This window comes from Zeus faber (assembly GCF_960531495.2).
Source record: "Zeus faber genome assembly, chromosome: 3".
In the NCBI taxonomy this organism is placed as follows: domain Eukaryota; kingdom Metazoa; phylum Chordata; class Actinopteri; order Zeiformes; family Zeidae; genus Zeus; species Zeus faber.
The window spans coordinates 27,824,859-27,884,730 of NC_137190.1; the positions used below are offsets into that span (position 1 = coordinate 27,824,859).

Below are 59,872 nucleotides of genomic sequence, written 5' to 3' on the forward strand. Positions count from 1 at the left end.
GTCACTGGTTCTTTTGTACTTATTTCTGTATTTGAGAGGTCCAAAGACCACAGGTAATAACTGTATTGATTATCAGTAATAGCTAAAAGTCCATAGTGCAGCTGTTGGGTTGGCCCTACACTCTGTACAGAGAGGGTCTTTTTGCAAAGACAATGGACAAATTATCATTTGGTATCATCCTATTTTAATTCTGTGTGTGGGCTGTTTTAATCAATTAATAGAAATATTTTCATTTTTGTATTTAAGTGTTATGTTTCAAAGTGAATCTGGATAAGCTGACATCATAGTGGTCCATTGGATTGAAAGGCATAATTAGTCTGTTTGTTTATCTATAATTCCAATACAAATCAGCTATATCACATTGACATGCCTTGGTGTGGGTTACATTAAGAATATTAGTAATTATATTGATAATAAAAGTAATAATAATGACAATAATATAAATATGTAATACTAGTAATATTTCAGCTGATTCAGAACTTATATATACAAGTATTTGAAAACGGCTTTTAAAATTACATTTTGACTTGTAGTAGTAGTAGCCTGAGCAGAAGTTGTCTTGTAGTAACTCTTTCTCATATTTATAATGCATATGCCACATAACTTTCAGTGTTTTGTGTGCCTTGAGTGTACTACCCAGGAGACGGATCGTTGGTCTCATTGCCTAATTTGATATTAATAGTTTAATTTGGGTTTATGTAAGGACAACTCCAAGAATAATAGCAATTTAAAGTCGGGTTTTGTAGTGTTGGGGTATTTAAAAATGCCTTGGGTCAGCCACCAGCTGACCTGGCAACCGAAAAATGTGAAAAGATCAAATTCTAAATGTTAGAAAACAGTTTATTGTCAGTCGTATAAGGTGCGGCTAAAGCCAAAAAGGGTTTTGGCTCTAAAAATAGGTCAGGGATAAGGATGTATCATAGTGGACAGATCAAAGGAGATAGCAAAGAGGAAGTGGAGCAATAATCGTGGCAATCCTGTGTGTTGAGGTCCCGTGAGCGAACGTTTACGTGGAGTAGAAACCCTTTCATTTAATTCTTGAACCATCTGCAATGGAAACAACTGCTTCCTAATCACACATACACACACACACACACACACTTTCCCGTTGCTACTTCTTCTGAACCTCTTTATATTCCACTATCTCTCTCTCTCTATCTGTCTCTCTCTTTCCCTCTCGCTCTCTCTCTACTGCCGCAGGGAGGTTGGCCAAAAAGATGGGCCTGTCAGCGGGCAACAGCAAAAAAAAAAAAAAAAAAGCCTTGATATTTTCCTTTTGAGGGGAGTGATTTTTGGGTATTGGCTTCGTCCAGAATCTGTGCCATTCCGCCGTTCTTCCGAGTGATTTCACACAACGCAAGACGGCACGCGCCATTTTGCTGTTCCGCGCGCCGCATCTCGGACACACCGACACACCGACACAAAAATGACAGACGTGTCCATTTTTTTAAATTATTTTTTGAAATGATGGAAACCTATTTATTCGGCGTGAATGAATCAAGTCTATATCGATGGCAAATCTCTACCGCCCGGTTGTGAAAGCAACAGGTAAAGAGACAAACAACCTCACCCGCATCCACACACACACACACGCACGCACACACACACACACACACACACACACACACACACACGCACACACACACACGCACACACACACACACACACGCACACATACACATACTCATACACATACACACACAGACAATCAGGTGCTCTAATGTTTCTAGATGAAGGCACATAATCCCATTAGAGGTCACAGTAAGGCAGATTCACAGCACTAAGGAGGAACCGTAGACTGTCATAGAGTAGCAGAGGGAAAAAGAAACTCAAAAATCTGACCGATCTGCCATTTTACAGTCTCTGTACAGTCCTGTCCTGTCTTCCTCCGCCTGGAAGGAAGACGGCAAGTGGGGGTGGGGGTGGTGGCGGCGGCGGTGAAGGAGTTGAGAATGGGAGGTGAGGTTAGCAGGAGGATGATATTCACTTTCAGCGCCGAATGATCTCCCACCCCCGCCACTGCACACACACACGCGCACGCACACGCACACGCACACGCACACGCACACACACACACACACACACACACGTGCACGGACACACGCACGCGTACACACACGCACACACACACACACAGTTTCCCCTCGTCATCAGACATTTAGAGTTGCGATGACAGTCTGTTCCCCGCTTCCCCGAAATCACATCACAATCACAGCACATTTCCTCTCAGACAGGGAGCGCTCGGCGGCCCGCCCCTTAATATTACTGTACGTGTACTGACGAGCACTCTAAAAAGTCAACCGTTTTTTCTTTTACATCAATCTTTGACTCAGACGTGTAGCTTGTGGCAGCACACACAAACCATGGCTCACGGACAGCGGCACAAACTTTGAGAGTTGCTTTTGCATTCATTTGGAAACAGAAACGTGACGTCAAATATAATGTCAAATAATGTCAAATCACAGTTTGTTCATTTGCCCCTCACCGCACGACTACAAAAAAACAAGAGAAATAAATGGACCAATCCAGCGCACACAAGCATCTACCCCGTCCATTTGGATCCACCGCAGATTGGCTTTGATTGGTTGTGTTTGTGAAAGACTGGTTAAATGTAATACCCTGTATCTGTCCGTATACATTCTTGTGCAGAACGGCTTCCTCAGCCGCGCTCAACAGTAATTAATCTTGTCCCTGAGACTTCAAACTACGTCTGAATAATCCCTTGGCACCCTGATTCTCCACCCTGGGCCCACCAAATTTGTGTCTCCTTCTCCCTTATGGTTTTCGTCTGGAGACATTGAACTTTAAGGTGTAGGTTAAAGGGAGCCTTCAGCCAGGCCGGGTCAAAACAAAATCAAAGAGTTTGGAATGCACCCTCACAGGCGGAAGGACGGGCAGAGAATCCGAAGACACGTCCGCCTAGCGATTCGGTCAGGCACGCAACACCAATCACATGGTCATAAACAGCATAATGTAGATAGACTCCGTACTGGCTCCGAGCTAACACTGTGCACGCGATGGACGGCGTAGGCGGCTCGGTCTCTTAGGTCGGTCCAACACAGAGAAAGGTCTTTAATGTTCAGGGGTCTGCAGGGGCTGTGGGTCAGGTTATATGTGTGTGTATACGCGAGCACGTCGGCGTGCCGCCCTGTGCTAGGTGAGGGCATACTCGAACGTCCCTTTTTCCAGCCCCTCGATGCCGTCGGCCCAGTTGGACGAGGGCATGCTGCTGTACGGGTCCAGCAGGATTCGGAAACACCTCACGATCAGCAGACCCAGGAAGACCAGCAGCATCCCCACGAAGGCAAACGCCGCCTTCTGCTCCAGACTCAGGGAGTGCGCCATCATGTCGTTTCCGCTCATGGCAGAAAGGGAGTGGTTGTAGTGGACGCTGCACATGGTAATCTGACATCCAGATGCCTCATCTTTGCTCCGATTGGCTCAGTCGCTCGTAAGCCTGCATGTTACCTGGACGGAGAATACATGGAGGCTCAGAATTAGTGTCCTGTTTTTTGTTGTGTTTTGGTTATGAAGAGGCAAAAGCAACCTGGACGCTCACACACTGCCTGCACCAAAGGAAACGAGGACGATGGAGAAAAGATATTGTTATATTTTTTATATATTGTAATATCTATTGTTTATAGAAATCATAAACAATGAGCTGTTGTGGTTGCTGTGATGTGGTTACTGCATATGGTTACAGTTGTCTATAAATAGCCTCGCCTGAGCATGGTATCAAACATATGTGCCTAGACATCTCTCTCTCATCTTTCCTTCCCCTCTGGGAATTCCACGGAAAGATTCAAAAATCCAACATGGACAGAAGCGCGCGAGATGCTGCATGAAGATTGGTTAAGTCAATGCATAAAAACGACACCTCTGCAACAGTAAGGTGAAGCCAAACAATAGCATTTCATATACAGTATATATATATATATATATATATATACAGTATTTACACATCATGCGGTCTGAATAAGAACTGCAGTGATACTGCAGTTGTGCAATGTGAAACATACAAGTGAAAGCATCACGGGAGCAACAAAAACACTGCATCACATTACGTATGTGTGATAGAAGGAAATGCTCCCTACCTGTTGCATGTGAGCGGATCACTGCCAAACACTGTAATTCCATGAGACACGAGAGTTGCGGGGATAGGCAAATCATAGCCACACAGACGATGCGGCCACGGAGGCGGAACGCTTCCTTATTTATTTTCTTCCAAAGTGTTCACATGAGCCCAAGCAGCAGGTGGCTGAAGCCAGAGAGGGAGTGGACGGCAGCGGGGTTGGATGGGAGACAGGGCGCAAGAGAGCAACAGAGAGAGAGAGAGAGAGAGAGAGAGAGTGTGTGTGAGAGAGAGAGAGGGGGGGGGGGGGGGATAGGCATAGGAAAACGAAAAATATGAAAGAAGAGAGAAATACAGAGCAGGAAGGAAGTGGAATGAGGAATGGGGGAGCGTGCGCGAGGATTGCATGCGTGTGTGAGCCAGAGAGAATGGCAGAGGAGAAGGAGGAGGGAGGGGATGAGACAGAGAGAGAGAGAGAGAGAGAGAGAGAGAGAGAGAGAGAGAGAGAGAGAGAGCCAGAGAGAGACTGCATTGGGAGAATCTGTTATGCGGTCGTGGTGTGGGGAGGAAAAGCGTCTCACCGTTATCGTCGTTCCATCCTCAAGGACCTGTTGCTGCTGCTTGTTGTTTCGCACACTTCCTCCTTGTCATTTGAGCCAGCGCCCAAATATCGCACCCATTGTTGTCGTGCCAAACACAAACCCAAACGCGCGCACACACACACACACACACACACACACACACACACACACACACACACACACAAGACGAACGCCCCGATCAAAACAAAAACAGAGATACAGACGAAGCAAGGGGGAGATACGGGGTGGTGGTGGTGGTGGTGGTGGTGGTGGTGGTGTGTGTGTGTGTGTGTGTGTATGGAGGGTGTGTGGGTGGCAGGGTGGATCAAGCTGTGATTCTTCTCAGAGAATTAGCTCCATCTTTCAAGGTCCTCCGGTCGCCGCCTCCCCCCGCATTATCATTCTGTTTCCCTGTCTCCCTCCATCCAGAAGCACGCACGCCGACTCCTGCTGCATGGCGACCACTTGTTAGTCTTACTCAGCTCATCTGCAGCCGCCTCCATTCACAACATTCCCGCTCGGCCGTACCAGGGCGGCTGCAGCAGTGTGCCGGAGGGGAGGGGTGGGGGTGAGGTGTGGTGGGCTGGGGTTGGTCCACCTTCTACCTCTGATTCTCTTCTCTTCCTCCGGGTGTGTTCTCGCCTCTCTCAAAAGCGGCTCCCCTGAAATGTGACAGGAATATTGTGGTTTAGCCTGCGGGGAGAAACACCGTCTCTCTCTCTCTCTCTCTCTCTCTCTCTCCCTCCCTTGTGCCCGGGCAGTGAAGGCTGTCGCAAAGCAATATGCCCCAAGCTTGGTTTGCTGATGTGTTTTTTAATTGGTGCAGCTTGCTCTGGTCAAATTGAATTAGCCGCTCGGCTTAAAGGCTTACGACCGCAGGCTCCCCGAAAGGTGATGAGGAACGAGAGATTGGGACTAAGTGCTAAAATACGTTGGTCATCAGAGTGGCTCAAGTCATTGCGTGAAATGTCAGTCCCTGACAATAGAGTGCAGCCCCCCGAGACTATCCGTGGTATCCGCTATTACAACGCGTGACATTTGTGTGCGCAGTTTTGGAATGAATGCGTATGTTGTTATAGTGGTGCATTGAATCAGGGAGGAGGTCCTGCTGGGATGAGATGAGGTCAATATTCTGGTATAGGAGCCTGGTACAGGCTCAGCTGGTGGAGCTTCTGGTCGACTGCTGATAATTCACATTTCATAAAGTGCAGGGTAGGCACCAATAAACCCGTATTATCCTGTTAACTTTCAATTCTAAGCAGCCAGGATCGTTTGTACATGATCTATTTCCTCTTTCGTCAGACTAATTAGTCTTGTTGCCCTGGGTTGCACTTGGCTGGGAATACGTTTCTCACACTAATGTGCTTTCACTTTGTCAGCAAGGTAGCATCTTCTCTTACATAACAAGCATTCTTTAAAGGGATACTTCTGTTTTTGGGGGAAATGAGCTTTCTGTCTGTCTTACCCAGATCCAGACAAGAAAGTCACGACCAATTTCATCGCTCTGTGTGCCCAGTACTGATATAGCGACGGGCTGCATGCTAACTGCGTTAGCTCAACGCAAGGCTGCAGAGGGAAGCAACTAGCCTAGCTCCTGTGAAATTAGGGAAATACAACTTCCAGCGCCTGAAAAAGCGGAGTTACTTAAGCAATGCACCTTGTATCTTTATGACAAGTCAAAAAAAAAAAAAAAAAAAACACGAACACAAGATTGCAGCTACACTGCCTTCTTATCTGATTCAGGGAAACAGGGAATTTCCACAAAAAACTGGTCTACCCTTTTCACATATAATAGACATTTGATCATTCAAATAAACAAAAAGACACAACCTTACAGCACACACGCGCGCGCGCACACACACACACACACACACACACACACACACACACACACACACACACACACACACACACACACACACACACACACACACACACACACCAATCTGATATTAGCGGTACAAGCTATTATTTGTAGTGCATCAGCCCATTAATGCATGATTATATTGTTTGTATGGATTTTGAGTGAAACCCAGAAAACATTCTTGCACGCTTAAGGAATACATTTGTAAATATTTGTAATAATTTCGCACATATATATTTTTCATATTAGATTTAGACTCATTTACTACACTATCCTACTGCAGGTTCCTACGACTCTGGCCCGTGGACAGTGGGGTAGCGATTTCCTTACGTTTATCCCCATTAGACAACAGGCCTGGAGCGGAGCGCCTGTTCTTATGATATCTGAATGCTAATGAACTTGACTTGGCACCTTTATGGCGCGATTACACTGAAAACCGCACAGGAGGAAAGGAGCAGTTATACACCAATGAGCGTGAATGCTCCATTAGCCCGACCCCGTTCAGCCAGACTGCAGATACCCTTAATCCTCTCGGGGGTGAGCTTCACTTCCACTGCAGGAGCACAATCAACTGCAAAGAGCCGAATCTCTATCCAATTACAAATTAGGATTGAAATGTAATTGGCTACAGCTTGGAAAAGAGGTACTTGACTCGATCTCAAACTGATTTAAGTCATTACATTTTGTACCGGTCATGGTGTCTGGTTAATTTTAATTTGGTTATTATCTGTCCATCCATCCAAATTCTTTCGCATAGATCAGAGGGTAATATTTTTCGGTTTAGGTAAGAGTGACGTGCACAACGGCGTTACAAAGGTGGAGGTGAAGGCTGCCTTCGGTGTTAGGTTCATAATTAACTCTTTGGGTACATAAGAGGAAGGTTTCCACGCACACGGCACGGAACCGGGCTTAAGGTTTCTCGCCTGCCCCTCTCCTTCCCTTCCCTTCCCGGGAGAAGGTTTCATCAATCTTGGCTGAAGGATGATTGCGATCTTTGTTAGATGTTCGCAAGACACCCGAGCTGTTCATGATGTATGGGGCAACGTTTTCTGCTGGACGCTGTCCCAGGGAACTATTACCGAATGGTTGGTTGTAATGGATTCTGGATGGAGCATTCGCACCCGTAAGGAGCTGGCCTTTGGTTTTATACACACACACACACACACACACACACACTGCACTTAGACAGCATTGATATTACATTTGCAGAGTGGCCGAATTCCACCATTTTCCTGCTGCTGTTCCAATATTGCAAATCAAGACGTCAAATTCCAGTTCACCTTGCACTTTGCAGCATCACGTTGCAAAATACAAACAGATATTTTGTCACTAAAATTATGCTGATCCAAGCAAATTAGATATGAAGAATAGCTTTAACTTGAATATATATTTTGTATTTAACACTTTGGGCTTCCTAAGATAAGAGATTCAGGAAATAACACAACATTAATAGCCTCCATTGCATGCAGGATGCTACCGATAATACACAGCCATTTAATTTAATCTCATGACATTTCTACAACAATAACTGGATAAAAGATTATCCGGACCAAAAAAGGGCAAATTGCTTGTTGGGGTGTTTGTTTCCCTTCATTAAAATGATATGGCCAGATACCCTTCTTAAAAGGTCAAATTCTAACACGCTGGTAGAGATAGGGACAAAAGTAGATTAGTGGAAATTACATGGTGTGAGCCTTTTGATCCTCCACATCAGACCATTCAGCTGTTTATGCGGACCGTCCCTTCGAATAAAGGTGAATGTTGGCAATGACCTGTAGTCACATACATTTCTGAAATACCTGTTGGGCTTAAAGTACCAACAACCAACAAGCATATTACCATACCATAACACATGTATTCGTTCATTTTGCGCTTTTTTGTAAGTTGATACTGATATATTAATATGATCTATATATATATATTTTTCAGAATGCATTCAATAACTAATCATGTATCTATAACGTACAGTATATATATTCTATAAGGGCCTTCAATTGGTGCTTGTTTTGGATTTGTGCTGCACACTGTGCATGCACGCACACATTTTCATATACAAACATATATTTTGCTTATACTTTTCGCTTGTTGCATTTTTTTTCTTGTGATTTAGATATTATAATTCATAATATTATTATTATTATTATTATTATTATTATTTTGTTCTACCTACTTAGCTTTTCACAACCTTTGGAATTTGTTCTTGTATCATTTCACTGCCGCACTGAACGACGTATGTGATCAATCTGGATTCTTGCATAAAACATAAATGACCAAATAAGCATTTTACATATTATATCATTTATGTAAATATAAAATAGAACGACAATTATATTGGAATTCTATAGTGAAAACATTTATGTTTTTGTTGATTGCGTGTCCTCCGTTCAAATGTTGGCGGTTCCGCGCCGGCTCTCGTTGCACCCTGCATGGCAACACTCGCCAAGTCTCGCGATGTTATGTTGGGACGGGCGCTCCTGCAGATTCCGACCTGCGTAGCGACACGGGGGCATCCTGCTCTGCCGAGAACGCGCAACAATGGACGCGGTGGACGTTAAAACTCCGGAGGACGACTCGATGCTCGAAGAAACTGTCGCGCCCACCGAGGACGAAGAGGCCGACGAGGCGGTGGTCGAGAACACCAATGGCGTGAAAATGTGAGCGGGAATGTTTTGACTCGTTGCGTGTGCTTAGCCGCTAAGGCTAACGCTGGCTAAGCTAAAGCGGCTAGCCGATTACGGCTCACAATCTGGGAATGCGTTAACCTGAGGCCCGCGGTTGAAAGGCATGGTGTGTTAGCGGTTAGATGGTTAGATATATGGTTGAATTGATGGATGGATCGATGGGTGCTTGGGTGGACGGACGGACAGACAAGAGACTGACGGATACATTATTCATTCATCCCGAGGGAAATGGCGGCACACCTCACCTAAATCTAAACAATAGGCGGTAATAATAAAGCAAGATTATAGGTAGGAAAAAAAAAACCCATACGCAATGAACCGACAAATGAACAAAAAATACGAACATACAATAAACCTTAAAACGTGCTTTAAAATATGCTAATGGAACAACTCGGCAATATACAGCTGAAAATGAACAAGAACCCTGTATCAACAAACACTGTGTCAGAAATACGCAATTGTGCACGTTTGTATGAAATCTGTCCGTGTACTGTGTGTACATGAGCGGAAAACTAAATGGTTTTAACAATATAATGTACAGGGTTTTGCGAAAGACACGTGGCTCTTTATTTCGTTCATGAAGGGTGAGAGTATTGCCCTGTTAGGCTTCCTGTCATTTACTATGAATCACTTGTTTTTGTTGTCAGCTTTTATGTGCTTATGCCATATTTCAAATGGGAAGTAGGGCTGGGCAATATTGACAAAATTGTGACGAAATACCTCTATATTGATAACTTGATAGTTATACCTTCTGAGACGACGATTGGTGGTCCTTAACTTATCCGACCGTGGTTTTACATTGACATATTCTCTTACAAAAATGCCCTGTATGAATTTTTAAAAATGTTTTTCTAGAGAAGCTGAGGAAACCCAGGCGCCCAAAGAGAAGCCTGAGCCGAAGGAGAAGCCCTCAGGGAACCGGAGAGGAAACCGCCACCATCCCTACAAAGACAAACATGGCGGCGCGGGAGACAAGAAGGGCGCCCACAGGAACCGGGTGTTCATTAGCAATATCCCCTATGATATGAAGTGGCAGGCAATTAAAGATCTAATGCGTGAGAAAGGTAAATTCTCTGGTGATGGAGACGGTCCTCGCTGTCTCCTCAGCTAATCTGTTCTTGATCTCTCTTCTCTTGTTATCAGATGGATGCTCCTAACTTTCTTTGGATGAACTAGTGCAGATGTTTAGGAAGTAGTACAGTGTGACATTGGCTCCAATTAACTCTCATGGGTGGACAACAATTTAGTTTGGACTGATATGTCTGTGAGAAAAGGATGACGATCTTAGTCATTTTTGTCACGTGTGTGTCACTTGTTTACGGTATTGTCAGCTCCTAAATGTAACCTCAGACCAGTAGTGGTATTGACTGTTGTATAATTTTGCTAAACCTGTTGTAAGGAGAACCATGCTGAATTTATGTGAAAAGAATTGTTACGCATTGCTTTCTGAACAATGGGGTGTTAAGGAGCCTCTGGAAGGTGAAAGTACCTTTTATGAACTCTCAAATGCCATGACTGGAATCTTGTTGACCAACTGATCAATGTTGAAGTCTTTTAAATTTCCCAGGTTGACTGTAGCCGTGTTTCTCTTTGGCCTTGGCCTGTGGGTGTCTCGATTCCTTCCCAGAAAGGGATGGTGTTGTCTGGTGGGGTTTTGGTCTGGGCTGACTGACTCGTGCTCATTAATTTGGACTTCTCCATCTGTAGCGGCATTGCCAAGGCCAACGGCGACGCAAAGACGTGGTGACTTAAATCCCTTTTTGTTCTCTTGGTATTTTTTCCTTTGTATGTCTCATGTAGTTGGTGAGGTTACATACGTGGAGCTCTTTAAGGATGCAGAAGGAAAGTCAAGGGTAAGTGATGTGGTCAACTGGCTGCAAGAGGTTTTAAATGCCCTCAGCAGTCTCTTTTCTTACCAAGTTCTCTTATAGGTACTGATCCTTTGGGTCTGTTTGTTACTGAACTGGCGTTGGATTGTGTCAAGAGCCTGAAAGTTGGCTATAGATTGATATTCACTTGAAAGGGAGATGTCTTGTTGATTCTGGAAAAGTAGCCTTAACATATCTGAAAGTAAATCTTTGTTTTTGTTGCGGTCACTTCAATTGGTGTTAAAGATTGTCTGTTTTGGCCATTTTTCAAAGGGAAATGCGGATTGTGTGATCTGTCTTATTGATTGACCTTGATTCTGTGTCTCCAAATCTGGCATAACAATTCTGCTTCATTTTATATTGCACAATTCTCTCTCTTTTTTTTTAAAAGGTAAAACAAAACGTTTCCGAATAATATTGTTCTATATTGAACTTTCTAGAAAAAAATAACATGCTTTATTTTACAGCTGTTTGGGGGAAAAAACACAAAATAGGCTCACAACATATCTCTAACAGGATTTATTTATTTTTACTCCCCATCCTTTTGTATTTGACAACCTTTCTGTAAATGCTAAAAAAAAATGAATCATATTTTTATTTTTTTAATTTATTTTTTTTACATTTATTATTCCAAAGCATTTGTAATACCTTTTTATAATTTTTTGTGTAGATATTGTATTTAATGTAGCATGTGATGTAGACAGCATGTTGATGAAAATTTGTTCATGTGCTGTCGTAATGGTGTTGTGTTTATTTCTCCTGCTGTGAATATTTGTGCTTCCTGGATGTCACGGTGCGTCCGCTTAGGGTTGTGGGTAAGGAAATCCCTCATGTTCTCCCGTAACTTTTACTATGTTCTAAATCTCAAGCCTGCATGGCCTCAACTGATGTCTCTGCTGCCCCTGCCTCTCCAGTGTGGTGGAGTTCAAAGATGAAGAGTTTGTGAAGAAGGCCATAGAAACTATGAACAAGCATGACCTAAGTGGAAGGCCACTCAACATTAAGGAGGTAGGAACAATTGACTGAAATTCTGACTTAATTATTGTGGTTTTAAGACATTTTGGTTTCTTTTGCATAGCCAATTTCTTACCAAGTATATTTATAGATGCCAGGAATGTAATCTGCCTTTTGTGCACCCACAACCATAAATAGGAAACAAATCATGCCTTGTAAGAAAGTCGTGGAACTGACTTTTTCTTCTTATGCCCAAGGACCCCTATGGCGAACATGCAATGCGCATGCTGAAGCACATGGGCGGAATCTATCCAGGCGCCCGAGGGTCTGAGGGAGTTCCGGGTGGGATGAACCTGCCCCCATCCATCGCCAACAACCCCAACATCCCACCAGACGTCATCAGCTCCCTGCAGGCGGGACGACTGGGCACCACGGTGTTTGTGGCCAACGTAAGGACTGCACAAACATCGCTTTTGCCAAACATCTTGAGGAAAATGTTTGCATTAAATGGTTGTTACACCTCTTCTGTGGTTACGTTGGCAGCTGGATTTCAAGGTGGGCTGGAAGAAGCTGAAGGAGGTGTTCAGCATGGCAGGTGCGGTGAAGCGGGCTGACGTGAAGGAGGACAAGGACGGCAAGAGCAGAGGCATGGGAACTGTGACTTTTGAGCAGCCGCTGGAGGCCGTGCAGGCCATATGTATCCTTTGAAACTAGAACCAAAGCAGTAAAGCTTAAATCCATACAGCTGTACCTGACACACTTTCAGAAAGCTCCTCCTTGACTTTTCTTCCAGCCATGTTCAACGGACAAATGCTGTTTAACAGGCAGATGCACGTCAAAATGGTATGACCTAGTTATTATTATTAATATTATTATTATTATTATTTATTTTTAATTTTTTTAACCTGTGCTGTCAGCAGGCTTGGTGTACAACACAGTGTATTTGTATCCATTGCATCCAAGACAGAGTTAATCTGCAAGTGGAGTTCAAATTCTCAACTCTTTATTAATCATCAAGAACGGCTTGCAATAACTGTCCTGTGGACATGTGGCATGACAAGAGCACAGTTCTTTTGTTATCCAGAACTGCCGCCAATCCCCCTCTTTGGAGAACGTTCTTACTATGTTTTGATCTATAAACAGCTAATCTCCAAGAGGGGGAGGGAGGATCACAATTGGTGAGACAGATAAACATAGACACAAACAACAATATTTAATTGACAAAATATAAAAATAGAAACAGACGACAGCATATATTTGACAAAACATGATTAATTAAGTCGACGAAAATTGCAGCAGCAATTACGCCATGTGGCCTCTTCCACGTAGAGAAAGGGAGAAGGATGTAATCAGGAGGATGTTAAGGTGTGTGCGTGTGCGTGCTAACCAGTGAATACACAGGACCAATGAGTTCTGGTAGCGCCTCCAAGCAGCAGAAAAGGCCTCGCAGCCGCCCATTAGTCCCCCGGCCATATAGCCACCCCACAACCTCAAGAAAGCTCCAAGCATAATGCACCGCAGCCACAGAAGACCCCCAACCCACAGAGAAGCGGGGAGCCTGTAGAGCAACACCCACACATGACCCCGAGGTGCACAAACCAGTCCCAGAGAGCACAAAGTGACCCTGCACCCATAAGGTACACACATGCAACCCACCCCTTTGTCCAGGCATGAGAGACATCCGCAAGCACAGAACCCGGGCTGTGGGCGGCAAACACGCACCACGGGCCCAGAATCAGGCCCCCCACCCACAAACACCCCGTGCAAAGGGGAGGCCCACCATACTGCAATGATGACCCACCTGGCCCGAGCCCCAAGCACTCACCCACGTAATCGAGGTCGGGGCACCTCAGCATCCACCCACCTGGTGTGAATTAAGCCCTGCCATCACTCGCAGACAGCAGGGGCTCCTCTACGACCGCTGGGACCCAGAGCACCCACCGTAGAGCAATTGAGCGGGAGCAAGGCTGACCGCTGCCTCACGTACTGTAACCCATACCATGATGGCAAACAGCCACCAAGGGGCCCTGGAAGGCTCCTTGCGGGGCTGCGTAGAGACCACCAGAAGCAAGTCTCCAGGACCCGAACACAGTTGGCAGGGGGGGCCCCCCCCCCCCCCCCCCCGCCAATCACACCTCCACACCAATCCACTCCGCAATCCCAGAAACCCCAGTGCTCAATATGTGCTGTTTGTATATGCAGTTACAATTGCGGGATATGAGGAGTGCGAGCCATCCGAGCATATCGAACCCGAGTCACCCGCACTTCTCCTGCCCCGCATGTGCTGAGTTTGAGTTCCCAGCATTGGGTGAGATAGGCGAAGCCCAACCAGATCAATGCAGGAGTGCAGCAGGCTGGGCAAGGGCCACGTGGACCCCACCACGGCTCAGACCGTGCCCCAGCGCAATGACAGTCCACCCCCCCCCATATGGGACTCTGATGGACACATGGCCCCCCCATCCCCCCATTCAGACCTAAATGAATAGTTATAATCGCTTATTATGCTGTTGTTTTGCGTTTTGTTATGCTGTTGTTTGTTGTGTTCAATTTGTTGTTATAAAATTGTTATTGCATTTTAATAAGATTTCCTGTTTATTTTATTCCAGGATGAGAAATCTCTTCCACCTGACGATTTCCATCAAGTCGAAAAGGCACCTCAATTACCAAGTAAGCGCTTATCCTCCTGTTAATGTTTGACCTGTCAATCTTTTGTAGTTGTACAAGTGACAGTTGTACAAATCGATTCAACTTATTACTGGAAAACGACAATAACACTTCCGCCTTCAAGTTTATTGCTGCTAGTCTTTGTGTGGATGTTCATTGCTTGCCTGAAATTGATTGATTTTTGCAGTGTATAGTACAGCACAATTGTGACAGAATCTTCAGAAAAGCCTTTATCAAAAAATAGGACAGATCAAATTATTTGATTTTGAAATTCTGACCAAAACACAATGCACAGCACATGATACGAACTGAGAAGCGTCAATACAGCCAAGTAATACAATGAATAACATCTATATAACTATATCATCTGTCTCTAGCTATAAATTTCCTTTGTCATCTCTGCAACCGTTTATCCAATCTACTTCACACTTGGTGGGTATATTACTGGAGACCCAAATACGTGCAGTGTTGAAAATATTAATAAACTCACTAAACAAAAAGCCAGCGAGGACTTCAGTGCTCTGTGACTAAGTCACAAAGAGTGTCTTTCCCCGTTGTTTGTCTTTAACTGGCAGTTTCATTTTCCATTGTGGGACACAGGACTGAACGGGCATGGACTCGTGTAAACAAATAAAATAACTTGGGAGTCAATATGACCTTATTAAAAGAAGTTGTCACTGACAGACTTGTGATACTGAAGTGTATCTGTCTCATCCCTATCAGCTATCAATATGTAAATATATGAATGTTTGTCTGTCTGCAGGGGGCCTGGGTGGTATAGGTATGGGCCTGGGACCAGGGGGACAGCCTATCAACGCCAACCGGATGAGTGGAGGAGGGGGAGGAGGAGGAGGCGGCGGGGGAGGAGGAGGAGGAGGAGGAGGAGGCGGGGGAGGAGGAGGCGGCGGCGGCGGCGGCGGCATGGGCTCAATGGGGCCTGGAGGTCAGTCAGCCATTCACATTCAGCTCATTGTTGTGCAAAATAAGTAAATTGTTACTCCAGGGCCACTGAGGAACACAATGTAGAAAATAAAAAAAAAAAAAAAAGAATCTTGGCAAAGGCATCAGAGGAGGCATTTAAAAGACGCAGATCTGCTGTGTTGGAGTGCAATTCTAGTTCAGCCAATAAAGTCCTGGTTTATTGTGGTTCAGCTGAAAGACTTGTGGACCGTTTCCTCTATTTCTGAGTCATATAACAAGTTTATCTTCAATGGTTGCCACAAATCTTCTGGAAACTTGTTTAATATTGAGCATTCATTTCCAAACAGGGAAAGTTGGGAAATATTTTTTCTGCTTTGGTTTTTATCTGTTAAGTAAAAGGCAAAATAGTCTATCGGCTTCCTATTCCTTATGTTAGATTGGTACAGAGCAATATGGTATGATAGAGCCAGTTAAAACTCTTTACTTCACATACATTGACTAACTAGTAAATGTTTACTTGAACATGGAATTTTCTCGTGGAATATCAAACTTTCCCCTCTAGTGTGAACCCTGACCTGCCCTAACACGCTGTTAGTCTCTTCTAGGTATGGATGGCCCTGGTTTCGGGGGAGTGAACAGACTCGGAGGAGGTGAGATCAGTAACCGTCCTCGCCTCCTCTATGTTGAACCAGTGCTACCGGCACGGTGTAACTCTGTGCTGCTTTTCACAGGAATGGACGGCGGGGGGGGCTTCGGGGGCATGGATAACATGGGAGCCTTTGGAGGGAGAGACATGGCACCCATGGGGAGGATGGGAGGTGAGGAGCCACTGGACAAAAATGTAGCTGTGTGCACACCTGTTATTTTTGCCAGTCCCACGCGGAGGAAACAACAATATGTGGACAATATGGTCTTCGTCATCAATGTCGTATCAATGCCCTGCTCCCCTTTTAAAAATATGCATCGTAAATATGTATTTATTAAGATATGTACCGGTCCGGAATGGGTGGGATGGACCGTGAATTTGGCCGCAGTGACATGCAGATGAATCGAGGCTTTGGGGATTCGTTTGGAGGAATGGGTAAGTCCAGTGGCGTGTGTGCGTGTGTGTTTTAGTGCCGTCATCGTATGGCTAGCTGTTATAACGTGGTGCCTGCCGGCATGCTTTCTCTCCTCAGGAGGAGGTGGAGGGTTTGGAGGAGGCATGGGCAATGCTGGCATGGGGCGCATGGGCACTGGACTAGGTACATCAGTCATTCCATCCCTTCTTCCTCTCTCCTTGTTTTGTCTCAGCTCGTCAGTTCAGCCATACCAGAGATATGCCGGGGTCAGATGGATGCACGTTCCCAGCCTTCCCATCACCTTTGCATTCAAATTGTCATTGATTGTGCTAAATAATTGACAGTGTGACAGTTGATTCACCCAAATATGTAAAAGTCAACACGGCTTAGGACTACAATGATAGGGTTACTCTACCAGCAAAGTCATTCTTGCTTCACTGCTTGTCAAGGAAGGGAACTTGTGCGCTGGGTACAAGATAGCATAATTTCTCCCACTTTGAACTGACCTTGTGTCCATACCAGGTGTAGAGCATGTTTCTCTCGTGTTGGGGCCATTATGAGAATGTTAATCTCTTCAGAGCTACGTTAAGCTGCTTCAGAAATAACTGGAATAAGTAAGCCAAGCGCCTCACCCTACGTGGCCGAGAAAAGTCTGCGTTTGTGGCCATTTTATGCACTCGCAGTGACTATCGCCCCACCTCAACGTTTTGTTATAGGGGAAAACCTTGAATAAAAATAATCCTAAAAAGACCTGCTACAAGTGGTCTGGACGAAAGTGGGTTTCTCCATCTGCCGCAGTTTTCAAGAATCTTCAGATCTTACGTGACCGCCTGCATCGCTGTGTGCTTTTGTTGCAGGTGGCAATATGGCAATCGACCGCATGGGCTCTGGGTTCGACCGTATGGGCATGGCAGGAATGGAGATGAACCGTGGCTTTGGGGGCTACGGGGGCGGGACCATGTCCGACCGGGGCTCCGGCTCCAAGGGAGGCTGTCAAATATTTGTGAGAAATGTAAGAGAAGCCAACATGTCATTAAACTGCATCATGGAATATGACGAAGTGGAGTATAAAACCTTTTTATAGAGTTTGTTTCTTTATAAACATTCTAATAGCGTTTTTAAATTTAATTTAACAATTGGAAGATAAAAAAAAATAAAAATCCTTCACTCATTCAAAATCACTCATTTTTGTTTGTGTGGCTTATTCAAGCAGACATGGTAAAGTTTTGTGACCTGACTTGTTTGTGTTCCAGCTGTCCTATGACCTCACTTGGCAGAAGCTGAAGGAGAAGTTCAGTCACTGCGGTACGTCTTCTGGGAAACCCAAACGAATATTAAGATATCACAGCGAAACACACATTAACTTTAGCTCCCACACTCTGGGCGTGGATGAAAAGGAGCCGGCCACCCTTGATGAACCTCAGACTCATTTTCCTTCCTTCCCTCCGCAGGCCAGGTGATGTTTGCCGAGATCAAAATGGAGAACGGGCGGTCGAAGGGCTGCGGCACGGTGAGGTTCGACTCCCCCGAGAGCGCCGAGCAGGCCTGCAGGATGATGAACGGAACCAAGATCAACGGCAGGGAGGTGGACGTCCGTATCGACCGCAACGCCTAGACGCCTCCACCGACACCACCACTTCCACCTCCACCCACCCCACCCCCCACACCGTTTACGCCATGTTTTTGTTTTGTTTTAAAAACACATTTGTTCCATATCTCTTATCGTGATCACTATTTTACATCCCAATGTTGGTATATTAAAACTTTATTTCCTCTTTTATTTGTTTTGTAAACTCCCATTGCTTTGATTCACTAGACGGTTTATTGGGACAAATACATTTTTTTGCTTTGTTTGTTCAATTTTTAAGACTGGTTGTTGTTCAATCTACCAAGATAAAAGCTTTTGAGTTGGTCATCGTCTTGACAATGTTAAATAAACAAAAGTTTTTCAGAAAACCACATGCGAGTGCCCGATATACAATGGCGGCAAACAAAAATATCAATTGAATAGTTCCCTGATCCAAACCTAGTGTCTTTTGATTTAACCCAGAAGGTCAGCAGTTAAATATTTATGATTCCTACTTCCAGCCAACGGTGAATGTTTGTATTAAAACAATCAGGGTTCTTGTTTGTCTCACTTATGCCACACAGGCATGTGGAAAGTTTTTACGTTTTCACATTTTATTGCTGTTGCCCATTTCCCAAACAAGCAATAACCAGCAGCTCATAAAAGGTTATCGCAACTTCTCGGACAATGCCCCATTTCTTACACATCTGAACAAAAGGACACATGACTTCAGTTAACACCTTTAATTTCCTGAGTTTGACTGGGCAGTTCTGGGTAATTGCACTCACCGAGTACTCTTTGAAAACGTATCTGCGATATGCAAACCCCGTTTTTTTTTTTATTTTACTTCTCGGTTTGCTGTGCATTGCAATATATATTTACAGGAGAAAGTCGTGAAAAAAAAGTGTTATTTTGTTATAAATATTCGAGACTGTCTTGACAGTCTCGCAGAAGACAATGGTCATTGCTACTCAGACCTCTAACAAGATCAGACAAAGGACCATCTTTTAAGAGATTTAACCAAACCAGCAGCCATCTTTCAGAGCTTTGTTGTTTTTTTTGGGGGGGGGGGGGGGGGGCTTGGAGGTTTCTTTAAGACATTGTTTCAATTCTGACTGACATCCTTTGGGAGGCTCAGGTCTCAGTCACGGCATAGTCTGATGGGGTTATTCCCAATTATCCCCAGCTCATACAAGATGGACAGCGTGGCAAACAGGATATAGCAGACGAGAGAAACACTCCCCAACTTCCAGTCCAGCTTCCATTTGTTCACATGGACGGCCATGAAGAGGAAGACGATGGACAGGAGGAGTGTGGACGAGATGAAGACCAGCCCGGTGCTGTTGACCTCCACCGGGTTGTCGGTGTCCACGAAGGCGGTTTTGATGAACCAGGGCAGACCCAGACACAGCATGTCGAACACATTGGAGCCCACAATGTTGGACATGGCCATGTCTGCTTTTCCTGAGGGGTGAAAACAAAAGGGAATGACCAAAGAGGTGCTTTAATTCCATCATCAATGCTCAAGTTAGTTTGTTTCTGGATATTTCAGTTATCCCGGATAAACCAATTGCGTGAGCGGAGGAGGTGAAGGTGTCGTATATTGCTGAGTGGTCAAACGGAACAGTAAACGTATGTATGTTAGTATGTATGTTTTTAGCCAATCACAAAGCAATACCTGCTTTCAGTAAGATCATACTGGACAGATCGTAGATGTCAAAAAACCGGCAACCATCAAGAATAGAAAGATAAACGGGCTGTTAAGCAGCCATTAACCACTCAAACAAAAACACTTCTTACATTTTTGAAGGCTTATGAAGTGTGAAAGCCTTTTGATGTCTCCATTGTATTGTGTATGTTATATGTATTAAATGATGACTAATAGATAAGCCCCCAACTCGAGTAGTTCACTGAGCCATTGTACCTGGCGGTAGAATATTTTCCTAATGACTTCAACGGGGTCTGTTACCTTCTCTGGCCACCATGACACTGGCGATAGTGTCAGGGATACTGGTTCCAGCAGCGAGAAGAGTCAGCCCCATCACTGTGTCAGGGATGGCCAGCGTCTCTCCTGTGGACAAATGGACATGGTAAGATCCAACGAAAAATACAAACTAGAGGGAGGGAGTCACGGATAAAATGATATGTATATATATAGTTGGACTTCTGGACAGAAAGTAAAATCTTCCATAATTTGTTGCAAGATTAATACCATCGATACTCAGTACTTTGTAGTATCTGGGTTGTGTGTACTGCCCCAGTTCAGATGTCTTCTGAAGTGTTCTTGTAACTTTGCTGATGTGAATGATGTGACGGCATAAGCCGACTACTAGGAAATACAATCGATGAGCTGATTATCTGGCTTGCTCTGTTTCAGTCATGTACCGCGCCAACTTAACAGTTCCGGCCCAAATGAGCAGAAGATAACAGAAAGAAATTGGAGGAGGAGTGACAGTTCAGTTATCTATTCAGTGATTCATTATATGTGTGCAATTAATGTAGATCCAAATGAATCAATTGCAGTTTAGCTGAGGTCAATGTTGTTCATAGGAAGAAATTAATTTAATAAAATAAAGCACTTTGTAGTTATAGCAGAAATGATTAAATTTGCTTGATTCCTACTTCCTTCCTCCCACTAGAGCATCTAAGCAGGCTGTGTTAATGTTAACCAATGGTTTAACAAAAAGTAGTCCAGCCCATATGAAGTCATGTTTTGATCAATTGGCCCATACCCGAAAATTTGTTTCACACCCCTGCGTTAGATGAATGCAACAGAATATTGATGGCTTTACACCCTAACATTATTCATAAATACACTCAAGGATAAGAGCTTTTTTTTTTTTTTAAACCCCCTGCTATAAGAAATCAATGTAAATGTATGTATATTTTGTGCCAGAGTTTGTTAAACACACAGAAATCTCCCTACCCCTTGCTTCATAACACAACACTCCAAGGCATGCGGGGAAGCATGATGAAATACAAGCACTGCCATTAACCATTCCCTCCCAAAGGGCACTACGAGGCTCAGCAGCAGTCAGCTCTCTACAGTTTCCCCCATGTGAGCCTTTGTGACAGCTACGGGATAATAATCCCATTATGCTGGAGTAGGTCTACCTCCGTCACATGCCGCGGCCGCCCCTGATCTCGGGTCAGAGTTATTTCCCTTGGTAGTTTCTCTTGCCGACGTAAAAAAAAAACGGTGCGGCGTCTGGAGGCTGTTCTGTACGTACACCCTTCTGCCCACATGACTGTGTTGCTGTTGGGGTTGAGGCACACTCTAATCCTGCCTGGGCCCATATCTGCACTGGAACTACATTACCCCCCACACCTTCCCGGACAATGGCATTCCAGGAATGAACCCAGCAGACCAACATGTGATTCGACTCTGCTGCAGACACTTTTTTTTCCCCTCACGATTTCTCCTAATCCGCAAAATGAGGTTCCCTAAATCACTTCAAAGTATAACTTACGCTGTTAGTAATCAGAGATAAAAGCTATAATATGTAGAATATTTTTTTTTACTCAAGAGTCTCGAAATAAATGTTTAGCCAATTGCCCGTTTAACAGGTTTTAATAGAGATTAATGGCTCAGGCCACTGCGACAAACCTTAAAGACCTAAGTGGCGGATTAATCTTGGTTTAAAAAGCAACATACGTACCGACAATGGTGACCATCCACACCAGCACGTATGTGAAAGCCGAAATCCAGACGGCCGACATGAGGAAGGTGACCATGAACCACGGCTTCCAGAATTTTCTCCGGCAGTCGGGGATGGTCAGGAACAGCAGGACGATCACCGGCAGAGACAGAACCCAGAAGATCCTCTTCAGGTCGCTCTCCGGCATCGCAAACACACTCTTGTGCTCTGCAGACGACGGTCGTCGGGGAGAAAGAAAGAAAGAAAATTAGACTAGAAGACATTTTTCTTCTTTCATAATTAGTTTTTATTTTTAATATAACATGTATTGATATGTCTATGTTAGCTCTTGATGTAGAATTAGAATGTAGAATGCCCTTAATAATTCATTGTCCACTAACTGAAATCCAACACAGTGTCGGTTGGTGATTTAAAGCGTGACTGTCCAACGCCTGCGTCCGACGCGTTGAAAGCACATTGTGATTCCCCCAATAACACACGATTAATGAATTCCCCTACAAGACCCAATCCTAAAGGTTTATGAAAATCAACACTCATCGACTTGTATTTTAACAACTATGCCCTTTAAATGAGTCGCATCATGTGTTCTCCCAAGTGATGCGAGTTCTCCTCGTGCGATAGCGGTCGTGCGACACACGGGGACCCCTGAGAGCAAGCCGCGTTTTGTGGAAAAACGTTGGTTGGGCGGGCTCTCTTGCATGATCTGTATTATTTTAACTGGGATGGAATTTTCCTGTTTTGACGACGTTGACCCGGCCTGGAATTGCTGCCATGAACGCTTCATTTATATTGTAAACAAACACGCCCTCCCCCCACGCAAATTGAGAATTTGAGGGGCGCGAGAATCTTTGGTTTGCAACCGAGTTATCCGAAGCAGTTCACGAGCGTAACCCAGCGTGGGCCAGGGCACGTCAGTCAGGAATAAAGGCCGACCGGCTTGGTTTCCGACAACTGAGAAACAAATTTACCCGTTTCTTCCTCTGAAAAGAAAAGGCAGCTATTTCCCCTTTTGAAAGGAGGCGACCCAACTATCTTAAATAATTACAGACCACTCACTAAACTCTCTGTTTTGGCTAAGGTCCTTGAATTCCCGGTCAGTGAAAAAGTAAGTTTCTGAACATGCAAACTATCTCACATACACAACCCAGGCTACTCAGTTAGAGGGTGCTCCCTCAGAGGTACTGGAAGTCCACAAGGGGGTCCCACCAGGTTCCGTTCTGGGCCCACTATTATTTACCATATACATGAATTGCCTCGGTCTGAATATTCCTTTCATTTCTACGCTGATGACACGGTCATTAACTGCTTTGCACACACTCCTGCTCAGCCTTTCGCATGTCTTCAGTATGCATTTGATAGAGTACAAGAACAGCTTTGTCAACTGCGACTTGTTCTAAATTCAGATAAAACAAAACTCGCCCCGAGAAAATTGGTACCAGAAATGGTCAACAAAACTGTGTGGCTATCTCCTTTAAAATACCTAGGGTTTTTATTTGCCTGCTTGTCTTTTAAGGCGCATATCCACTGTATTACAAAAAAGCTGAAGCTTTTACGAGGATTTTACTATAGAAATAAGTCTCGCAATTCTTTTGGTGAGAAACGGAAAATGGGGTCTGTTATTGATAATTGTGATGTGATGTACATGAATGCCTCTGCTCACTGTCTTCACATGCTGGGTAGTGTGTGTCATGGGGCTCTGAGATTCATGACAAACTGTGGATCTCTGACTCACCATTGTGTGTTGTACTCGAAAGCGAATTGGCCTGCTTTATGTGTGTGCCGACTCAGTCACTGGTTCGTTTGTATTTACGAAGCCATTCTCGTCTCTTTTAAACTTGAAATACGGAAATTGCAATTTCCGCTCCCAGCACATTCTGCGATTTGCTGTTCCCAAAGTCCGAACTGAACCGGGAAAGAAAGCCTTTAGTTTACAAAATATCCCACTTTTGGCTGCAACTTTTTTCCCCATGGGGAAAACATTTAATAATGCAGCATACAAACATATTAGATGAAGTCTCCACACACTCTGACAATTTCACTAAGATTGATCTAGCTTATAATTTTTAATAAATCGTTGTTTTTCTTTCTATTAGATAAGCCAGTTGTATTACGTTTAAATGTGTTCACCAATATAATGTTTGTTGATCCTCTCTGGCTGATCCCTCATTTCCACGAAAGGAGTCATAAGGTTCAATGTAAGGTGAATGGTTCCGTATGAGGCTCCTCCCCGTTACCTTCGGGGATCTCGTTGAGGCCGTGCAGGCTGAGGGAGAGGTGCGAGTATCCCGAGTCGTCCTGGAAGATGCCGCTGTCGGTCCTGGAGCGCCGGTGGACCCGGAGACTGGTGTCGTTGCTCCAGCCCACCAGGGTCTGGGTCTCACCGGGCTCGGCGGCTCCGCCCTTGCCCAGACAGGTGCAGCATGGGCTGAACCGCCGCAGCACGAACTCGCTGATGCGCAGATCGAAGCACAGCACCACGATGTAGACGCCGTACACCAGTAGTAGACAGGCGGCGTCGTACCTGCAACCCAAACGTCTGACATGAGAGGAAACACACGGGGGAACAACTGAAGGCGTTTCTCTTAAAATTTGAAGTCAATTTTAACGAAAAAAAAAAATGGAATTGTGAGGTGCTTTTTCGTTAAAACTTCCACCATCACATTAACTACACAGTAATGAAAAAAATTACATCAGAACAAACTCTTCAAAACGACCCATAATATTTCAGACTCTCATTTCTTTAGAAGTACAATTTGTGAATTTTGTTTTCAAATTGTGTATTCGTGGGGTGTGTCCATCTTCGTGTCAACGCCACAAACATCAGTAGATCAGCAAGGAAATACACCGTGCTGTGTTGTGCTATGACTAATGAGAGGAAATGTACCCTTGCGAGTACATTGGGAAAGATTCAATAAACACTTATTGCGAGGGCGGAGATGATGAATTACGAAGCAGATACTGTGCTCTTTTACAGCTCTGCAGTGAGCTGGCGTTTTGTTTACAGCCTTTCTATTTTGGTTCCTGCCTTATTACAGTCGAGAGCGGCAATAAACACCTGCGTGGGGTGGCGGGTAGTAAACATCCACCCACCTGTACTTACCAGTACACTCTGTTATCAGAGATGATGGCGATCACCGCGGCGACGCTGATGCTGTATGCCAAGCAGTCTCTGAACAGGGGCCAGCAGGTGAGCCGCCCCACCTAATACAGGAAGCAAAGGAGAAACAAAACATCTATTTATGGGTTACAGCATACACAGTGATCCATCCGCATTGACCTACAAAGTCAGCACTGTTTTAGGTGTTTACGTGTGTGTGTGTGTGTGTGTGTGTGTGTGTGTGTGTGTGTGTGTGTGTGTGTGTGTGTGTGTGTGTGTGTGTGTGTCAGTATGCACCGTGGAGGTCAGAAGTCCGCAGGCGGCGCAGATTCCCAGGAGGTTGTAGACGGCGGATCCCACGATGGTGCTGACCCCGATGTCCCCCTTTGTGACAAACACACCTGACACACACAGCAGCACACGCAAGATGAAAACAATGTCAAAGAGGGGTCATGTCACCGTGAATAAACGCCGATGGCAAATTGCTCTCCCAGTGTTTGACTTGAGAAATGGATGATTACCCAGAAAGGCAGTGACCAGTTCAGGCGCAGAGCTGCCAGCTGCCATGAATGTAGCTCCAGCTACATCCTGAGACAGTCCCAGACCTGATCCACACAGGACAACCAGAGATACAGTTATATAGCAAGAAAAGGTGTTCACACGATCATAGAGAATGGTGGGGGGGGGGGCAGGGCACATAAAATGCTTACGTTCACTAATAACCTCCAGAGATGGTAGAAAATAGTCGTCGCATATTATGGCCACCGCCAGCAGCATGTAGAAAATGAGCATGAAATAAATGACGAGTCCTCCATCCTTCCTCTCCTGCACGGTGAAGAAACCGCCTGGAAACTCTGAGGACTGTGGGGAGATGCACTCCGTCTCATTTTCTGTAATGAAAGCAGGCCATCATATGTTGATAAAATAATAATAATAATAATAATAATAATAATAATAATAATAATAATAATAATAATAGTTTAGCTGCAGCCAATGATACAGGGAATGGACCCCTAATAATAATAATAATAATAATAATAATAATAATAATAATAATAATAATAATAATAATAGATCAGATAAAAAAGCTAGACAGACAGACAGACAGGAAGTAGAGCGGGTCGTCTAGTAAGCAGAAGGTTGCTAGTTTGATCCCAAGCTCCTCCTAGTAGCGTGCTGATGTGTCCTTGAGCAAGACACTTAACCCCCTAACTGCTCAGATACGTATCTAGGCGCGTATAAACCCTGATAAGTGTATATGAAAAATATATACACACACTCCTCCATCTAACATCAGTAAGGACCCCCACCAAAAACATGCACACATCATCGTCTGACCAACGACGGACAACCAGGTCCCCGGGCGCGTCGTCGAATGCTGCCCACTGCTCCTGGCTGCCCCCCCGGAGGAAGGACAAGCCAGGATGGGTCAAATGCAGAGGCCACATCTCACCGGCCACCATCCAAAGCCTGTGCCTGGGTGTGTGTATGCATGTGTTGTAGTGTGGCGTGGCGTGTGATCAGTAAAGATTCTTCTTCTCAGGTAGACAGATAGACACAGAAAACAAGAACTTGTGCCAGTCTGCATCCATAATAATAATAATAATAATATTAATAATAATTATAATAGAAATGGTAGCTAGATAGACGGACGGACAGAGAGACAGACAGACGGACAAGAAATAGGCAATAATCATAAAGCAATATGAATAAAAAATAGGAAATAAATAAGTGATACGCAATAAACCAAAGAATTATCATCGTAAACGATAAACCTCTTTATTAAGAATTCACCCCGTCAAAAAATAAGAACTTGTGCCGGTTTGCATCCATACTATGACTACTACTACTACTACTACTACTACTACTACTAATAACAACAATAATAATAATAATTATTATTATAATTATAATTATAATAAGACATTTAATATAAATAACTAAATACACCTTCACACCAATACAGACCAAACTAGCAGTGACCTCCATTCCCGCAGCAAAACCTTTCACTCGAGTCACACGGTTCCACTCGCGCGGATGTCAACAGGGACGAGCAGCGCCTCCACCACAGGCGGACACCACTCACCCAGAGCCCGGCGGGTCCGGCTGCGTCCGGACCGCTGGGACACCAGGTGCACCGCGCAGTAGAGGAAGAGCACCAACCCCAGGAAGTAAGGAACGAAGTCCTTCCTCTTCTTGTTGTGCGGAGCCGCGGTCCCGCGCATGGTGGCTTGCTTTCGGGTCGGAGGAGTTAACAGGACAGACGGCGAGAGGGAGGCACGGGCGGAGGCGGCGTGGGGATGGAGGAAAGCGAGCGTCGTGCGAGCCGCAGCGACGCTACTCTGGAGGCCGAGGGAGAGCTCAGCGGGCCCAGGGACCATCTTTTAAGGATGAGTTACAATGGGGTGGATGGGGGGGGGGTGGATGGGGGGGCGGTGGTGGGGGCATCACGGGACCCATTCATTCCACTCCACTTCCAAAGCCCCGGGTGAGTGAGTTAGATAATGGGTTGAACCCACGGAGTCTCTGGGTGGAGGGACTACAATACAAAAAACAACAACAACAACCCTGTACAACACGCCCCGTCGGTGCACAAGTGACTTGAACCAGAGACGCTTGTCTTTATTTTTTATGTTGTGTTTACAACAAAATCAGCCATACAGTAAGTATTCCCAAGATTTGCAAATAATAATCCCAAATTATATGAATAGCGTTATTAATAATGCGAATGCTAATACTACCACTACTACTACTACAAATAATAATAATAATAATAATAATAATAATAATAATAACAATAATATCAAAAGTATCATCATCATAATAAACGAATATATTAATTATATATATATATATATATATATATATATATATATATATATAATTATTATATAAACCGTTTTACTTTCATCTTGGCATGAAAGTCAAGGTGATTTACATTCATGTAAGACAATGAATAACATTTAAAAAAATAATAATAATAATAATTTCTTCATTTTTGATGTTATAGTTATTGCGCTTCATTTCAGCTTTTTATCTTTTTTTTTAAATTTATTTATTTATTTTTACCAAATTTGTAATTGCTTTTATGACTGAAACCTTTATGACTTGAAACTGTCCAGATAGATACTGTACACATCACAATGAGGTAATCCTACTTGCATTGTGTGGACAGATAAACATACAAAAGTAACTGCACATCAGGAATATATACACATACTCAGTAGGCTATATATGCACATATACTGTATGTACACACAAACATAATAACTAGATAAATTACAAGTAGGTACAATATCTGCCATGACTCCACGGTGATCTCAAAATCCACATAGACAGGTGCTAAGATGATGCGCGTCGCCTTCCACTGTCATTTCATACGTGCCCAACATTTCCTGTTGGGATTCCCACATTTGAATCAACATTGATCTCAAAGTTTATATTTTTGGGTGCAATTGGTGGCCAACTTATCTACCACCAACTGTGTGGAGTGGACTTCACTTGTGTCTGTTAAATAAGTCACGAAAATACAGAGACACTGAGCATTTTTAGCTTCTGGTATTTGCGCCTATGCAGTTTCTGAGTGCAATTGCACTTTGACATCACTGTCTTAAGACTTGGTCCGGTGTCCGGAAATAATTCATTTTACCGGACAAATTGGAACCTTATCGGTCACGTTTCAATAACAGTCTACTGTATGTTACAAACGCAAATATAATGTACACCCCGGTTACAGCGGCCCTCGCATGGACTTTGCCGCTACCCGGAGCCGGGGGAGGGAGGGGACCCCCAGCTACCGGCGCAGGTACCAGATGTGCTCGGCCTGGCAGGTCGGCTCGCCTCGCACAAGGCAGAGGATGAAACAAACGCCGTGGCGCAATGAAAGTGAGGGTCGGCGTGCGGCGGCGTGGCGCGGGTGCCGGGCACACCACTGGCCCGTCTTGCTCGCGCTGTCGGGGCGGTAGAGCGGCTACGTTTTGTGTGAGCATTATTACCGGACATTTAGAATTTTTTATACATTTTACCAGGAAAAAGATGGTAATTACTGGAGCCAAACAACAAGGAAGTACCGTAGTGCCACGAAGCATAACACACTTTTCCCACAGTTTTGTACCAAACATAGAAGTTACATAGTGCAACAACAGGCGTTTGGGGGGGTGGGTGGGAATTAAAGAGGTGTCATTCTTTTTAAGGGGTGGGTGATACTGAATTTTTTTGGTATTGATCCTACTGATGCTAGAATCAATCTTCAAGTAGTATTGGTTGTATCGATACTTTTGGTGTCGATCCGTCCACACTATTCTACATATTACAAGTCAGTGTACCATCAAAATGATTTTAAAGGTGTTATTTAAAGGTAAAAGGTTACATAGTGTTGCTTTAAAGAGCAGTGGTTCTCAACTAGGGGTCTGGGGACCCACGGGTGGCCTCCAAGAGGTTCCAGGGGGTTTCCAGCTAATTGATTATTAGAAGAAGAAGAAGAAGAAGAAGAAGAAGAAGAAGAAGAAGAAGAATCTTTACTGATCACACGCCACGCCACACTACAACACATGCATACACACACCCACGCACAGGCTTTGGATGGCGGCCGGTGAAATGTGGCCTCTGCATTTGACCCATCTTGGCTTGTCCTTCCTCCGGGGGGGCAGCCAGGAGCAGTGGGCAGCATTCGACGACGCGCCCGGGGACCTGTTTCCTTATGTCCATCACTGGTCAGACGATGATGTTGTGCATGTTTTTGGTGAGGGTCCTTACTGATGTTAGATGGAGGAAACCCCGTGTGAGCACGGGGAGAACATGCAAACTCCACACAGAAAGCCGCAGTGAGGGGTGGGGCGTGCGACTGCCTCGGTTGGGGCGACAGCACCCCCGGCAGAGTGTCTGTTCCGCAAAATTTGCTATTGTTATTATTTGCTAAACATCATCATTGCAGGGCTATCTAATATTAATGTGTTTGCTAAATAGCCAATTCATCAAACAAGATCCATATTTCCTTCTGTTTTCACAGATAACGTGCAACAGGATACAGAAGATTAGTGAAATAAATATCCAAGAATAATAAAATATTATCTGTATAATAATATACCTACTATCTATGATACTATTTGTTTGAAGTTCATGATCATATTGCATGTTATTTGGAAATGCTGTCAAGCTCAATTTATTGATGAATTTCATTCATCCCTGTCATCACGCAAAACGTTGGGGTTGTGCTACAATCCTATTTTCTTTGCGAATGGAGAACGAGAGTTCTTACTGTGCCTTAAGCTGTCTCCAGACAGCGGCACTGAATAAAGCTGAAAGCTCCTTTAAACCAACAAAGTCTCAACTCGGCCGTGACAGGCTGTGATTGGGCCACTAGGGCACCCGTCATCAGGCCCGACCCCAGAATATATACGGTGGGACCTTGATTAACGAGTGCACTAACATACGAGTTTTCCGAGTTACGAGCCGTCGTTCCGTCCATTTTTTGTATTGATTTGCGAGCAAAAATGTGAGTTACGAGGAGCGAGCTTCAGGTGCCGCCGCTGGTTGGCGTGGAGAGCGAATGCGGCAGCATCCCGCGTCTCACTCCTTCACTTCACGTGGTTACCTGAGCGTGGAAGCATCGCTTTTGTGTTTTGTGCTCGCGTTTTGTGCTTTTTGTGCAGTTATTTTGACAATTGTTTTTTTCTAACCCTAACCCTAAGAAAGTAAGTGCTGAGAAGAAGAAGCAGAGGATGTCGATTGAATTAAAGCAAGAAATCATTTATTTATGTTTTATTATGTTTTTATACAATATTTGTTATTTATAAATACATTTTTCTTATTTAAAAACACGCAACAAAAAAAAATTGGGGTGTTTTTTTTGGAGGCTGCAACGGATTAATGGGATTTCAATTCATTTCAATGGGGAAAATTGATTTGCTGTACGAGCAGATTGAATTACGAGCTCTGTCACGGAACTAATTAAACTCGTAAGTCAAAGTACCACTGTACTTGGTCACCGCCTGTCATACGTCTTCTGACATATTATTATTCAGCTCTTGAGCGATCTGGTCAGTCGAGGCCACCGATAAGAACTGTCGTTCTTCATTCGTAAAACGAGGGTTGTAACACAACCCAAACGTTTTACTTCATTACAAACTCGAGTTCTCACTATGCCATACTCTATATCTCGCGGTCAGTAAAGGTTGAGGGGGGAGTTGTATCCCATGCAAGCTCAAAGGCACAGGCATCGAACCCAGTTAGTCAATTCTAAGGACCAACTGGGAGATGTGACCTCAAACCCCAATCCCAGCATATAAGAATCGATCCATAGGGTGCGGAGGTGAATTATCCTCATGGGTGGGGATTCCGCCTACTGCTGAGCTTATATCACCTGACCGTAACCACTTTCAACCACCTAGCGTAACTCTGTACGCGTGCTCACACCTGGCAGCTATCAAAACAGCATGTGCCAGTGCTGACGTGACGACATGTCACCAAGCAGTGCTGCTGGACAGACAGTGTGGCCAGATCTCCCACACGTTTACATGAGACAAGTGCCAGAAGGAGTGCCGACTTTACGACAGCATCGCAACCTCACCTCCTGGAAGGGTCCGAATGGGGGTCTTGTTAAGGCATTTAACACCAAAACCCCGATCCCATTTTGCAGTCAGTGGCCGTGTACGCAGGCGGTGCCTTGCATAAACCCTGGATGCCAAAATGTGACTGCCTGGTGACTTACCATCCGCTCCATTATGAAAGGCCGATATAGCGTCCAGGTACACCAGCGGCACGAAGCTCCCCTCCGTAGTGGCTCAGGTCCTCCATGCCTTTCTACCCCTCACCACCGGAGCTTGTGGCGGCGGAAAGGATTCATGTTCCGGCCCCTCATCCCATCAGCAGGGGGAGGCTGGGACATCTCCTCGGCCAGAGCCGGTCCACTCTGGGCCCGCAGCGCACTTGGGGGCCGTCTGGTTCCCGACTGCTCCCGCGATGAACCGGGTTTCTGCCTGGGCTCGCAACGCTTTCCTGGTGGAAAGGCCCCACGGACGGTTTGTGAGTAGCCCCTTGTGCCTCCAGGCGGGCCTGATGATGGGTGCCCTAGTGGCCCAATCACAACCTGTCAGGGCCAAGTGGAGACTTGGAGGTTGGTTAAAAAGGGGCTTTCAGCTTTATTCGGTGGAGCTGTCTGGATTCAGCTGAAAGCATACTAAGAACTCGAGTTCAAAATGAAGTAAAACTGCTTTACATATTGTGCATGTCAAACAGTGAGCTAAACCTGAACTGGTGTTTTTGTGTCAGCCATGAAATAGCATTGTGTTTGCAGCCCTTTGGTATGTTGTTGAAGTCATAACCGTGATATTTCATAATTTCCCAACAACATTTTACACTTTAAAACATTCCACAGTCATGATTTGCACGTAGAGGTGGTGCAATACCTTGTTTGAGGGGGGAAATCACATTCATTCAGAACCGGGTTTGACCATTTTGACCAGGTTTGACCATGCATGTCCAGAATATCTGGGATGGGATGACCGTTAACCCATCCTACCACTGATTTGAAAACATGGAGAGAGGGTAGAGGGGGGGGGGGGGGCTCAGACTGGGTGGTAGGGGATATGTTTGGGCATGTCCTGAGAGCAGACCAGCTCCCACTCTGCCAAGGAAAGAACTCTGACCTGTCCATTCCTGCCTCACAGGACACTCTGAAGAAACAGGTAAGCTGATCTATTTATTTTTTCTTCTCCTTGGGGATGAAGCACCCTTCTTTCCTCTACAGTACATTGGCTTCCACATCAAACTCGTTTCATTTCATTAGGGTATTGGGTGTGGGGTGAGATGGCAGATGCCCACACAAGCGCAGACGTGGCCAGAATAGGAACGTAAGAGTTTGCTCACAAAAATAAAGTCGACTTAGAAATTCCTTGGTTCAGTGGTGACTGTGCTTTTAATGTTCTATTTGATTATCATGTTCTATTTGTTTGCGCCGTGACTTGAACAGCGCTTCCATGTGTTTGTTTACAGTTGTATCACCGCATCACATGGCAGTGCAGCGCAATAACAATAAAGTGATCAGTGGCAACAGCCTTCATTCATCTCGTCTATATGCTTTGTGGAGGTTGCAAGGTGGTGTAAACGTTGGGTTTTGGCTTTGGTATTCAGTGACAGCAGGGGACTAAATGTCCTTATTTTAAATTCAATTCAATTGTTATGTATTCATCATTTATTAATGTAATATTGTATTTATTTATTATCAGCCATTTATTAATTATTTTATTATAATTTATTTATTTGTTAACCATTATTTTTTTTGATTCATTATGTATGTAAGTATGTATGCATGTATGTATGTATGTATGTATGTATGTATGTATGTATGTATGCATGTATGTATGTATGTATGTATGTATGTATGTATGTATGTATGTATGCATGTATGTATGTATGTATGTATGTATGTATGTATGTATGTATGTATGCATGCATGTATGTATGTATGTATGTATGTGTATTTATTAATTGTTTGTTTGTTTGTTTGTGTATTTGTTGATTTATTAATTTGTTTGTTTGTTATCCGTTATTTATTTGTTGGTTGTTTTTTATTTTTTAACTGTTGTTTATTTTGTAGAGCTCTTGACACAAGAATCGAGCGTGTGTGGGGGTGTGTGGTTGGCTGGGTTCTGGCCGTGTGGCGCCCCCTCCTGGTTACGCCCATGTCCCAGGGCCTCGACCGGCGCTCGGCGGGCGTCTGGCCCCCTGCGGCCCTGTGGTTTAGGTAGCAGGGTGGCGCGGCTGGCGCGTTTCGGGGCCCGGGTATAGTGGCCGCCATAGTGAATGCGACTTGAGGGTGGGGGCTTTTTGGTGGTGGGCGTGGCAGGTGTGAGGGGTGATGCTGGGGCTGACGCTTGCCCTGTCTGGGTGGTTGCTGTTGTCGTGTGATTTTAGTCGTGTGTGTGTGTGTGTGTGTGTGTGTGTGTGTGTGTGTGTGTGTGTGTGTGTGTGTGTGTTTGATGCTTGGATGGTGCTGGTGGTGTGCTGTGTGTCACGGGTGTGTTTTGCGTATGCACATGAGGTCGAGCCTCTCTGCACACTTCATGCTGATGTCTGCCAGTAGATGGTGTTCTGGGCCACACTTACATTTGTAAAGCAAATTCATATCATAACCAGGGTTGATGTGTGTCATCAGAGAGCAGTCACATGGATGTATATATTCCAGTTTACAGTTGAAAAAACATGTTGTACTTCACAGTGGGGGTCTACCACTCAATACTATTTCAATAATTAGGTAAATAACTTTGAATAGTAAAAATATGAGATAAAATGAAATAAAAATGCTCTTATTATTATTATTATTATTATTATTATTATTATTATTATTATTATTATAAGATATATTGAATATCTAGGATGCATATTTTTCATTTGCGAATTGGTGTCTCCACTTCACCAACCAGCAGATGTCAGTATTTTGTCAGGAAGGCCCATAGGGCCTTCAGAAGAACATGTAGCACCTTGAATACATAAACGATTAAAAAACACAAATTAATTTCACATGAGGCCTCATAAGTGTGTTACAAACAAATCCAACAAAAGTTGTTGAAAACGGCAGAATATATATTTCTAAGTCTGTTAAATATCACCTTGTTTTGAATTACCCCTATTGGGGGTGAATTTAGGACGAGGAAAAAAATAAAATATTATCTTTGTATTTAATATGCTGCTCGTTGCCTCCACAATATGATTTCCTTTGGGTCCTAATTATAGGCCTGTTACAAAGCAATCTTCAATGGGATCGAGAGGACAATCGCACACCATGTTCCTTGTTGAGGACAGCAGAATGACAGAGTAAACAAGCACTCTTTTAACATGTGGTTAATTTACATGCGGCGCATCAACATCATTATACACCTTCTGGCAAGCTGTGTGCATGCGTCGGTGGGTGTGGCTGTGGGCTTGTGTAGTGAATGGAGACTACAGATACAATGACAACTTGGCTCAAAACCTTTCTGTCTCCGTTGTCACTAGCAGCCTGTAGCCTGTGTGTGTGTGTGTGTGTGTGTGTGTGTGCACGTGTGCGCGTGTTGAAAAGAGAGCCGAGTATGGAGGGGGGGTCACTTTCACTTGTTCCAACAGGATACAAAGGCAAAGAGAGTACAGAGATATTTTCCCTTAACCCATTTGAACTCTAATTGTATTACTTTGTGCTGTGAGTTCTGATTCCTTATGTCTGAATATCTGATTTTATGTTAGTGTGTGTGTGCGTGTGTGCGTGCGTGCGTGCGTGTGTGACCGTATGCTTCATTGTTCCCCTCATGTCGTGGAGAAATTTACAGAGTGTGTAAATGACAAAAAACGAAATGACATTACTGGCACATGGCAGCAACAGCGATCCCAACTTCAAATGTTGCAGGCAGGAAAAACAAGTAAAACAAGGGGAACTGGCTTTCTCTCTTCTCACCGTGACAAAGGGAAAAGTCAACAGCTGTTATGCAATGGACTACTCCTTGTCATTTCGCCCTACGCGCGTGCCCGTAAATTTAACATCTTATCTGTCGCTTATCCTCTTTTCCCTTATTGGACATCGTTCCTCGCTTTCACGACGGTCCGGGCCCGTGTGCTTTATGTACTTCAACTTGCTAAATGCCAGCACCCTGCCCTCTGAGAGGAGCGCTCAGTGTTCAAGGTTCAGGTAGATAAGGAGAGCTGAGTGGCTGACGCAGAGCCCGTGTCTGGTTGCCAGAGGCTCGTATCAGATTACCGTCGACGGCAGCTCGGGTGAAACTCAAGCAGTTACTCAGATACCTGTGGCTCAAACAACCAGAAACTAGAGCTAACGGAGGACGGGACTGCACCTTTTCCCCTCAAAGAGAGACTCGGAACGAGAACGATTCCTGTGGTTGTACTAGGGGAGCGGGGGGAGGGGTCGGGGAATAAACATCGCCATGGATCCAAAGGTAGGGCAGTATCTTCTGTTTTTTGGATTTTTGTCCGGGCTTGTTCGCTGTTCGACGGCGATGGTGTTCTGGTCGGCCGTGGTGGAGCTGAGCTACAAAGACAGCCAGAACATTTCCGTGAGGCAGAGTTGTGAGTGCGGAGTGTACGGCCGCCACTCTCTCTTGGAAAGCACCTGGGGTGTTGTTACTCTTCCTATCCTGGACCCTAAAGGCTGTAGCCAGGAGCCCGTGTACAGCCGCAATACCAGCGTACCCCCCTGGATAGCCCTAATAAAGAGGGGCAACTGCACCTTCAGCGAGAAGATCAATGCTGCCAAGCACCGCGGGGCCGCAGCTGTGGTGGTGTACAATACGGATGGCACCGGGAACAGCACCACTCACATGACGCACTCAGAAGCCCAAGACATTGTGGCTATCATGGTCGGCAACACGCTGGGCACGTACATCGCCAACTTGGTAAAGAGCGGACTGGAGGTCAACATGGTCATCAAGGTCGGCAGCCCCCACGGCCCCTGGATGGACACCTACTGGCTGTACTTCCTCTCCATCGCTTTCTTCATCGTGACGGCGGCCTCCATCGCCTACTTCGTCTTCATCTCCGCCCACCGACTGCACAACCTGCGCGTTCACAGGCAGGCCGAGAGGAGGCTGAAGTCGAAGGCCAAGAAGGCCATCGGTCAGCTGGAGGTGCGCACGCTGAAGAGGGGGGATGAGGAGACCGGCTCCGACGACCAGACCTGCGCCGTGTGCATCGAGTCCTACAAAACGGGGGACGTGGTGACGGTGCTGACGTGCGGACACATCTTCCACAAGGCGTGCATCGAGCCCTGGCTGCTGGACAAGAGGACCTGCCCCATGTGCAAGTGTGACATTCTGAAGGCCCTGGGGGTCGAGGAGGAGAACGACAAGGGCAGTTCCTCGCCGCCGGCACCAGATGTCACTGTGATCACGGTGTCGGGGGAGGAGACGCTGTACGAGGTCCCGCTGACCGAGCCGCGCGGCCCCGAGCCGCGGGAGTGTCCGCATCCGCGTCACTATGACAACAAGGCGTTTGAGCGAGACGCGGAGGCCGCGGGGGGCGGCCCCGTGGCCTGACGAGCTCGAGGAGAGAGCAGAATCAAGTTTGTCAAAATAAATAAATAAATAAAAATCCTGTTTTCATTGCAGGGATTGTGTAAAATTTCAGAATAGCCTCAAGGATGTTGATTGGTTATGATTTTTGCATTTGAACTGCTGTCGCACCGTTAGTTATGGTTTCCAGGTTGAACGTTATTACTTTATGAACCAGTCTTCCATTGTAGACGTTCTCCTCAAATTGTCAATCAAAACACCAGAATCCATATGGTATGTGATATATAATATACAGTATATGGTTAAACCAGAACAGATCTAATGTAAACTGATCTCCCTTGCAGGCTCCTCACTCGTATATTCATTTTGAGCGCCCGCATAGATCCGGTCGAGGAGGAAGGGCCTCGGAGCGTTTGAATGTTTAGACACGGAGCAAATGTACACAAACTCATCGACATAAGAGGACACTGCCCCCTCTCTTTTGGTGTGAGACGAATGAGACGGCGACGTAGCAGACAATAGAATCTCCCTCTGTTTCAAAATGGAATTTGTGTTCTCTTGTATTTCTTTCTTCAGGTTTATTTTTTTCTCAGGTTACATTTGCAAACACACCCTGTTAGACGGTGCACATTCCACTGGAAGGCATCTGTGCCCCGCCAGGGGAGCTTTTGTTAAGTTTTAATGGAATGGTTGATATGAGTACGAAGTGGTTAACGCTACCGGTGCATGACTGGTGTTTATGATTGGTAAATGTTATTGGTGTCAGGTTGAGGGGGGAGATTTGACACTATTCAGTAGGGAAGCTCAGTCTGTGGCAGTTCAATATGTGTTTAATCAAATGAAGAGGAGAAATCAACAGGACGTTGAATGTTGTCGACAGGTGGAAATTGCCTTTATTATTTTTCAGCGCTGCTGTTGTCAATCAGATCAATAAGATATTGAGATGCCGGCACATGAAGAAATGATGTTCCATGAGTAGCGAAGAAAGATTTCTGACATAAATAATCACCCTGAAGTGTCTATATTCGTGTCTGTATATTATTCTTCTGCCTTGCAAGTCTTCCAATCTGCTCATGAATTCCTCCCTCCTCGCTCAGGTCTACCACAAAAAAAGAAAAAAAGAAAAACAGCTCTGTGAGTAATGCTGTTCCTTAAAATGTATGTAAACTCTCTGTGAATTGATCAAGCAAAGGAATCATTTCTTTTTTCTTTTCCATGTTTGTCGGTGACTATGAACTGATTATGGTGTCCAATAAAAACAACATATTTTTCTATGTAAAATCATTCTCTCTTATCTGTGTTAACAGATACCACAAGCCCTGAATTCTATCAAAATGTATTTTCTCTAAAAAAAAAGTCTTGACTTCTGTATGGAAATCACCTTGACGCAAATGAGATCACAATAAAACCCCTCAAAATGAGGTTAACTAAATATCCACACAGGCTTGTGAACATTTTTGTGCGGTAGCGTGAGCGTGTTTTTGCATCTGTCTGTGTGCTCCTCGTAGTTTGTGAGAAGGCGAATGGAAGCGAAATGAAAGTTTGTTGTGTACCTGCGGAGTTGGACCGATGGCAGTAACCTCTGGACGGGCGGAGTCATTCCTCTCAGTTGGCTGGCGATAGGACCTGGCAACACAGCCAAAACATATCTGATATTTGTCTAATTATTAACTATGTTAACACCCAATTTGATTGTTATGTCAACACTATGCATTGGAGGAACGCGGAGGAACGCTGAGGAAAATATGTTCATATAGTGAGGGTATTTACTGTCCCAAAAAAGCCAAACACGAGGCTGACCCTGAAGATATTTTATGGTCCAACAAGTGTGAACGTGCTGGTGTTTGCAGTGTCATCAGACAACCTCACTTTTTTGGTTCTCATCCAGTTTTAGTGTTTTTATCCTATTGTCCAATGTGGGTTTTCAGTAAGTAATTAATATTTTTTTTTGGTCCATCTGCTGAAGGAACAAAGGATTTTATATTTTCCTTTTTTTTTAATGTTCGACATTTTCCCGTTATGGCAAGAACACCTGCTTTTGAGGGAATTCATACTGGAATACACAGAAAATAATCTGAAATATGTGAACAAATTATCCAAAACAACAAACACACTGCTAAACTGTTGAAGTAATTGAATCACTGGTAAAAAAAAAATACCGCTGCAATAATGTTACCAGTGGTGTCGTTAGGGCTGGGCGTTAGCGGCAGCCCCAAATGTTTTATGAATAGCCCCAATCTAAAATAGCCCCGTAGGGCCGGCTCTGCCCCCGATCGCTCCCTCTTTGACGGCATCCACTGTGCCCACAGCCCGCGATGGGGTGCCCATGATCGATGTGCCAAAACAGTGTGTTTTTACTTTAGAAGTAGGTTATTTTATTGTACTCCATTTCCTTATGGAACAAAACAAGCCCTCCCCCAGTCAACGGTTTGCCTGTAGAGCCTGCGTGGGCTAAGCCCTTGATGTCTATGCATCCTAGCAACGTCCCTGGACTGTATGTCTCTGGTATGAAAGAGCTCTGAAAATGAACACTAATGAGTTCACAACAACGACAGCGACACAACAACAAGGAAGCCAAAGAATAGCCGTCGCCCAAATGCCAGGTGCGTCAGTCACAAAAACTGCAGAATTATTCAATGTGCCAAGGGTGACACAAATACAATAGCAAATTGGGAAAATGCCTCAAACGTTCAGTCTGTAAAAATTCCATTGAATTGACACCTCTGTGACTCAGTTGTGGGCTTCACAAAGCTGGAATTTATGGCAGGGCTGCCATTCAGAAACCATTTGTATCCAAGGTCAACGCACAAACACGCATCACCTGAGCAACGGAAAAAAAGGTTATAAGGTCTGATGAGCCATCTTACATCTGATGTCCAACATTCTAAAGGCAATCACATGAAGAAAGGCAAAGAAAGCCTCCAACCCCCAATGTCTGTGGCTAACTGTTCAAAATGGTGAGGGATTGGTAATGGTACGGGCAGTCGTCTTGTGGGAGTGTTAATTGCCAAACAATTGCTCCACGCCGGAGACCAAAAGGTAATTTTCACAAGACCAAATACACTCAGTATTACTCTGGTGTTCCCTTGGGACGTTCCCACAGGTTTCATTAACTCCAGGATGCCGCCAACTTCCTACCACGGCCTCCACAATCATCTGAACTTCATTGAACCCTCATGGGAAGTGTAAAAAGTATGTTTTCTACTTCCTTCGAACCCTCGAAGAAGGAGAGGACATATTGCTGATGATGTTCCAGTGACTTGCTCAGTTTCATGAAGCTAAGTGTGGCAGTTTTGCCTACCACGCGCCACGTAAGTGGTGTTTTGAGGGACCTCCGGCACAGACGCACAGGAGACAGGGTTGTAGACACACCGGTTTATTGTAGAGAGTGGGCTAGTTGGAAAAAGCCCAGAAGCAGATAGACATGTGTCTTGACGGGGCTCCTTTGTCGTGTGAGTGTGGGGATGGGGGTTTTACCTGTTGCTCGTTAGACCAACCAACCAGCAACAGGGATGCAGCCACTGTGATCCTGGATCCACCAATGACCTAGACCCAGGTCAGGTGTGGCTGCTCAAACCACACCATCCCCACACCATCCCCACACCACTCTAAGACTCTTGATATTGAATTTATATGCATATACTATATACTGTATATCTATATACAGATTTGATAATGTCAAATTCCCAACGATCATCATGAGGATACATTTAACCCCAAAAATGAGGGATAGAGACACCAGACTGAGTACAGGAAACAGGAAAATACACCTGCGAGACGACAGGGTCGCGCAGATGACTCATCCCTCAAGCTGTTTCTCAATACCAAGTACGCAAAGACCGGACTTGCGGACTTGGTAGTTCAGACTTGGCAAGTTCGACTCGGGAGTACAGACTCCCGGGGACGGGAGGACGCAGGACGGCCATTCTGCGAAATGAATTCTGGGATACTTGGCTGTCCCAAGTCCACACAAGTCACCACCGATGCATCCTCGGTAAAATGGGCGGAGCAAGTCCACATCCGGGCATTTGGACTGGACTTGGCTTGATGCGTACTTTGAATTGGAACAGCACTTGGGCTGCGACTGATGACGTTTCACAAGTCCACAAGAACACAAGTACAGACAAGAACGCAGATTGAGAAAGGGCCTCAGTTTCCTCCCCAGGCTCCGCTGCCACTGTGGGGATGGGAGCAAATAAAAATATGGCAGCTTATTAGCAGTAGACAGCACAGCAGCGTGACCCCTTCCCCTGTCTCTCATAACTCGCCCCCTAAAATTGTAGAATTTGCCACCTCAAATCCAGGATCTGTCTCTCTCTCTCTCTCTCTCTCTCTCTCTCTCGCCCGCCCGCCTGCTCTCTCTTAACCTTCTCTCTTTCTCTCCCTCGCGTACACATGCACGGCCACATGTGCACGCGCTTGACTGTTACTCGAAACCCGAGGGTCCCCGATTCAGAGACAATCCCACGAGTCCTGGGGCTGCTGTCAGGGGGCTGCGAGACTCATGACCCACATTAAACGTCCCGTCGATGACATGGCGCCAAAAAGAAATATGAAAGCGATCGAGACGAGGGCCACACGGGTTCCAATTAGCATTGTGTCGGGTGTTTTTTCCTTTTTCTTATTTTCTAGGAAATACATCAAAAATGTATGTTATTGCAGCCGTATCATAAAGATATGGGAGAACACTTCTCAGACAACAAAATTAAGTGTTTGAGGGTCATTTTAATGAAGAAAATCCCATCACATACTGTTCCGCTTAAAGAAAAAAAATATATATAAAAAAAATATATATATATATAATAAAAATAAAACTCGTTATCACACCATGCATGTGTTAAATAGCATAGCCTTAGCCTATGGCCTTAGTTCTAATTAAAGTGGTAATCCATGAGATCGTCTCTGTTGGGTGAATTGCAGTAGAGATGGTTTTTTTCATCCTGGTTTCTCACTCCCTTTTCCCAAAAGTTTGCCTTCATCGGATTATTAATTGGCGTTATTTCTTGGTCACTTGAGGTTATGCGTTTTTGTTTTTTTTTGTTTTTTTTTTGTATATTTCTTTCACCACAACTAGCGTATAGAGGAGCTTTTACATAAGGTAAATACTTTGAAGGGCTGTTTCTAATAAAGTGGCAGCTAAATAAATATGGCATGCAATCAAATATGTGAATTTTTTTAACAAGATAATGTTATGGATTACCACTTTGGATGCCTGTCTCTCTCTCTCTCTCTCTCTCTCTCTCTCTCTCTCCCCCCGTGTCCTGGATCTCAGGCCGGCGGCAGCAGTGAGAGGTCAGACGCTCACAGTGGTATCACAGGGAGACGGGGAATCGATGCGGAGCTAACTGGCCGAGCTCGAAACAAGTGGCCGGGCCCGGGTTGCTACCTCGCTACGTAGTGCCGCGTCTGATTTATTACGGTTATTAAATGTAAAATGGAGTCAGGAGGCTTTCATTTAATGGCTTTACGTCTTGCTTGGTGTAATTATGTACCGGACTTGACCTTCGGTTCCACATAGGAATCAAACGTATTGGAAGTAACGAGAGATCATTGGGGAGCGGGTTGGCTGCATCCGAGCACAGCTGGATCAGCACGTGCACGTGTTGGTGTGTTGTCCTCACACATCTTCCGGGATACACCCGGGCGGGTGACTGGACATGAAATATTGACTTTACTACGGGACATGAAAGCGTTGTATCATAATTATGCTTTCGGTGAAGTAACAGCACTGCAGTGCCACCTAGTGGTGAACAGTCAAACAACTGCACTGGACTGAAACTTGAAATATCAAGGCTTATCCTGATTACTTACAAGGTGGCAGTACCCACTCATTTTTGGCCCAAATGCACTGCAATTTCTTGCTTGACTGAGAAATACAGAATAATGGATCCTTATCATGAGTAAATACTAAGGGCTTTGGCTGTTGCTTGGTTTTGTACACAACCGTTCTTAATCACATCAAGGCACAAACCACTCTTTGTGTGTGTGTGTGTGTGTGTGTGTGTATGTGTGCGCGTGCGTGCGTGTGGTCTAAGTTCCCCTTCCTTCTATAGCTTCGGGTCAAAAAGACAAGGTTTCCGTAATTAATTCACAATGGTCGGTGTCGTCTCCGACCGCCTCATCCCAGACTCTCTGAGTAATTATCCTAATGAAGGAGAGGAGATTTGATTACAAAACTGCGCTGGGAGAAACAAATGAATCTATTTTGGTCAATGAGTAGCTCATCAAACATTTCTTGCTGATCTGGCTGCGTACACAGAATATTAGATTTAATGCTTTGGTTAACAATACACCACATTTCTCGACGGTTCGAGGGAACTCGGCTGTAGCGGAACGATTTTTCTTCCCTTCCTGGCGTGCTTCCAGAAGGGGCTTCATATGGTATGTGGTGATGAAAGATCACAGCTCTAGTCCGAATCAATTTTTGTTTTTCAAACAATTGCCTGGAAATTTCCGTCGTCTGTGACAGTCACAGAATGACGGAAGAGTGTCCCAGACGGGAAGACGAGACGGTGTGCAGGTCTGGGAGCCGTTTAAAGTGCCATTTTCTAGGGGTTGGTTTCTCTCTCCTTCTGCGGGATATTATTATTTTTTGGTTATGGAACCAAACCTCGAACCCTGAACCGTCGATGAATCCCTTCTGAAATCAGCGCTGTGGACATGAGACGTTCCCACTGGCAGCGGCCCAGCCGTGGGGGGGGGGGGGGGGTAGGGAGGCGGGGGATGCCGCCGGTGGTTGTCAGCTTCAATCTCAGCAGCCTCTCTGTTGTCTCGCTGGGTCAGGGCCTCTTCCCTTCCTGCGGACGGGACTCTGGCGCTGTATCAGAGGGTGCTGATTGGGACCCGAATCCACGGAGGAATCGGACCAAACAGCTCTCATCCTGCGTCACTGTCACCCCAGCTTCCAGCATCCTGTCCCGCCATGTGAACCCTCTCCCAGCGAGCCCCTCTGTTCCTCCCGCCTGGAGGCAAGAAAACAAAAGGTACGGGGTCTGATGATGATGATGAAAGTGTAGAGAGGACAAAAGGATGTCGTAAATTCTACAAGCGCAAGGAAGGAAACACTCCCTACTGCTGCAGCCTGTCCACTCCCAAACAGAAAGGGAAGGAAGTGATGTCGCCCCAGGAAACGGCTGATCCTTCCAACACGGCGCAGTGTGGAAACACATATTCACACATTAGGTTTTTTTTTGTGCTGCCGTACAGGGCGGGCTCTAGCAGTTTTGCCACTCTAGGCAAATTGTCGACGGGGGCAGGGGGTGGTCTTCATGTGTCCCCATTACGCAAGGTGCTTGTTTTGTTCCATAAGGAAACAGAGTAACATAAAATAACCTACATCCAAAATAAAAAACACACTGTGCTGGCGCAGCGATCGTTCCTGGGTTGGTCCAGTTGGAGAGCAGGCGCCCCATCGGCGGCGGCGTCAGTACCGACGGTGAGACACCAACATTGTCCTGGTGACTCAACCAGATAAGTGCGCGTACCATATAAGCAAAATGCCTGCACCCACCCAGCCTGTGATGATCACTCACTGATGATTTTTCTTTGGCTGTCCTTTTGGCGCCTCCCTCTAGGTGGCGGCCTAGGCAGCTGCCTTTGTCACCTATAGGGAGCGCTGCCCCTGCCGCTATACCACTCAGCCCAATGTTTCGGAGTAATATATTTGGTGAAGTGCCAAACTGAAGTGTGAATTGTTTAATGGTTGGATGGCCATCTACCGGAGAGACACGGGTATTGCAGCACAGTGAGCTATAGAACCGTCAAAAAGCCACTTTATCCACTGATGAATGGCAGGCTGAGTCATCGCGCAAAAGGCCATTTTTAGGATTCTTGTCAGTTTCTCAGCGTTTATCCCAAATCGGTCGCCCACGGATACTCCGTAGGCTGTCAAACAGCCGCGTCTATCGTCGCTATTCGTGAGTCTTAGCGCCTTTGTATGACTGTGTGTGTGTTATATCAGTGGCTCTCCTGAAGGCATTTCCTGCTAAAGATTAGTCAGAACCAAAGACGATGGAAGGATGGAAAAAGATGCCGTGTGTCTCTAAAACAATAACTTCTGAGATTTCCTTCAATCCCCGGTCACCCTCTGTCGCAACAACCCCATTGTCAAAATGATATGTCTGCATTTTCGGCCAAATTGACAAGTTTGTTTGCACTTAAACCCCTGAAATTCAACATAAGCTTATTACAGTGGTGGGGAATCAACCAATAAAATGGTGTTCAAAAGAGAATAGCTGCTGTGTTTTAATAATAGACATAAGAACTATCAACTATGTGTAATATATTGTAATACATTGTAATAACTTAGACAGTGTCGCCATGGTAATCATTTAGTAATAAAAAATCATGATCATTTAGACCGACTCCTCCATTGTTATCCATGCCTGTATTATTTTATGCATATTTATACATCTTGTACAGAAATATCTCATATATATTTATATTTATACCTACAACCAATACCAACAGCCATACTGGCCCTTAGCCCCTTCCATAGCCCTTTCCCTGAGCATAGAATCGCAATTTATACAATCCTGTATGTTTGTGTATACATATATTTTTTATGATAATTGTCTGTATAACAATGCACCAACCCTAACCAAGACAATTTTCCTTGCATGAAAATGTACTTGGCCAAATGAACAGGTTCAGATTTTGAAGATGTCACAGATGTCTTTTATGCACGTTCAGAACTAAGCCTGGATCATTTTAGAGTTCCAAATAATCTTTAGGACTGGTCACTCATTGTTTTTAGGCCTGATAATACCGTTCACACAGAATCATAAGAGGGCAGCCAGCGCTCCAGTCGGTAAACTGACCGATTTGAGTATATTTTTCACAGATTGGCTTGGAGAGGTCTGTCGATTCCCGCTGCCTCGGGCCTCTGCAGTCAAAAAGCCAGGCGGAGAGATTCCACGGAGCCCGCCCCGGCCAACCCGTTCGAAAAAGAGCGCCGGTTCCCATCAAACAGCTTGGCGACGGGAAGTGCCGATCTGACGGCTTTTCATCGCTCTTTTAGCTCAGGAAGTCCCGCTAGTGAGTCTTGTTTCGATGTTCCTGTTGTGTGTGCGTGTGTGTGTGTGTGTTTGTGTTCCTCCTGCGCCACGGTCCATCCATCCGGTCTGGTAAACGCCTACTGTGCCCCGTTGCCTATGGCGATTAATTATCGACCCATTTGCTTAATTGCAGCGAGTGAGCAGGACAGACAGAGAGAGAGAGAGAGAGAGAGAGAGAGAGAGAGAGAGGCCAAAGTGTGTGTGTGTGTGTGTGTGTGTGTGTGTGTGTGTGTGTGTGTGTGTGTGTGTGTGTGTGTGTGTGTGCGGGTGTGTGGGGGGGGAGGGGTAGGTAATGTGTGTGTGAGTGTAGAAAGGGGGGAGAACAGGTTGGGAGAATGTCTCGGGGATCATAAAAATCCTTATAATGTCCATTTCATTCGTAACGCTCAGACTACTCATGAATAATTGATTATGTAACAACAATTGGTCATCATAACATAAATATTTGTGCATAAATAGCACATCATTAGTGATGATCAGTGTGTTAAATTGAACAACACAACTCTCCAGTGACATTTTAATGGAGAAAAAAATCCAAATGAATATGAAGTGAAATCAATCAGATGTGATGTTCCATCAGTGATGGTGATAGGATAGTTATTAATAACCCACTCATCGTTAATTAATAGTTTTTCTGTTGTGATGCTCTCCTCGTCGTCTTGAGTGGAAACTGATCCAAGGTCAGTGTGGAGGGGAGTGGAATGTGTGTGTGTATGTGTGTGTGTAGTGTGTTTCTGTCTCTCTCTCTCTCTCTCTTTCCTCCTCAGTGTCAAAGTGCTGAATGTGGTTTTTTTTGTTTTTTTTTGTCCGGAGAGCGGAGCCGCTCTTTCTCACACCGACCATCTGCTGCCACCCATCCTGGGGTTTGGGATGCAGTTTGTGGACAGCCTGTGGCTGCCATTTGCTTTGACCAATAAAGGTCTCTCGGAGGTTTGGTTTTTACATTTTTCTTTTTTTAAATCAAAGATCACCGCTAGGTCACCGCCTGGTCCTCACGACAAAGGCTGCTCATTGATGTTAATAATAATAATAATAATAATAAGTAAATATTTATTTGGATAGCACTTGCTATCCAAATAAAGATTGTTATAAAGGTATGCTGCAGGTAACATAAAAGACGTACAATCGAAGAAAGATTAAAACCAGAAAGAGTAATAATATAAAAATACGATAAAAAAAAGTCATAGTAAGATATAAAACAAATACAAATGACTACAAATAAAGAGGAGAAAAACAAAAAACAACAAAGGTGAGGCTTTATAAAAAGAAATATGAAATGATGACAATATTTATTGAATAATAATAATAGTTCTAATAGTAATAATTCTCGTACTAATTCAAATAATAATAATAATAATAATAATAATAATAATAATAATAATAATAATAACAATCATAATGATAACATAGTAATAATCCATACATCCATTTTCCTCTGCTTATCTGAGGCCGGGTCGCGGTGATGATGATAATAATAATAATAATAATAATAACAATAACAATAACAATAACAATAACAATAATAATTATAACAATCATAATGATAACATAATTATAATATTAGAAATAGTAATAATAATAATAATTATGATGATGATGATGATGATGATGATGATCATTATCATCATCATCATCATCATCATCATCATCATCATCATCATCATCATCATCATCATCATCATCATATTGATAACATAATAATAATAATAATAATAATAATAATAGTAGTAGTAGATTAATTCAAACCTGTGAACGATTAGAGAGACAGGGACACTCAAGAGAATGTCCAAAAGGTACATATGGAAGTACTGGCGTGGAAGGTTTCAATTTACACCAAGGTTTATAACATTTGTTTAAGTAGTCCACCAGTGTTTAAAATCCTGACACCGCCCCTCTCCAGGGGATCAATCAAGTGTTTCCTTATCTCATATTAAGAGCTTAGTGCAGACATGGAGAGTATGTATCTGCTGCGGACAAGAGGCCGCCTGGGGCCAGGTGGCTGAAAGGGATCTGGTTTTAAGATTATTGTTTTTAAACCGGAGGTGCTAAGGGGATCACGATAAACCACGCAAATCTTTCATTCGAGCATCTAAGCATTTAACCTACGGAATTCTGGGTAACTGTCAGTCTCGCGCCGAGGTTCTAACCTGATAACTGTGGCTCTTTGTGCTGGCTGACGTCGTCCTGTTTCACGCGATTTGAAAACCCCCGTCTCGGATCTTCCCCTGTCATTGCTCTCGCTCCCTCATTCTGTTTATCTGATGTTTATTCCGTTTTTTTTCTTCGGCAGAGAATTGTTTTTTTGGCTCAGAGGCCAAAACTCTCTCTCTCTCGCTCTCTCTCGCTCTCTCTCTCTCTCTCTCTCTCGCTCTCTTGCTTTCTTTGCTCTCTTTGCTCTCTCTCTCTCTCTCGCTCTCTCCCTCTTTGTGTTCTGCATTCCCGGCATGCGACGACGGCAGGGAGGGCGACGTCCGCTGGCTCCGGCAGGTGGACGCAGCAGATGCTGCCACTCGCAGAGGAACCCCAGAGAGAGAGAGAGAGAGAGAGAGAGAGAGAGGGAGGGAGGGAGGGAGGGACAGAGAGAGAGAGAGGACAGACACTGTAGAAGCAGCAGAGGGATCTGAGGAAGGAGGGAAAGGTAGAAGGAGACAAATGTGGCAGGTCGAACAATTGGACAATTTGTCGGTGGTGGGAATTCGGATGAGGGATTTCGGGGCGCTTTCCTTCCGCTCCTCAACAAACAGCGCTCAAGACAAAATGGATCTGATGCAGAGGAGTTATGGTGGACCGGGGCTGCCTCCGAGCTATTTATATTGTTCGGCGTGACGGCGTGGTGGAAACTCATGCAAAGGCCCCGAACCGAGAGGGGGGAAACCGGTCGTCATGTTATAGGCCGACGGCGAGCGGTGTAATAGAGGAGTGTGAAGGTTTTTCCTTTCAGCGTTTTGGACAGTCTGGCCCGACCAATCAGAGGCTGAAACTAGTAGTTTAGAAACTACTAGTTTATTTTTCTTTTGGGTTTTGTCCATTTTTTAGGCTCGTCATTAGGTTTATAATACATGACCACTTATTTCTCATCCTAGGTTCAACCTCCAAAGTAAATGTTTTTGGTTCCCTTATGTTTTTATTTTGTATTTATTTATTTATTTATTTATTTATTTATTTATTTATTTATTTATTTATATTTGTTTGTTATTTGTTCTTTTTCAGACTTTTTTCTATATATCTATCTATCTATCTATCTCCGCCCGCCCGCCCGCCCGCCCGCCCGCCTGCCCGCCTGTCTGTTTGTCGATCGGTTGAATAATTCCTTACCACAACTTGTATTGAATAAAGAATAATATAATAACTGGTTGCAGTAATACTTGTTACTCATTTACAGAGTGTCAAATAAATGCATAATACATAAATAACGGTATGTTGTGATTCCCAAGTATGAGTTAAATTTTATTATCAGGGTTTAAAAAAAACCATTCTCACACATCAGTGTGAAGTCGCCATTTCTCAAAATAGTTCTCCACACATTTAGAAAGTGGCATCAACAGATTTTCTGGCATTTGTCCTGTCGTCTGTTATTAGCTAAAAATAATAGCATTATAATAATAGCAAGACTTGAAAACAATTTTATACTGGTGGAATTCAAGAATAAGGGGTGGTGGTTGGGGGGGGGGGGGGGGGGGTTTCTGAGAGTGTGCCGTTTGGGAATGTTTCATCCCGACGTGTCTTATTTGTCTCTTTTTACTTCTTTGTGTGCAAATGTTTGCATTGTATCCTTCTTTTGTCGCCAGAGCAACACTGGGTCGGTGTTGTTGTGGCGCCAGAAACACAATGGCGGTCATTATCCCAAATCCTACTTTTCATGCAGGCGTGGGTTACATCCCCACTGAAGGTCCCTTTGTCCCCTGCTAAGGGATCGCCGGGCAGGGCCTGGAGAGAGAGAGGGAGAGAGAGAGAGAGAGCGAGGGGGGGTGGAGTTGGGAAAGGGAGTTGGCCCCAGGTATTGGGTCGTCCATGATGCCGGTTGGCCGTCCCCAGGCTAGAAGAGGATCGCTACACCAGAGGAGATAAAGGGAGAGCGGGAGAGAGGGGGAGAGGGTGAAGGAGGGGAAAACACTTGACAGAGTCTGTTTGCGTTCACTTTCTCCAGCCGCTGCCCGTCAAGACAAACCGGCATGTGCGGCTGAGGTGCGCAGGGGCGGTCTTTCGGCGAGCGAAGCTCAATGAGAATTCCAACCGATCCATTCAAACCCCTCACTAAGTGGGAAGAAGACAAAGGGAGCAGAAAAAAAGATTATGAATATGTTAAATACTATTTTAAAAGCCCTCGGAGTGTCCTGGTAGCATGGTGATTCAGAGGCTGCCTTCACAGGTTCCAGTCCACATTTTCCCATCCAAACCATGTTCCTCCAATCTAATGATTGGAGGAGACGACAACACTTCCTGAGACTCTGGAGACTGGCTCAAATAGAGAGGTTGTTGGACGAGAACTTCGGAGTTGGATGACTCGTGCACATTTGAAAGCGCATTCAGTTCAGCAAGGTCAGGAGGTTGCCGGTTCGATCCCCGGCTCCTCCTGCTAACATGTCTAAGTGTTCCCCCAGCAAGACACTTAACTCCTGACGGCCGCGTCCATCGGTGTATGCATAATTGTAAGACGCTTTGGACAAAAGAGTCTGCTAAATAATGATGTAAATATGCATATGACATATTGGAAAATGGCATTAAAGCCTATTTATGGGGACACTGAATTATGAGGACATAATTACGAGGCTATTAAATATGTCCTGACCATCCCAATGCCACCGTTTTAATGCTGGTGGTGTAGTGATCTGACGTAGTGATAGCAGCCCTCTCTGAGCTTCTGCACACAACATCTCCTCCTCACCAGCACATTTTCTGGCCCCACTCTTGAAGCTCAATGCAATTTAGTGCTGTGGGGCCGTGGGGGCGTCCCTGTGTGTTCACACGCGGCAAAATGGATTAAATCAAATGAGACCCCAACAACGACAACGACAACAACAAGGACGACAACAATACTACTGGATACTGTGGAGGAGGAGGAGGAGGAGGAGGAGAGGGAAGGAACACTTCCTGTGTCAACACGCACACACCCCCGCTCAGTGCTATCTCCAGCCCCAGGGTGGAATGAGGGAAGGGCCCCCGTATAGGAAAAAAAGAGTGGGGGCCCTTCCCGGAGCACTTTTTCAGATCTCAGCAGGTTAGGGACTATTTTTGGGAGGCAGAAAACAGCTTCTCCCCATCCTGAAACACAGCTCCTTCACTCCCAAAGCCACGTTTTCACTCTTATCGCTCTTTATTGAAAACGTCCCATAGAAAATGAACAACTAGCTCATGGAGGTATGGTGAATGACTTGAATATTACAATAAGAATCTGTTTGTGTGTGCAGCATTTTGTCAGGACCTCCAGGACCTTCCAGGACGTTTATAAAACAGTTTGAACCGCAACACTTGGAGAAGAGCCCCCACACACACAGTGGCACCAAAACACATACACACACACACACATGTGCACACGCAGACATTTGACTTCACTGCCTGTGTGTTTCTTGCTGTTATTCTGCAAGATGTTTGGGCACTTTGCTCAAACTACCAACTTCCCAAAGAAGTCCAACGAGACATGATTGAATTAAGAACATAGTGAGCTCATAGTCACTGCCACGTGGCATGTTTTAAAGTTAAAATATCCATAATGCGACAACTGTAGTCTACACTAAAAATAAAAAATACCAATGAAAATTAAATATAATACCTCCCCTGTGACCCAAAAAACACTTCTTGTTTTCCACCAAAAATATTTTGGGGACAACGCACAGCAAAGCAGCACCCCGTAAATGTTTTCACTGGTCTGGTTCTGTGCCAATCTGTATTTAAATGGAACGTGTGCTTGTGTGTGTGTGTGTGTGTGTGTGTGTGTGTGTGTGTGTGTGTGTGTGTGTGTGTGTGTGTGTGTGTGTGTGTGTGTGTGTGTGTGTGTGTGTGTGTGTGTGTGTGTGTGTGCTGGTCTGGCGGCATGCGCGAGTGCGTGTCGGCGAAAGAACGTCCTGTCAGAAGTGAATGATCAGAGTAATCAGGTGGAACGTGGCAGACACTGGGATTACGATGCTGGAGAGTTGGCCCAAATATAGCCACACTGTGTGTGTGTGTGTGTGTGTGTGTGTGTGTGTGTGTGTGTGTGTGTGTGTGTGTGTGTGTGTGTGTGTGTGTGTGTGTGTGTGTGTGTGGGGTGTAAGTCAAACCAAGGACTGGCCGTCTCGTGATGCCTCATGATAGGCCTGTTTCCTTCATACGCTCGCCGGCCTGACGGCAGGAAGGTTTTTGTGGAAACACACGAAGGTCATCGACCTCTCCGAATCTGTTTTTTTTTTTTACCCCCCCCCGTGGCGATGGCTCGCTCGGTAGGAACTTCTTCGAGGAGCACGTGTTTGAAAAGCGCAGACGCACACCGACCGCATGATTTACACCGACAGCCACCCTGCGAGCGATGCCGGCACCGAGGGTTTGATTGTAAAAGCTCGATAACAAATAAGCAAGTTCTTAATAAGGCAAAGCCATTTCACAGAGCAGGGCTTTAATAGCATTGACTATTAAGCAGAATAAGCTGCGGTTAAATTGAGTCTGACACCTTGTTTACCTCCAATAACCATCAACCCACTCGCCATAAATGAACCTTACAGGCTCTAAATGGATAGAACAACAGCAGAGAAGACAACACGCGGTGGTAATCCAACTTTATTTATCTTTCTGGCCTGTGATGGATGTACATTTATGGAACCCATTTGCTTTGACGCGTATTGATCAGCGGCGTAGGCAGAAATTGTATTTTTTTGGGTGGGCCAGTACAACGCCTGGCGGGCCATCTTTTTTCTCCGGAAAAAAAAAAAAAAAAGGAATTAAACTTAGAAAGTAGAAAAAAGGTCAAACATAGAGAAACAGGGGAAAAAAACAGCGACAATTTTGATCATTCTGAATTACAAAGGCACCAACAGAGGGGTTCAGGGGGGGGACTGTGGGTTCAGGAGGTGTGTGCTCAGGGGGGTCCGTCCTGTTGACATTCTCCTCTGGGCAGGTTCTGATCAAACGACCTTGTTTTTCCACACCCAAAGCATTTCATCATGTCAGATGTGGCATAAACAGTGTCATCCGTCTCAGTGATGCTGCATTTCAATGTTAGTTTAAGTTCTGCTGCATTGTTTTTTAAAACCATAAAGACTTCTAAATGAGAAAAGAAAATATGTTTAAGTTGAGGAGCTTTGCAACTCAAGGAAATCAATTTAAGGGGGGAAACAATCTGCCAAAACCTGGCCCGCTCCTTTCCCAACATTTCATTAGTGATGAATGGGGCACATTGGAAATGGTCATTCTTGTGGCAGGGTTCGTCAGAAGGAGAACGGGGACGAAAGTGTCACAGATGACGACTCTGCTTTCCACTAAAAACTGTTCACTTTATACACACGGTGCAGAAAAATCACCACGGCCCTGCTCATTCTGGAAGCGAATTTTTATAGTGGAGTAGCCCACCTTCTCCCCCGCTGCCAGACCGCACTCCTCCACGGAGCAGCCGGCGAGTGAGCTCCGCCCCTGAACTAGGTGTTACGTTCCGGAGAGACGGAGACTTCCCACGGCTTGTTTCAACAGTTCCGTTTCAATCAGAAGAGGAATTAAACGCACACATAAACAATCAACAAATAAAATCAAGTTTACATTTCCTTTCTTTTCTTACGTGATTTTTCACAACAAAATGTATTTTGATCAAACTAAGCTGGGCGGGCCAGTGCCGCCCAGGTCCATCACTGCCTACGCCACTGGTACTGATGCCACTTTGGTTCATCGGAGCGATCGTCTGGATTGACGGCTGTTTTTTTTTTTTGTTTTTTTTTTTTCCAGCTGGCATATCACCCTCCTCCTCCAGCGTAGTTCATGAAAGAAAGTTTTGAAGATGAGAGCCACAAGTCCACTGGAAGTTAACATGTTTCTGGCAGTCATTGCAATCAGCGCCACGCCAGCAGCGGCGTTCTCGGCACGGCTATAATTTTAATCACATTACTTGTGATATTGCGATCGCTCGGCCCATTGTGCACAGCATCGCCGAGCAGTGTGAACCCGAATAGTTCATCCCCCCCCCCCCCCCGCCCACCATCTTATTTTTCTTTTCCCTAACGCTCTCTCTCCCCTCTCCCCTCTCTCTCTCTGTCTCTCTCTCTCTCCCTTGCCCCCCCCCCCCCTCCCCACTCCTCTACCTTCTTTCAAGTCTGTCTCTCCGGAGCGGCTCTAATTAAACCTGGGGTCGGTGGTGGTACACGCTCTTCCAGCCGAGCGGAGGAGAAAGGCTCTAATTCCAGCTCTCAGGATGGAACTTGGACACACAATGGCCCTGCCGTCCTCGCCCCCCTCCCGCAGATTCCCCGTTGAAAGCCCTCTCCTCAGGCAGCCTTTTAATAGGCCTCCCCCTCCCCTCGCCTCGCCTTGCATGCACCCGCACTCATAAATACACACCCGGACGTAGAAGCCTAAGATTTGCGCTCACACACACACACACACCCACAAACACACACACACACACACACACACACACATACATTCACAAGGAACATATTTTGTACCGAGCCCGCTCGTCGTGCTCCCCTGTCACCGGTGCAGCATTTCAGACGGCCGGGGGCGTTTTGAAGTGCTCATGACGCCGTGGCGGCTGGACAACAGCACTTTCTCCCTTTCCATCATCGCGGCGTGACGCTAACAGTTCGGCTAAGGCTTGACCGCTGTAGCTATTGTGAAGAACACTTTGGAGCAGCTTTTTCTTTTGTTGTCGGAGTCCGGAAGCTTAAGGCTCTTGGCTGTTTCTCCTGGATGTTAGGGGGGGTTTTATGAGCTACTTCTTTCTCGGGCTTCATGTATGCAGTGCAGTGCTTTGGAACAGGGAAGCTGGGGGTCACTGGGGGTAGGGGTGTCACGATACCGATTCGAGATGGCAAATCAATCGAAATGAGTGTTCGTTTTCGAACTTCGAAATCACAGGCAGGTTCACGATTCTCCCGGTATTTTTGTGGGTGACATTGTCCGACGTGGTCGCCATTTTGGGGCGCTCAAGATCCGCCTGTAAACAAATGCAGTGTGCGCTGTGGTGCTTGGGGCCCTCCCTCCGGAGTCGACTGCGGCTCCGCGTCTGAACTGACTTGATGTTTCGGGAGCTGTGGTGGGCTCCGCGGAGGATCCGCTGCGCCGCGTCCCTCGACACACACTGCACCCGCCCACCTGGCACTAGGGCTGCAGGAACAAAATTCGAATAGACTTCAAATTTTACAAAACAAAAACAAAGCTCAATATAAGCTCATCCAGTTTGTTGCACAGTGAACGCACATTAGAGAGAAATATTCACGGTAACGGTGCCAAGTCTGCGTCGGCGGAGACGCACCGGCGCATCTCTCTCTCCTCCGGCGTTTCCCTGCGTGTACAAGGGAGAGTGCGCCTTTGACCAGAATGTCCAGTAATTCCACAGACGTGGCGATGAAAGTGGGAAATAACCCGACCATCACCGACGGAATGTCCTCAATGCAGAGGTTCCCAACCAGGGCTATTTGTCACCGGACGTAGGGAACACGGGTGGGATTTATTCAGGAGCGATTTGCGATTTCCACAGCAAAGCAGCAGCAGGAAACGGAGTCAAATGAATACAAGTAGAGTTTTTATTTGCGTTGTTTGGAGAAAAGATCTCTGATTGGAGCTGTGGAGCCGCAGGTAGTAATTTCCCTTTAACTACCAACGTTCCCTTCTGGCAAAAATTGCATCTGTTTTTCTGCGCTAATTTTGGTGAGTAACTTAAAAGTAGTGTTAATAAGTAACTTATTGCTTGTTATTCTAAAGTCTAGTTTTGCCAAAGCTGTCAACTGGTAGGTGTGTTTTTTAAATATTCTCATATATTTTGTTATTATTTATCATTTTTAATATTCAAACAAAATTGAGAAACAAGTGTTTTTCTTTACAAATCAAGACTCGATAGTCGAAAATGGCATAGCCGTCGGTGCTGAAAAAAAGACATATGATTAAATCGAAAATCAAATCAATTGTGACGTTAATATCAAAAGTCAAATTAAATCTTGGATTTAGAAAAACGTGACATCCCTGACTGGGGGTCCAAACAATGTTGGGCTTTACACTGAATGCAGTGAACAACAACGACGCAACAATAGATGCTTTCACACATGAACTCAGGACAATGTCTGGATAATCAGGTCCCGGCATCGTCCGGAGTTGCCCTTTCACACATGGAGCACACAATAGGAGATTGTCCGTGTCAGACGCGTTCACACCTACTGGAAATACTCCGCTTGCATAAGACAAGGGCGGAGCCTGGGTAGAGTGTGCAGGAGGCAGGACGTGGCACAGGTATGCACGATGCATAACGCTGCAGAGTTTACAGCACACCCAAGATGGCGGACGAGGCTACTGACTCGTTTTTATTGGCGTTGATACTCCCATGTTTTGGACATAATATAAACGAACGAGTGGAATGGAATATAAAGGAGATCAGAAAGGAGTACGATCAGCTACGCTCCATGCACGAAGATCCGCACCAAGGTAAATAACTGGCGCATGAGAGAGATGTCATCAACATGTGACACGCCCACTTGCTCACTGTGAATGTTCCGCACAATCACCTGCTCTGTTCACACATAGTGCTCAGTCTGACATTACACAGACTTTGTGCTAGGGTGCTGGCTGGGTAAAGTCCTAGTGTTATTGGAACTGGGCGTAAGACGAAGTACATGAGTTATGTTTATAAGATTATGAGGTTATTAACATGAGCCTTGGGTGTCACCATATTCACAGTCAATAAATCTTTGTGAAATATGAATGAATTCTTGAGCAAATTACTTGCGGGAGTAGACCGAGCGCTCCTATTTCCTGATGCATGCACTACGCCGGCCACAGGGAGGGTGGCGGTTCGGACAGTTGGATCCGTTTTCGGATTCAGTGTAAAGGTGGCTTTAGAAATAACAAATAATTTTTATTCCCTGTGAATTTCTCATTTTCACATTTTTACGTCCTTCACCTCTTTCTGCACTCATTATCGGCCTTTTTGCAGTGTCACCGTGGTGACCTAAGCTTGGTTGTTTGAGAAGCTGGGGTGTTCACTGCTCTCAGCTATTAAAGACAAAATGTAACTATTACCGGACTGATTTTATTTTTATTATTATTGTTATTTCCAAGGCAAGCTTTCATCACTTTTTTCATAATTTAATAAATTAGAGGTTTCCCCACCCTTGGACTTGGAGCAAGGTTGCAGCGGAGGAAATTGATTCTCCTTTTTCTACTTTAGCCTCAAAGTCAATAGCACCGGTGGTTTTGTGGGTAGTTATTTTGTCTGGTTGTAAGGGTGTCCTTCAGTTTCTTTTGACTTTCTACAAAACAAGGTTCTCGTCTTTCTGTTAGAAATGATAATCCCCTTCTAAAGTTGGATGTGATGCCGTCAAACAATTTGCTTCTGAAGGGGTTTCGAGGAGGTGTTAAACAGGGAACTGTGCCGGGTTTCTCCTAAGAAAAACCCAGGTTCTCCTCTGGGGATCCAGTGTTGATGTTGATGTTATTTCACTCGTCTCGCATGTTTAATTCCTTGTATTTCATAGATTGTTTGCCTGGTAACCGCGTTCCGTCTTCTGGTAGGAGTGGGACGCGATGAGTCAACACGTAGGACATGCTTTAAGAATTTACAAATGGGATGTGTGTTGTACACGGGCAGAACACTACACGGCAACAATTAAAGGAGGCCGTGGATTGGCTGAGGTAATACGCACGCTGGTTTCCATCATGTCAGGCTTTTATCATCGCTGTTACAGCATCCCACTTGTTTCGGATCCAGCGTTCTGCCTCGGGGGGTCGACTTGTACCAAAGGCGTATTCGATCTGTGTGTTTTGATGTGTGTGTGTGTGTGTGTGTGTGTGTGTGTGTTTGTTTGTGTGCGTTTGTGTGTGTGTGTGCGCAAGCGTTTTCTGTCTTCTGCAACTTCCTCCTCTCTCCTCATATGAGGATTCTTGACATCGATGAGACTTCCTGCTTGAGTAAATATTAAAATTAAATCCAATCGATCCCGACAGATGTGACCCACTGGCTGCTGGTGCCGTGTGTGTGTGTGTGTGTGTGTGTGTGTGTGTGTGTTTATGTGTTTATGTGTTCTGGGTCCTGTCCGCAGCTTCTGGAATGTTGTTGATGTGTTTATGCCCCGAATGATAATTCTGCCCGCTGGAAAAGACTGGGCCGCTTGTTGTGCAACGTTTTTGGCCCTCCGTCCCTCGCCCCCTCCTCCTTCAACATGCCATCTTCATCCCTCCATCACTTGCTCCTCTTTCCCTCCTCCCTGCTGCTGCTCTCTGTCCATAGATCTCTCCTTCTTTTGCCTCCCTCCCCTCCTTCTCTCTTTTGGATCAGACCAGAGGTAGCGCTTCCACAACACAAAGACACAGTGTTCATTTGCAGGAGGGAGATGGAGAGAGAGAGAGAGAGAGAGAGAGAGAGAGAGAGAGAGAGAGGGTGAGATAGGCAGATAGATCGACAGTATTACAAGTGACAGAGGGAGAGAGACAGAGAGTGAGAGAGAGAGGGAGCGAAGAAAGATTGACAGAGAGAGAAGAGGCATGAAGACCGAAGACAGAGAAACAGAGGAACAGTGATAGAGAAAGACGAGGGCGAGACAGAGGGAGGGAGAGATGGAGAAAGTGGGGGAATGAAAGAGAAAAAGTGAGTGAGAGAGAGGGAGAGCGAGAGGGAGAATGGAAGGGATGGGGAAAGGAGGAAACTACAAAGAAAGACAGGAGCAAGCACAAGAAGAGTTTTTTCTCTCTCTCTCTCTCTCTCTCTATATATATATATATATATATGTATATATGTATGTCTATATATACACACACACACACACACAAATATTTACATATATATATATTTTTATATATATATACTGTATATATTAAAAAAAAAAAAAAATATATATATATATATATAGAGAGAGAGAGAGAGAGAGAGAGAGAGAGAGAGAGAAAATTGAATAAAACTCAGTCACGGAGACAGTGAGAGGGAGAGGGAGACAGGAACAGAGAGTCAGAAAGAGAGGAGAGGACGACTGATAGAGACAAACACAAAGGCAGTTAGAGAGATGAGAGAAGGGAAGGAGGGAGAGTGAGGAGTGAGATGAATAGAAAGGGAAAAAATAGAGAGAGGAGAGTCATGAAGACCGAGGAAGAAGGACGGAGAGAAACAGATGAACGAGAGAGAAACAGTGAGAGAGGGGTGGAGATTGGAAGGCGGGGAAAAGGAGGACACCACAAAGAAAGACAGATGGACAGAGAGAGAGAGAGAGACAGAGAGAGAGAGAGAGACAGAGAGCAAGAGGGAGGGAAAGAGAGAGAGAGAGAGGTCCCGAGCTCCACCGGAATGAGGTATCGATCAACGCGGCTTCACGATCGGACGAGAAAGCGAGGGACTGAGCGAGAGAAAAAAAGAAAGAAATAAAGAAAGAAAGGAAAAATAAATATTCCTCTGCCTACTGTTTAGCCCGTGTGGGGCGGACATCTGGGTTGATCTGGGTTCCTTCCCCGCTAATGAGCAGGGCTGATAGAGGAGAGAGAGAAGGCTGCCTGTGAAACATCCCCATAAGCCCATTGATCTGCACGCTGGATGCATCTGCTCTGCCACTAATGCAATAGTGAGCTAACTTTGTTTTTTGCTGTTGTTGGGGTAAGATTGTATTCTAGTATTTGCTCTTCCATCTTCAACCCCTAAACTTACATTACATGACACTTAATTATTTAGTAGACGTCCAAGGCG

General features: G+C 45.0%; 4 protein-coding genes across 4 annotated transcripts; 2 read left to right on the forward strand and 2 right to left on the reverse strand.

Moving 5' to 3' along the window:
- Positions 1–3,153: 3,153 nt before the first annotated feature.
- Positions 3,154–3,399, reverse strand: ctxn2 (cortexin 2; the record flags this gene model as incomplete). Its single annotated transcript, XM_079998211.1, has 1 exon — positions 3,154–3,399. The coding sequence occupies one exon, from the start codon at positions 3,397–3,399 to the stop codon at positions 3,154–3,156; it is 246 nt and encodes an 81-aa protein (XP_079854337.1).
- A 5,642-nt stretch (positions 3,400–9,041) lies between these two features.
- Positions 9,042–18,619, forward strand: myef2 (myelin expression factor 2). The gene is made up of 16 exons (XM_079997124.1): positions 9,042–9,171; positions 10,054–10,262; positions 10,999–11,051; positions 11,874–11,881; positions 11,981–12,074; positions 12,278–12,469; positions 12,564–12,717; positions 12,814–12,863; positions 14,627–14,687; positions 15,448–15,591; positions 16,337–16,423; positions 16,591–16,686; positions 16,784–16,849; positions 17,524–17,678; positions 17,920–17,971; positions 18,118–18,619. Exons 1-16 carry the CDS (start codon positions 9,053–9,055, stop codon positions 18,279–18,281), a joined length of 1,704 nt encoding a protein of 567 aa, XP_079853250.1. The 5' UTR covers positions 9,042–9,052; the 3' UTR covers positions 18,282–18,619.
- Positions 18,620–19,374: 755 nt separating this feature from the next.
- On the reverse strand, positions 19,375–27,214 carry slc24a5 (solute carrier family 24 member 5; the record flags this gene model as incomplete). The annotated part of the gene is made up of 9 exons (XM_079998081.1): positions 19,375–19,697; positions 20,203–20,304; positions 21,893–22,099; positions 24,127–24,413; positions 24,993–25,093; positions 25,287–25,390; positions 25,511–25,594; positions 25,700–25,879; positions 27,076–27,214. 9 exons carry the CDS (start codon positions 27,212–27,214, stop codon positions 19,375–19,377), a joined length of 1,527 nt encoding a protein of 508 aa, XP_079854207.1.
- Positions 27,215–35,899: 8,685 nt separating this feature from the next.
- Positions 35,900–37,165, forward strand: rnf128a (ring finger protein 128a; the record flags this gene model as incomplete). The annotated part of the gene is made up of 1 exon (XM_079997314.1): positions 35,900–37,165. One exon carries the CDS (start codon positions 35,900–35,902, stop codon positions 37,004–37,006), a length of 1,107 nt encoding a protein of 368 aa, XP_079853440.1. The 3' UTR covers positions 37,007–37,165.
- Positions 37,166–59,872: the final 22,707 nt, after the last annotated feature.

What these genes read in the sequence shown, in the direction of transcription:
- myef2 (XM_079997124.1), top strand. Translation starts at nt 9,053, where the DNA reads ATGGACGCGGTGGACGTTAAAACTCCGGAGGACGACTCGATGCTCGAA. An exon ending in AAAGGCACCTCAATTACCAA is followed by an intron (nt 14,688 to 15,447) that starts GTAAGCGCTTAT and finishes GTCTGTCTGCAG; the next exon opens with GGGGCCTGGGTGGTATAGGT. An exon ending in ACCCATGGGGAGGATGGGAG is followed by an intron (nt 16,424 to 16,590) that starts GTGAGGAGCCAC and finishes GTATTTATTAAG; the next exon opens with ATATGTACCGGTCCGGAATG.